General features: G+C 37.5%; 1 pseudogene; it reads left to right on the forward strand.

Annotated features, from left to right (window-relative positions):
- The first annotated feature begins 26279 nt into the window (after window positions 1–26279).
- On the forward strand, window positions 26280–54517 carry LOC112207650 (centriole and centriolar satellite protein OFD1-like; annotated as a pseudogene).
- Window positions 54518–61835: the final 7318 nt, after the last annotated feature.

Raw genomic sequence — 61835 nt, forward strand, 5'->3', positions numbered from 1 at the left:
TAGACAGAAGCATTCTGACAAACTACCTTGAGATGTGTGCCTTCATGTCACAGAGCTGAAATTCACTATCGATTGAGCAGGTTTGAAACACTGTTTTTGTAGAATCTGCAAGTGGACATTTGGAGCGCTTTGCAGCTTATGGTAGAAAGGGAAACATATTCACATAAAAACTAGACAGAAGCAATCTGAGAAACTTCTTTGTGATGTGTGCATTTATCTCACAGATTTACACCTTTCTTTTGATAGAGCAGTTTTGAAACTCTCTTTTTGTAGAATCTGCAAGTGGACATTTGGAGAGCTTTGATGCCTATGGTGGAAAAGGAAATACCTTCACATAAAAACTAGACAGAAGAATTCAGGGAAACTACTTTGTGATGTGTGCGTTCATCTCACAGAGTTGAACCTTTCTTTTGATTGAGCAGTTTGGGAACATTCTTTTTGTAAAATCTGCAAGTGGACTTTTGGAGTGCTTTGTGGCCTATCCTTTGATTGAGGAGTTGTGAAACTCTCTTTTTGTAGAATCTGCAAGTGGACATTTGGAGTGCTTTGAGACCTTTGGTGGAAAAGGAAATATAGTCACATAAAAACCGGACAGAAGAATTCTGAGAAACTTCTTTGTGATGTGTGGATTCATCTCACAGAGTTGAACCTTTCTTTTGATTTAGCAGTTTGAAAACACTCTTTTTGTAGAATATGGGAGTCGGCATTTGGAGCACTTTGCAGCCTATGCTGGAAAAGGAAATATCTTCACATAAAATCTGGACAGAAGCAATCTGAGAAACTTCTCTGTGATGTGTGCATTCATCTCACAGAGTTAAAACTTTCTTTTAATTGAGGAGTTTTGAAATTCTCTTTTTGTAGAATCTACAAGTGGACATTTGGAGCACTTTGAGGTCTATGGTGGAAAAGGAAATATCTTCACATAAAAGCTAGTCAGAACAATTCTGACAAACTTCTTTGTGATGAGTGTGTTCATCTCACAGAATTGAACCTTTATTTTTATTCAGCATGTTGGAAAGACTCTTTTTGTAGAATCTGCAAGTGGGCATTTGGAGTGCTTTGAGGCCTATGGTGGAAAAGGAAATATCTTGCACATAAAAACTAGACAGAAGAATTCTGAGAAACTTGTTTGTGATGCGTGCATTCATCTCACATAGTTGAACTTTTCTTTTGATTGAGCAGTTTGGAAACACTCTTGTTGTAGAATCTGCAAGTGAATATTTGGAACTCTTTGTGGATTATGGTAGAAAAGGAAATATCTTCACATAAAATGTAGCCAGGAGGAAGCTGAGAAACATCTGTGTGATATGTGCATTCATCTCACAGGGTTAAACCATTCTTTTGATTGAGAAGCTTTGAAACTCATTTTGTAGAATCTGGAAGTCGACATTTGGAGCGCATTGATGTCTATGGTGGAAAGGGAAACACCTTCATATAAAAACAAGATAGAAGCATTCTGAGAAACTTCTTTGTGATGTGTGTATTTATCTCCCAGAGATGAACCTTTCTTTTGAAGGACCTGTTTTGAAAGACTCTTTTTGTAGCATCTGCAAGTGACATTTTGAGCGCCTTGAGGCCTATGGTGGAAAAGGAAATATCTTCACATAAAAACTAGACTGAAGAATTTTGATAAACTTCTTTGTGATGTCTGCATTCATCTGACAGAGTTGAACCTTTCTTTTGATTGTGCAGTTTGGAAACACTCTTTTTGTAGAATCTGCAAGTGGACATTTTGATCACTTTGTGGCCAATGGTAGCAAAGGAAATATCTTCACATAAAATCTAGACAGAAGCAATCTGAGAAAAAAACTTTGTGATATGTGCATTCATCCCACAGAGTTAAAACTGTCTTTTGATTGAGGAGTTTTGAAACTTTCTTTTTGTAGAATCTGCAGGTGAACATTTGGAGCTCTTTGAGGTGTATGGTGGAAAAGGAAATATTTTAAAATAAAAATTAGACAGAAGAATTCTGAGAAACTTCTTTGTTATGTGTGTGTTCATCCCACAGAGTTGAACTTTTCTTTTGATTGAGCAGTATGGGAACACTGTTTTTGTAGAATCTGCAAGTGGACATTTGGAGTGCTTTGTGGCTTATGGTAGAAAAGGAAACATATTCACATAAAAACTAGACAGAAGCAATCTGAGAAACTTCTTTGTGATGTGTGCGTTCATCTCACAGAGTTACACCTTTCTTTTGATAGAGCAGTTTTGAAACTCTCTTTTTGTAGAATCTGCAAGTGGACATTTGGAGAGCTTTGATGCCTATGGTGGAAAAGGAAATATCTTCATATAAAAACCAGACAGAAGAATTCTGGGAAACTTCTTTGTGCTGTGTGCATTCATCTCACAGAGTTGAACTTTTCCTTTGATTGAGCAGTTGTGAAACTCTCTTTTTGTAGAATCTGCAGGTGGACATTTGGAGTGCTTTGAGACCTATGGTGGAAAAGGAAATATCTTCACCAAAAAACTAGACAGAAGAATTCTGAGAAACTTCTTCGTGATGTCTGCATTCATCTGACAGAGTTGAACCTTTCTTTTGATTGTGCAGTTTGGAAACTCTTTTTGTAGAATCTGGAAGTGGACATTTTGATCGCTCTGTGGCTAATGTTAGCAAAGGAAATATCTTCACATAAAATCTAGACAGAAGCAGTCTGAGAAAAAACTTTGTGATATGTGCATACATCCCACAGAGTTAAAACTTTCTTTTGATTGAGCAGTTTGAAATTATCTTTTTCTAGAATCGCAAGTGAACATTTGGAGCGCTTTGAGGTCTATGGTGGAAAAGGAAATGTCTTAAAATATAAATTAGAAGAATACTGAGAAACTTATTTGTGATGTGTGTATTCATCTCACAGAGTGGAACCTTTCTTTTGATTGAGCAGTATGGGAACACTGTTTTTGTAGAATCTGCAAGTGGACATTTGGAGCACTTTGCGGGCTATGGTAGAAAGGAAAATGTATTCACATAAAAACTAGACAGAAGCTATCTGAGAAACTTCTCTGTGATGTGTGCATTCATCTCACAGAGTTCCACCTTTCTTTTGATAGAGCAGTTTTGAAACTCTCTTTTTGTAGAATCTGCAAGTGGACATTTGGAGCACTTTGATGCCTATGGTGTAAAAGGAAATATCTTCATATAAAAACTAGACAGAAAAATTCTGGGAAACTTCTTTGTGATGTGTGCATTCATCTCACAGAGCTGAACCTTTCTTTTGATTGAGCAGTTTGGAAACACTGTTTTTGTAGAATCTGCAGGCGGACATTTCGAGGGTTTTGCAGCCTATGGTAGAAAAGGGAATATCTTCACATGAAATCTAGACAGAAAGAATCTGAGAAACATCTTTGTGATGTATGCATTCATCTCACAGAGTTAAACTTTTCTTTTGATTGAGCAGTTTTGAAACTCTCTTTTTGTAGAATTTGCAAGTGGACAGTTGGAGCATTTTGTGGCCTATGGTAGAAAAGGAAATATCTTCACATAAAAATTAGAAATGGCCAATCTGAGAAACTTCTTTGTCATGTGTGCATTCATCTCACAGAGTTAAACCTTTCTTTGACTGAGCAGTACTGAACCTCTGTTATTGTACAATCTGCAAGTGGACATTTGGAGCACTTTGAGGCCTCTGGTGCAAAAGGAAATATCTTCACATAAAAACTATACAGAACAATTCTGAGAAACTTCTTTGTGATGTGTGCATTCATCTCACAGAGTGGAACCTTTCCTTTGGTTGAGCAGTTTGGAAACAGATTTTGTAGCATACGCAATTGGACAATTGGAGCACTTTGTGCTCTGTCGTAGAAAAGGAAATATCTTCACATAAAATCTAGAGAGAAGCACTCTAAGAAACTTCTTTTTGATGTATGTATTGATCTCACAGCATTAAACCTCTCTTTTGATTGAGCAGTTTTGAATATAGATATAGATTCTACAAAGTTTTTGAGGGACTTTCAGCTTGTTTTAGAGTATTTACTTATAAATTTTGAAATTTTTTTGCCGTGTGGTTCTTTACAATTTGCCATTTGTGCTTTATATGTGAGGCGTTAAATTTGTGTTCTTATTTGCCACTTCTGGAACTTTTGCTTTAAAGGATTTTTTTTTTTCTGTTAAATATGTGAGTTTCCTGTGAGCACTTTTGCTAGTACAGATTTTTTTTTTATTAATTAGTTTTTGGTGTGTGTGTTTTTTGTTTGTTTGTTTGCTTGTTTGTTTGTTTTGAGATGGAGTCTTGCCCTGTCACCCAGGCTGGAGTGAAGTGACATGATCTCAGCTCACTGCAATCTCTGCCTCCCAGCTTTAAGTGATTCACCTGTGTCAGCATTCTGAGGAGCTAGGATTACAGGCACATTCCACCATGTCCAACTAATTTTTGTATTTTTAGTCAAGACTGGGTTTCACTGTATTTGCCAGGCTAGTCTCATACTCCTGACCTCAAGTGATCCAGCCACATTGGCCTCCCAAAATGCTGGGCTTCCAGGTGTGAGCCACCATGCCCAGCCTCATTTTTTTTTATGTATTTTAATCCTTCTTCTATTTTCTTAATGTGCATGTATTTTAGAGTTATTGAAATCATCTATTTTATTTCCATACTCAATACTTTAGTAGAATTTTAAAAGTAATATTTTCATCCAATAAATACAGTATTGTGAATAGGTTAAACCTTGTATAGTATTGTCATTCTCTCTTTCATAAATTCTTCAAGAACTATGATATTGTTTTTCCCCCACCTGAAGAGAACATGCAGATAGTTTTTAAAAATTGTGTGAGTGGATAATCATTAAAATATAATTTGAAAGTATAGTAAAGTTCACAAATACAATTTCATATTTATATTTTGCATCATTTTAAAATTTTTATTTGCTGACACAGGAAATTCTGTATTCACCTTCATGTTAAATAGACACTTTTGAATCATTTTCAAGCATGAAAATATTCCAAGGCCAAGCATTAGTTCAGGAGGTAAGTAGAAAGCAGTTGCTATGTAGAAATATACATATTTATTGAAGGTATATTTAGAGACACTTTACAAGGCTTAAGATAATATTTTTGTTTTTATGGCTCTGGTGATTTATCATATTGTGACCAGACTGTAGCATCACTAGTTATAGTCACTAGGCTACCAAAGTCTCAGGACTGCAGTAATTATTATTGAAGAAAGTGGCAGTGTGCTTGGCTGTTTAAGGAGACTAGAGGACTTAGGAGTTTCCACCCAAGGCATAAGAGCCTGGTTTAGTGGGTGGCCTTCTTTTGCTGAAATAGATAAGATCCAGGAGAAGTGTGAACTCACTGTAGTAGCTAGGGCTTTGAGATTGAGTTTTGCTCTGTCACTCAGTCTGGATTGAAGTGGCTTGATCTCAGTTCACTGCAACCTCCGCCTCTCAGGTTCAAGCAATTCGCCTGCCTCAGCCTCCTGAGTAGCTAGGATTATAGGCACACACCGCTACTCCTGCCTAATTTTGTGTTTTTAGTGGAGAAGGGGTTTCCCCATGTTGGTCAGACTGGTCTCAAACTTCTGACTTCAGGTGATTGACCAGCCTCAGCCAATCAAAGTGTTGGGATTACAGGTATGAGCCACTACATCTTGCCCCCAATTTTTTTTTTTTTTTGAGACAAATTATTGCTTGGTCACCCAGGCTAGAGTGCATTGTCACAATTTTCACACACTGCAATTTCAACCTCCTGGGCTCAAGCTATTTTCCTGTCTCAGCTTCCCGCTTAGCTGCGACTACATGTGTGCAACACGACACCAGGCTATTTGTTGTTGTTGTTGTTTAGGGATGACATCTTGCTATATTGCCCAAGCAGGTATCAAATTCCTGAGCCCAAAGGGTTCTCCTACTTGAAGCACCAAAAGTGCTGGAATTGCAGGAGTGAGCCACTGCAGACAGCCTCATCACTCTTTAAACACATTTTAAATGCCATTCTTCAAAATGAACAAGTAAATTTTTACTTATGAAATTCCAAATTCCAAGTCAAGTTCAGCTTCACTTTCATAAAGAGGTAAAAAATACAACACAACAAAACAAAAACCTTTTCTTTTCTTTTGAAGTTAGCAAAGAGTTGGAAATCCAATCATCTCTACTTTGGTTTACAAAGTTGACTGTGAGAAAGATCTTCATATAATTTTTTTTCCAGATCTAAAATCCTATGAAGTTATCATCAGAACCATCATCTTATAAAACAAAAGTAAATCTCCTAGTGGGTCTCTTATGTAGATTAAACATCTTATAATTGGTAATGTATACAATTGAGATTATAGTTACTCCTTGAACCATAATATTAAAAATATGAACCTCATGTTTTTAGAACTGCTACCCTAATAAGAAAAGTAACCGCTGACCTGGTGTAATAATTTGTAGTCCAGAGAGCCAGCATTCTGAATTATTCAGGTTCTTCACAGAGCCTAAGGTTACTAAGAGCCGAATGGAAGTCTGGATGTCTTGGAGGAGTAGCAATGCCGGATCATTTCTTGCTGCCCCCCTCACCAACTGGAATCTCTCATGCAGTAAAATGGTAGACACTTTCACAACTCTCAGTGGTGTCCCAGGTTGTCTCAGGCCCAGAATCACAGCAATACCTTCAGGATTCCTGTGTGCATAGGCAAAGATTTATTATAGTACATTCATTAGAAAACCTGAACCTTATAAACCTACATTAGGTTTTCCAGCATATTTCTTTAGTCGTGATACACAAGGTACCTAGCTTATCTTCAGAGAAATCAGAAATCTATGAATAAAGAGTCCACAGACAATGAGATTGCAGAAGAATTAACTAACAGAGGTACTAGTAAGCCAAATATAGTGAGGCAATTTATTTTTAGCCAAAACGAAAATGTTATCTGTATAAGTGAGATGGTCATGCATTATAGAAGTGAATTTGGACAGAGAAACCTTCAGCAATGTAATTATGGGATAATTATAGGGTATGGGAAGAGGCAGGCACAAACTTACATGGTCCTTACACAGCGGGCAGCTGTGAGAACCCAAAAGCTGCTAACTATGGAACTGCTGCAGACCTGACTGCCACAGCTGATGATCACAGCCTGCCAAGGCCTGGCATATCATAGCGAAATCTAACCTGCCAAAGCTGAGGAGAGAATTAAGCTAATTGTGCTAATTTGAATAGAATTGCCATCTGTACACCATTTTTTAAAGTTTTAAATCCCTCCTATTTCTGCTAACCACGTCAGCATTGTTAAATATGACTAGCAAAGACAAACTTCTACATCTTTTGTGTTTATGCGTTTTTCTTGAAAAAAAGTGTTCCTCTCATTATCTTCCCAATTTCATAGTTTGTTTATGTCCTAGCTTAAGTTTCTTTAATCAAAATATTGGTAGTCATTCCAGCTTTTTCCTCCATTACAACATTTATTTATCTATGATTTTAGCTACTTAGAAGCCATTGAATTAGATAGGCAACAAAAAATACAGAGATTTAAAGATATTAGATAAATAATGAAAAATGTGGAGATAAATGTCTCTAAATTGGAGGAGGCTTATTTTCCTAAACTTATAATCTTAGTGAGTTACCAAACCAATAGTTTAAATAGAAAATTCAAGTTTTAGGTTCAGGAAAGAGCTCATATTTTTAAAATTATTTTGAAGTTCCTCAGAAAACTGAGTTGAAGCAATTCTTATTTATATATATATATATATATATATAGAGAGAGAGAGAGAGAAAGAGAGAAATGGTGAAGATAACCTGTCTATAGGAGGGGTAAGGAAGTATAGATACAATTAGAAGCATAACTAGGATCTTAAGTGTCGTTGTCTTTGAATTAGACTTTGGAGAATGTGAGCAAATAATTATGGCTTCCTTTATGTTTTAAATGTATTATTTACTGTAGCTACAGCAATAGGTGGTAGCTATAAAATAGCTGTGGTTAAGTACACAGTTAAAACATGAGACCAAAAGAGATCCCTCAATTTTCTAGGAAATAAGTGGAAGTACAGTAATGTGAAACAACCATTGCTAATATTATGATAGGCTTTCTGATAGCCAAGGGAAAGGGGAAACTGATAATTGCAATGTAATACAGTCTAGTACACCAGCACCGAAAACACGTTACATACCAACTACTATGCTGTTTCCAAACATCATAATGTCTTTAACTTAAAATATACTTAATTTAAAATAATTCAATTACAAATGTAATGTACTGTGTGGTAGTAAAGAAATGTCTTTGTGTTAGAGGAGTGTGTCTTAATGTTAGCCCTACTCATCATTTGCCATGAGAACCTGATCAATCCATTCTACTTATCTAGTATCAGAATATGCATTTAAGATAACTATAATAATCATGTTATATGATCTACATCATAGAGTAATCTATAGGGATACTGTGGAAATTGAATCATATGTTAAGTATGAAATGCCTTTGTAAGCCATAAGGAAAATAATTTTTATGATTTGGGAGATGAAAACCTCATGCAATTCTCAGGAAGATCTTTCTCTCCCCTCCTTCCTTCTATTCTTTTCTATTTTCATTGTCTTCTTCCTTTACTTCTCCAACCAAGTTTTTGAGCCTTACTCTGGAGCTGTGGCACAAAGATGAAGTATCGCTGAATAGAAGTGGGGTGGAGGTAAAAGCCGAGGCATTTGTAGAGGTAGAGACGAAAGGGAAACAGAAGCAGAGGCAGTCATGGGACTTTGCTAGTGCCAGGTTTCATGGCTAGGCCGTGTCACTCCCTTGAGTCAGAAAAAGAAAGGATGCACTTGGTTGAAGACATAGGGCCTTGTGCAATGCTCCTCAAAGTGATTCAAGATTCCCACTTACAAGTGTCCTTTTGCTGTAGATAGCACACCAAAGGTGTCCTTTTGCTGTAGATGGCACACCAAAGGTGTGCACAGGTCACCCTGCAAGAAACAAGAGACAAGATATCAATCAATATTTTCAAGGATGGCCAGAAGTAACTTTTGGCATTCAAGAAATTCCTCTTTCTCCCTGGCATACACACCCCATGAATTTGTCACCTTACAGCCAGCCTCCCCCACAGCTTTCTTCTCCTCCACACAAAAAATGAATTCATTCAGCTTGGGGCAAAATAGGGCACACATGCTGATTTGTAGGATGCTCAAGTGCCTTTTTTGTAGAATTCCAGGACTTCCTAATGAAAAACAGAGGAAAGTTGCTTGTGTTTGTTTCTTTTCAAATTTAGACTAGATTAGAGGGAGAAGTATGGTGAAGAGAAAGATAATTTTTTTATTATTCAAGAGAGGATAATATTCTCTTTCCAAACATGCTTCTCTTCCACCCCAGTGTCTTCTTCTTTACTCCCCCCTCATAAGGGACCAACTAGGTAGCCAGCAGTCATATAGTTGTATAAATTTATCCTGTTCCAGACTTTCCTCCGGGCATATAGTAAGGACCAGGGGTTGAAAGTGTAGTGGCTACTTCAGGAAGATCAACCCAGGCCCCAGAGCTTCCCTGGGACCTAGGTAGGGTATGGCACTGTAAACGCTGATAATCTGAGTTTGGGTAGAATCCAGATGACTAAGCCCCACTTGGACCAGGGCCAGGGCTCCTTAGCTTTTTCTGGGGGAAAAAAATTAAGGAAAAGTCTTATTTCCACATTTCAATTTGAATAAAGCCCTGGAGGTCACGTGAATCAGATGAAGTCCAGGTAAGTACCAAAGTACAAATATTACTTTAGAAACATTTTAGAGGATCATTTGAGACCTGGTGGGCAACACGATATCTCTTTATTTCTGCCAAAAATTAAAAAAAAATAGGCAGATGTAGTGGTGCATGCCTGTGGTCCCATGTACTCAGGAGGCAAAGGTGGGAGAATCCCTTAATTCTGGGAGTTTCAGGCTACTGTGAATCATGACACTGCACTCCAGCCTGGGCAATAGAGCAAAACCCTGTCTCTATCTCTCTTTCTCTCTCTCACACCCACAGACACAGACACACAAATAAAGAGAAAGATATTCATTAACAATCTCCATGTTGTAATTGCTTTAATAATGATCTTAACCTTGAAATGAATTACTCGGACTTACATAAAATTTGCACATTTGGCTGTGGTAAGGATCCACTGTTCATTTAGTATGGAGCCAGCACAGAAATGGGAGAAAGACTGCTGCACAGAAACAATCCAAGGGAATTCACCAATTTCTGCCTCCCAGAAGTTGTGACAGAGGGTGACATGGCCAGGACATAATCCACACTCTGCAGAAGGACTACACCTGTGGAATAGAATGAGATTAGTGTTACTACTCTCCCATTTCTATAATCTAATTTTAGGTTTTCAGGAACATGCTTGAAAATTCAGTATCTTCAATTCTGAGAAAATACTTGGAAATACACATTGTTCATCCTGCAATTTTAGATATACTACAGAGGTTATCTGCATAGTTTCCCTTCAAATAATAAAGTATATATAACATATCTTATTATTTATATCCAAGACATTATGCTATTATCCAATAGTGTGTGCATATATTCATATACCTCAAGTGGAATAATAAATCATTTCTAAGAAGTAAGACTACCTTTAAAATACTTTTCTCTGTATAGAATTTTGTTTATAAAACATAGCTCATAAATCCTGTTTGGCAAAAATAGACATTATCTCAATATTTAGACATCTCTGCTGATTCATACAATAACCTAAACTTTGGATTTGCAAAGGTCTGAGAACATAATTTCTGATGTTACAAACTCTGGTTTTAGGGTTCAACAAGGGTCTTCATACCAAGTACATTAACTCAAGCACATGAATAGATTAAAGGTGCTTGTTGTTTCATGAGAAATAACAGCTGACTTGAAGAGCCAGAAAGTCTGTAAACTTTCTTTCCAGATCACAGCTAGTTGACATTCCCAGGGAAACAATTGAGTTCTGAATGCCCAAGAGGTTGTTGTCCAGGCTTGGGTCCAGATTGAGATCCAGGCATCAGGAAAGGTTGTTTAGTTAAAAGTGTGGCTGGAGCAGTGTGCAAGGATGAAAAAGAATGAGAAAGAATGGACTCTTCAGCAAACGTTGAATAAGACATTTTCTGAAGAGGATTAGCAGAAGAGGCTATGGATAGGAGAATAGAAGAGGAGACAAGAGGAGAAATAACTAAGCAAGATGGGAAAATGCAGAATGAAGGGAATGTACAAGAAGAAAAGGTGAACAAGAAGATCATAACGTACGTGGAGATGGAAGAGAACAAGAAAGAGGAAGGAAAAAGGAGGAAGAAAGAGAGACAAGAGATGTACATGGAACATCAGGGCTTTCTTTTATCTTGATAATTTTTAATTTCCTGCCATAGTGCTGATAAAGAACTCTTCCAGGAAGTCAAGTGCTTGTAAGTTGGCTTGGTTGGAGAGAATTGATTTTATCTTGGCTTTCTGTTTCAGTTATCTCAGTTAATAAAGTGATAAAATACTGACTTGGGAAAGAAACAGTTTTTACTGACAGAAAGGGTACATGTTTAGACAAGGAACCAAAATGACTCATTAATAGTGTTTCTCCATTAGGCTCAATTTCAGGAGGAGAAAATGATGCAATTCTATCAGACTTATAATGGGTTCTGGGTCTTGGTCTTTCTGCTTCAGGCTGGATCCAGCTTCTTACTTTTCCAGCTTTAAAAACTGCAAAGGATTCAATAATATCAGCTTCAGACTGGATCCAGTGTGTGTCTGCTTGCATTATAGACAGTATCCAAGACATGAGTGTTCTTCCATTAAGCAAGGTCCATGTTTTGACTACTGGAGATAGAATCTTGGACCAGAATCTTAGTAGGAAGGTTTCAGACTGGATAAAATGGTGAATTATATCAACTTCAGGCTGGATCCAAGGACTGACTATTTGAGATTTTGAATAAGCCCATGATCTGCCTCTATTCATTTGAATGTAAAACAAAGATCTGACTATAGAAGTTTCCTGCTTGATCCAGGGTCTCACTGCTTGGGTTTCAGGGTGGGTCCAGGTTCGATATGCAGCAGCACTTTGCTGAGTCCAGGGACAAAATACAGCAACTTCAGTCTGGAGCCAGGGAGAGAGTAGATGACTTTAAGGATGAATTCAGGGTCTAATTGTATCACATTGAGTCTGTAAGCAAGATGTAACTCTATCAATTTTAGTCATGTTTCAGGGCTTTATTCCTCGGCTTACAGTCCAAATTTGAAATACTTCAGTTTCAAGTTGGTTCCTGGATCTTATTGAATTCATTTGACTCTGGAACCAGTATCTTATCAGTGTATTGGCTTCAGAGTGGGTCCAGGGATGAATTTCAGAGTAATTCTGTTGTCTGTGTAGCAGGTATATGCTGAGTCCAACGGTAATTTATGCTAACTTGATTCTGGGCCCAGGAGTGTGTCATTTGAGATTCAAGTTGGGTCTGGTGCCAAACTGCATTGTTTTGAGTTGGGAACCAACGTGTCAACATACCCACCTCAGGCCAGGTCCTAATTGCTTGAGATTCAGGCTCAGTACATTGTTTTATTTTATCAGTTTCAGAATGGGTCCAGAGTCTGACTGTATTGCTTTCAGCATAGATCCAAGGTTGCAGAACATCACCTTCAGACTAGGTCCAGGGTCTGACTGCATTCTTTTCAGATTGGTTCTGTGGGTGGATTATTTGCCATTCTGGCTGCATCAGGTAGTAACTGTTTGAGAATGACGTTGAGTAACATTTATTCTTACATTGTTTTGGGTCTGAAACCAAGCACTCAGAGTATTAATATCAGGCATGGTCAAGCATTTTGCTGCCTGCATTTAGCCTGATACAACAGTGTATCAGACAAGGACAGGGTCCAGGGTCTGACTGCTTGAAATTCAGCATGAGTCAAAGGTCTGATTGTATTAGTTTTAGCTCCAGTCTAGGGGTGGATTTTCTCTGTTTCAGTCCGGATCCATAGTTTTAGCGTATCAGCTTCAGAAATGGCCTGGGATCTCATTGTACCTATTTCAGATTGGGTACATGGGAAGAAGACATCAGTTTCAGATTGAATCCATGTTATAAATGTTGTAGTTCTATATTTGGCCCACAGTTCTATTTTACCATGTCCAAAGGGAGTAAATGTGCTCAGTGTTTGAAATTCTGGCTGAGCCCAAGGTTTTATTTTTTCTGTTCCAGTTTTAAATTAAATTCTGCTAAATAGTGCTTCTGATTGGGACCATGGTTTTGCTGCTTGTGGCACATGCACTATCGAGGATGTAAGTGTTCCAAATTCAGGCAAGGTCCATTCATTCATATTTTCAATTTCATGATGTGTCCATAAAATAGACACTTGATTTTCATCTTGGATCAAAGTTGTGTAGCATCAGGTTGAAGCAGTAATGAAACTCTATAAGTATTTTAGCTTCAGGCAGCGCCCAGAGTTTCTTAGCTTCAGTTTTAAGCATTGTCCAAAATAAGCCCATATCACTCTGTGTATATGAATTTACATCTGGAAAACTGTCATGAGTCCACTGTGTCTGTGGAAGCTGCAGCCTCTGTCCATGTGTTTACCACTGGAGACTCAGACTAGGATCATGTGGTGATTGATTCAGACACAGGTGGTGTCCAGGTTTTTCCTGCTGTAGAGATACCCTGGGTCCATGGTAACACTGAGGAAACTAAAGCTCATGCCCCTGGATTTTCTGCTGATGTTTCCTCATAGGTCCATGATATAAGTATATCAGATACAGTCTGCATCCAGGTAATTCCTACTGGAGACTCGGCCTGCAGCCACCGTATAATTTTGTCAGATACTGGCTGTGTGGAGGTAATGACTGCAGAGAATTCAGCCTGTGTCCACAGTGCAACTATATCAGATACAGAAGGTGTCCAGGGATTTGTTGGTAGAAGTAAAGCTTTGATCCACGGGGTGACTTGGAAGCTATTGCCTGTATCCACAGATTGACTGCTAGAGAGATACAGGCTGGGTCCACAATGATAATGTATTAGATATAGGCAGTATCCAGGGATTTACTGCTGATGATTCAAATTGGATAAATTTTATGTATGTGTCAGATACAGGCAGTATCCATGTAATTAACTCTGCAGATTCAGATTGGGACCATAATCTGGTTGTATTAGATGGAGGCTGTTCCCAGGCCTTTACTTTTGTAGCTACAGCCTGTGCCCAAATTGTAGCTGTATAAAAAACAGGCTGTGTCCAAGGATTTAGTGCTGGAAATTCAGGCTGGGTCCAGGGTATAACTTTGGAAGCTACAGCCTCTGTCCAGGTATATACTGGTAGACATTCAGTTTGAGTCCATTCTTTCAGTGTACTATGTAAACTTTGTGAAAAGAAAATTAATGATGGAGTTACAAGCTGTGTGCACAGTGTGAGTGTATTAGCAACACACTTTGTCCAGGGATTTACTACCAAAGTTTCAGTCTGGGTCCATGGTATGACTATATCAGTCTTAGCCTGTAACAGAAGACTTGGGGCTAGAGATTCAGACTCTGTCCAGATATTTACAGTTGGAGACTTAGACTGCATCATGGGATTTACAGCTGGAAATTCAGCCTGGTTCCAAGTCCTTACTGATGCATATTTCATTTGGGTTCATAGTGTGATTGCATCAGGTATAGGTTGTAAACAGAAATTGAGTGCTGGAGATTTTGTCTATGTCCATGTTATGACTCATGGACATGTATCAGCTACAGCCTCTCTCCTTTACTAGAGATACAGCCATGTACTGCAGTGTGGCTATACCAGTTACAGCCACTGTTAAGGGATTTATTGCTGGGAACGGATTCTGGATCCATGATGTGACTATTTCAGTTTAAGATTTTCTCCATGGATTTACTACTACATAGACATTCTTAGCCAATAGTTTCAGTCTATCAAGTAGAATATATGTGCAGAGACTGTTGATTTTAGAATGAGCCTCAGTCCACAGTAAGACAATTTCTGTTTCAAGCTTTGTGGAGGGATTTACTCCTACAGATTCAGCTTGGTTCAGTGGTGTAACTGCAGCAGGTATAGGATGTGTCCACTCATTTACTTTTGGAGATTCAGCCTCAGCCCACCATGTGAACATATTGGTTTCATATTATTTCCAGAGATTTATGGCAGATGACTTGACTTGGTTCCATAGTTTGATTGTATAAGCTATTGCCTGTGTCAAATGCTTTACTGCTGAAGACTCAGCCTGGGTCCATGGTATGAGTGTATCAGATACAGATTGGAGCCAAGGCTTTACTGTTAAAAATTCAAACTGAGTCCACGGTGTGTGTGTATCATCTGCAGGTTCTGTCTGGTAAACTACTGCTGGAGATTCAGCCTGAGGCCATGGTGTGTCTGTGTCATACATAGGCTGTGTCCAAAGATTTCCTGCTGGAGATTCAGACTGTGCCCATTGTGTGACAGAAGCAGCCCAAGGCAGTATCCATGGATATCCTGTGGTTAATTCAGCCACTTTCCATAGTGTGATGGTATTGGCTATGGACATTGTCCAGGTATTTACTGATGGACATTCAACCTGGGTTCAAGGTATGACCATGGAAGATATAGGCTGTGTCCATGGAATTACTGCCGGAGATACAGCCTGGGCCCATCGTGTGACTGTGGAAGTTAAAGGCTGTGTGCACGGATTTACTGTTGGAGACTCAGCTTGTGTCCACAGGGTAATGTTATCAGATTCAGATAGTGTACAGAGATTTACTGCTGAAGACTCATTTTGGGCCCATGGTTTGTTTGTATAAGATAGATCCTGTGTAAATGGATTTATTGCTGGAGACTCATTCTGAATCCATGGTATAGTACTGTCACCTACAGACTTTGTCCAGGGATTAATTGCTGGAAATTCAAGCTTGGTCCACAGCTCGTCTGCATCAGCTATTGTCTGTGTCCATGAATTTAGTGCTGGAGAATCATTCAGCATTCCCTGTGTGACTGTATAAGTTTCAGACTGTGTCCAGGCATTTCCTTCTATAAATTCAGCCTGATTCCATGGTAGGACTATAACAGCTTTAGCCTTTCTCCAGGGATTCATTGCTGGAATTTTACCTGGAATGCATGGTTGAGTCTGAGATACTGGTGGATGTTCAGCGTGGGCCAATGGTAGGAAAATATCATGCACCCAGGGACTTACTCCTAGAGTTTCAGCCAGAATCCATGTTGTGAGTATATCAGTTTCAGATTGTGTCCAAGGATTTAATTATAGAGATTCAGCCTGGATACACACTGTGACCGTATCAGTTATAGGAGAGTGTATCCATGAGTTCATCACTAGTGATTCAGCATGGGTCTCTGGTGTGATTATATCAGTTTCCAACTATTTCCAGGAAGGTATTGCTGGAGACTAAACCTGGGTTCACAGTGTTATTGTTTCAGTATCAAACTGTATCGAGTAACTTACTGCTGGTAAATAAGCCATGGTACAAAATGAGACTGGATTAAATTCAGATAGGAGCCAGGTATTTCCTCCTAGATATTCAGGCTGCAACTTTGTCCAAGGATTTATTGGTGGCATTTCATCAAGGATCAATGGTATGACAGTTTCAGCTATAGCTTTTGCCCAGGGATTAATTGTTGGAAATCTGTCCTGGATCCATTGTTTGACTGTCTTAGCTATAGGCTCTGTCAAGGGAAATAATACTGGAAACACTTCTTGGTTCCAAATTGTGACTTTATCAGATACAGAATGTGTTCAGAGATTCACTGCTTGAGATTTGGCAATAGTCCACAGTATGATTGGATCAGTTTCAGACCGTCTCCAGGATCTTCATCCTTGAAATTCAGTCTTTGTCCATATTGTGACCATATCTGCTAACATCTTGGTCCAATAGTTTACTGTTGGAGTTTCAGTCTGGGTCTACAGTGGGACTGTGTGAGCTTCAGATTATGTCCAGGGATTTAATTCTTGAGACTCTCCCTGCATCCATGGTGTTAATATAGTAGCTTTATTTTGTACCCAGCAGTTGATTACACCAATGTCTTCCTGAATCCAGTGTCTCAAATGTCATCTTCACCTTGGGTCCAGGATCTAACTTTATCACTTTCAACCTCACCCCAGTATCTAAATGCATAGTTTCATAACATATCCAGTCTCTTAACTTCTCAGCCACAGTTTTTTTCCAAAACTAAGCTATTTCAGTTTCAGATGTATCCAAAGGTAATCTGTCAGAGTTATTACTGGTTCTCTATGCTCTGTGAATGTCTCTGCTTGAGACTGAAATAAAAGTTTGATGGTATCAGCTTCAGAGTGATTCCAGGGTCTGGATCTTTCACCTTCAGGTTGGGGCCCAGGTACCGTTTCCATTCCTGTTTGGGCCCTGTACCTAATTGGTTCCTTTTCTGGTTGGGTCCAATGTTTTTCTTTCCATTCTTCAGTCTGGGTTCTGGGCCATAATATTTTAAATTTATGCCAAATCCAGGGTCTCATTCTTTGAGTTTCAGTTCATAACAATGGTTTAATTGTATCAGCTTTCAGGCAAATCAAGAGTCTTCCTGACTGAGTTTCTGGCTAGATCCAGGTTTGGACTATGGCTGATTCAGGCTGACTCCAGGGTCTGATGGTGTCAACTTTAGAGTAAATTAAGGGCTCAATTATGTTCATAACAGGAGATATTAAGATCCATGTCTGCATCAGGGGTTTGAGTATAATAGACTCATGTTTATTCAACGTACTAAATCTATCCATTTGATTTGAGGGCCTGATCGTACTGGTTTTATGTTGTGTCTAAGACCTAATATTGTCACCTTTTGACTTAGCACATGAATATGGAGTATGCAGTAGAGAAAAAATCCAGAACTCCAGAACTGAACTGACTCATGTTCCATGAGAGTCCAGTATCCATCTGTCCTTTCTATAGTTTCTTGGGATCCAAATACATTCAAGAGTGGCTGACACCATGGTTCAAAGGTATGGGTTACTGTGGGATACTGAGATCCATCTTCACTGAGAGATGAATGAGTCCATATTTCAATTTTATTAACTGTGAAAGGTACTGGTGGAATCTGGTCGTAAGTTACTGGTTTAGCACCAGGGTTAACTCTATGAGCTACATGATACTTTTCATTTCTAATACACTCTTCGATGGATTGAATCTGCATCACAGTTCCTGTTTTAGAAGACACAAATTTGTTTCCAAGTTTCAACTTCAGAAGTAATTTCTAGCCAAGGTCTAGCTACAAGTTGTCCATGAGATGGGACATTAGTAGATTGAACTTGAAACTGACCAGTATCCATCTTAGAAGGAACTTGAGATCCACCTAGGCCACTTGAAAAGGGAAACCAGGATCCACCAGCATTAATTAATGGTAGAGTATGAAGCAAAATTATACTGGCTAATGTATTAATCCTCGATCTTGCTGAATCAGTCACAGTTTGATGTTTATATTTCATTGTATGTTTCTGCAGAAGGTTCCAGGGCATAGGTATAATGGCAGTTTGGGAACTCTGGGGTCCAGAAAAAAAGAAATATTGAGTAGTGTTCATTTCTAGGGTACTGCAGCATTCAGGTCTATTGGGATTCAGCCACGGTTTGGCAACAGGAGAAATCCTGGATCATACCATTGGGAATTTGCTAGCAGAGGATACATGACCACTTGGAAAGTGTAATAGTGTATTGGCATGAAAAAAAGTCTGTATTATTTGAATCAAAAAACATTGAGTGGGGATTCTGGTGCTTTCTGTTCACTGGGGAAGTGCTTAATCTTCTCCTCCATGTTTGTACTGAGAATCCATGGAAGACCAAACTAGCAGATCCTGTGTTAGAACTAAATATGTTTTGTGGAGTATCTTCTACTCCAGGAGGAAAACTGCAGGGTAGAGAAAATAGAGGACCTAGTGATTTCTGGGATGCTTGATAAGCCATCTCATCCAAGATATGTATGAAGCTGTCCTTATGACAAGAACAGGGTCATAAAAGGCTTCAAGGGTATCGCCGACCAGGCCTATGAGTTACCAGTGACCGCCAAAGAGGCAAAGAACAGGACTACCTTGCTGTACCTGAGTGGGTGGAAACAAAGGTAATTATATATATTAGAAATACATATAGACATATAGTATAAATGTATTAAAATATATAATGCATAAATTACATATATACAATACATATATTAATTATAAAATACACAGATACATATATGTTTATAAATACTTATATTTATAAATTAGTTACATAACATATGGTTTATATGAATATTAAATTATAAGTATAAATTATACTTTCCTATTACATGTAAATTTCATATTACTTGATGGACAGTAATAGATATTCCATGGTACATACTTCAAGAGTTCCATACAACACTCAGGCATAAATAATTCTAACTCTGGTTAAAAGAGTAAAATCAAATATTAGAGGGAAATTAGAGGAAAATTCTAAGCAATAAAAAATCACCTACATACTCAACATGATTATCTGAATATTACTTATGACCTTAATCAAGTAATTTTAGGCAAAGCACAACTTACACAGTCATATGAAATGACTGTTTGTATCACCTCCTCTGCCACTAGGTTTTTTGAAGCCATCATAATTTGTTTAGTCTCTGCTTGATTCTGATACCCAATTGCAGCTTACAGTTTATTCTCCTTGTAGCCAGAATTACACTCAGAGTAAAAGCACTTACTCTAAAATTGACTACAGAATTAGAAGTAAAACACTCTCAACAGATTCAAAAGAACAGAAATCATAACAAAACAGTGCAATCAAATTAGAACTAAGGATTAAAAAACTCACTCAAAACTGCACAACTACATGGAAACTGAACTACCTGCTCCTGAATGACTACTGGGTAAATAACAAAATGAAGGCAGAAAAAAAGATGTTCTTTGAAATCAATGAGAACAAAGTTATAACATACCAGAATCTCTGGGAAACATTTAAAGCAGTGTGTACAGGGAAATTTACAGCACTTAATGTCCACAAGAGAAAGTAGGAAAGATCTAAATTCAGCACACTAATATCAAAATTAAAAGAGCTAGAGAACAAGAAAAGCAAGAGCAAACAAATTGAAAAGCCAGCAGAAGACAAAATAACTAAGATTAGACTAGAACTGAAGGAGATAGAGACACAAAAAATGCTTCAAAAAATCAATGAATCCAGGAGCTGGTTTTTTGAACAGATGAACAAATAGATAGACCACTAGCCAGACTAATGCAGAAAAAAAGAGAGAAGAATCAAATAGACACAATAAAAAATGGTAGGTGGATATCACCACTGATGCCACAGAAATACAAACTACCATCGGATGATACTATAAACACCTCTACGTAAATAAATTAGAAAATCTAGAAGAAATGTATAACTTCCTGGATGCACACACCCTCCCAAGACTAAACCAGGAAGAAGTCGAATCCCTGAATAGACCAATAACAAGTCCTAAAATTGAGGCAGTAAAAATAGCCTACCAACCAAAAAAAAAAAAAAAAAAAAAAAAAAAGTCCAGGACTAGACGGATTCACAGGTGAAGACTATCAGAGGTGCAAAGAGGAGCTGGTACCATTCCTTCTGAAACTATTTCAAACAATAGAAAAAGAGGGAACCCTCCCTAACTTATTTTATGAGGCAAGAATCATAGTGATACCCAAACCTGTCAGAGAAACGCAAAAAAAGAAAATTTTGGGCAGGCCAATATCCCTGATGAACATTGATGCAAAAATCCTTAATGAAATACTGGCAAACCAAATCCAGCAGCACATCAAAAAGTGTTTCCACCACGATCAAGTCAGGTTCATACCTCGGCTGCAAGGCTGATTCAACATTCTCAAATCAATAAACATAATCCATCACATAAACAGAACCAGTGACAAAAACCACATGATTATCTCAATAGATCCAGAAAAGCTCTTCGACAAAATCAACACCCCTTCATGATAAAAACTCTCAATAAACTAGGTATTGATGGAACGTATTTCAAAATAATAAGAAATACTTATGAGAAACCCACAGGCAATATCACACTGAGTGTCAGAACCTGGAAGATTTCCCTTTGGAAAGCTGCACAAGACAAGGATGCCCCTTCTCTCACCACTCCTATTCACCATAGTATTGGAAGTTCTGACCATGGCAATCAGGCAAGAGAAAGAAATAAAGGATATTCAAATAGGAAAAGAGGAAGTCAAGTTGTCTCTGTCTGCAGATTACAAGATTGTATATTTTGAAAATCCCACTGTCTCACCTCAAAATCTCCTTAAGCTGATAAGCAACTTCAGCAAAGTCTCAAGATACAAAATCAAAGTGCAAAAATCACAAGCATTCCTATACACCAACAGCAGACAAACAGCCAAATCATGAGTGAACTCACATACACACTTGCTAAAAAGAGAATAAAATACCTTGGAATACAACTTGCAAGGGCGAAGAAGGACCTCTTCAAGGAGAACTACAAACCACTTCTCAAGGAAATAAGAGAAGACACAAATAAATGAAAAAACATTCCATGCTTATTGGAGGAAGAAGCAATATCGTGAAAATGGCCATAATGCCCAAAATAATTTATAGAATCAACACCATGCCCATGAAGCTACCATTGAATTTCTTCACATATTTGTTAAAAACTATTTTAAACTTCATATGTAACCAAAAAAGAGGCCACGTAGCCAAGACAATCCTAAGCAAAAAGAACAAAGCTGGAGGCATCATGCTACCTCACTTCAAACTATAATAAAAGTCTACAGTAACAAGAAACGCATGGTACCAAAAGAGATATATAGACCAATGATACAGAAGAGAGGCCTCAGAAATACCACCACACCTCTACAACCATCTGATCTTTGAGAAACCTGACAATAACAAGCAATGGGGAAAGAATTCCCTATTTAATAAATGGTGTAAGGAAAACTGGTGAGCCATATGCAGAAAACTGAAACTTGACCCCTTCCTTACACCTTATACCAAAATTAACTCAAGCTGGATTAAAGACTTAGACGTTAGACCTAAAACCATAAAAACCCTAGAAGAAAACATAATACCATTCAGGACATAGGCATGAGCAAACACTTTATGTCTAAAACACAAAAAGCAATGGCAACAAAAGCCAAAATTGACAAATGGAATCTAAGTAAACTAAAGAGCTTCTGACAGCAAAAGAAACTATTATTAGAGTGAATAGGCAATCTACAGAATGGGAGAAAATTTTTGTGATCTATCCATCTGACAAAGGACAAATAACCACAATCTACAAAGAGGTTAAATAAATTTACAGGAAAAAAAAATAAACTAACCCATCAAAAAGTGGGCAAAGGATATGAACAGACATTTCTCAAAAGAAGACATTTTTGCAGCCAACAAACATATGAAAAAAAGCTCATCATCACTGGTAATTAGAGAAATGCAAATCAAAACCACAACGAGATACCATCTCATGACAGTTCCTCTGCAAGAGGAAGTAGCAGAAGAACAAGAGGGTGGCTTCCCTCACATGAAGGACATGGGTAATGTTTGAAAATATAAAGATGGAACCATAGGACTGAGAGAAAATAAGTTTGAAGGTATCGGAATTTCTCGATTTTTTTATTTCCTTTATGAACAGAAAATTAATTTATTGATAAGCAAAATTATTTCTAAGTACTAAAGGTGTATTATAAGAATGATTGAACTAGTATCTAAAATTTGTTTTAAAATTGTAATAACTTTGTATTGAAACACCACAAATTTCAAACTGAATTGAGTTTATGTATGCCGATTGCCTATACTCAACAGGTTTTCTGAAGAACTGATTTATATTTATTATACCTTAGAGTTTTCTACTTTAGGGCCCAGAACTTCATATCAGTTGTGTTATCAAAATACAATGGAATATTAAAAATATATATATATACATATTGGATAGGCTGGTAAAGGTGGCTCACACCTGCCATCTCAGCACTTGGGGAATATGGGGCGGGTGGACCACAAGGTCAGGAGTTCCAGACCAGACTGGCCAACATGGTGAAACTCTGTCTTTCCTAAAGATACAAAAATTAGTCTGGCATGGTGGTGTAGGATTGTGAGGATGAAGTGAAAAGATACAAGTCCATAGTCTTGTGTATCTTACTGTCCAGGTGTGATGGCTCAGGTTTTTGATTTCAGCACTTTGGGAGGAGGAGGCTTGCAGATCACTTTACTTCAGGAGTTCAAGACCAGGCTGGCCAACACCATGAAACCCCATCTCTACCAAAAATACAAAAATTAGGCTGGGCGCAGTGGCTCACGCCTGTAGTCCCAGCACTTTGGTAGGCCGAGACGGGTGGATCATGAGGTCAGGAGATCGAGACCAACCTGGCTAACACGGTGAAACCCTGTCTCTACTAAAAATATTTAAAAATTTAGCGAGGTGTGGTGGTGGGCACCTGTAGTCCCAGCTACTAGGGAGGCTGAGACAGGAGAATGGCGTGAACCAGGGAGGCAGAGCTTGCACTGAGCCGGCAGAGATTGCGCCACTGCACTCCAGCCTGGGTGACAGAGCAAGACTCTGTCTCAAAAAAAAAAAAAAAAAAAAAAAAGCCGGGCTTGGTGGTGCACGCCTGTAGTACGTAACAGTTCATTGAGATGCTGAGGCTGCAGTGAGCAGATATTGCACCATGCACTTTAGCCTGGGTGACAGTGCGAGACTCCAACTCAAAAATAATTATATAAATCAACAAACATGTAAATAATAAATAGGGCATCCTTCAGTTCAAGCACTAATCGTTTCTTTTTTCTTTTTTAGAGGCAGGGTCTCACTCTGTTGTCCTGTTTGGACTTCAGTGACATCACTGTAGCACACTAGCCTTGAACTCCTGGGTTCAAATGTGCGAGCCTTCCATTTCAGCCTACCCAGTAGCTGAAATTACAGACACACACCACCATGCCCAGATTTTGTGTTTGTGTGTGTGTGGTAGGGACAATGCTTTGGATATATTGTTCAGGCTGGTCTCAAACTTCCAGGTTTAAATGATCCTCCTTCCTTAGCCTCCCAATGTGTTGTGATGTGATTGTATTAGTGAGCCACTGAGTCTGGAATATCAATTATTGGTATGAGTGACATTCCACCTTTGCTCTTTTAATTCTTTTGAGATATACAATAAATAATTATTAAGTGTAGTCATCCTGTGCTACTGAACACTAGATCTTATTCCTTCTAAGCAACCAGAACTTAACCCATCCCTATCCCCTCTTTCATCCCTTCCTTACCAGTACACATTGCTTGTGTCAGAATATCACATGTATGCCAAAAGTATCTACAACTGTTAGTTCAAGATTTTAAAAATAAGTTTAAAATTAATAAAAAGTGTATATCCAACAAGGTGATAAAATAGGAGGCTCTAATTTGTTCCTCCATCCACAAATGCAACAAATAAAAAGCCACACCTACGTTAATTCCCTATGAGATAAACTCAGAAACTAGTTTTGATACTCTTGCACATAGGATTATGAAAATAGTCACATAAAAGACATAAGAAAAACTGAATCATGGTCTTATTCTAGAGTTTATGTCTGACACAGTGCCCTAGAATCAATAGGGAACTGTTAATTCACAGCTTCTCTCAGAGGACTGAAGCATTAATCCACACATGTAATGTGGATTCACTATTTCCTGCATTCCATGGAGGACAAAGAGCTGGTTGTCATATGTAATGTGGATTAATACTTCAGCTGCTTCTCAATGAAATGATTCCTAACTTGCCTATCTCTGGATTCTAACACAGACTGGCATTCGTAACTCTCCTAAGGTCTCCAAGATAAAAGAGGGATTTAAATAGACATTCAAGCACTTGCAAAACTGTTTCCTTCTGGCTTACTGGATCTCAAGCAGTCAGTGAAACTCAGCTCTCACTTTGTACCTTGAAGAACTTAGATTGTACATCTAGTGCCATGCCTTTTTTTTTTTCTTTTTTCTTTTGGGACAGACTCTTGCTCTGTCATCCATGTTGGACTGCAATGGCACGAAGTCGGCTCACTGCAACCTCTGCTTCCCAGGCTCAAGTGATTTTCATGCCTCAGCCTCCTGAGTAGCTAGGATTACAGGCATCTGCCACCATGCCAGGCTAACTTTTGTATTTTGTAGTAGAGACATGGTTTCACCATGTTGGTCAGGCTGGTCCTGAACTCCTTACCTCAGGTAATCCACCTGCCTTGGCCTCCCAAAGTGCTGGGATTCCAGGCATCAGCCACTGCACCTGGCCATATCTTGACTTTTATAGCTTTTGCCCAGGTATCTTACTTCTAATTTTGACTTTTGGATCTGTCAAGGTCCTCTGAGAGCAGACACATAGGCATTTCTCATCAGTCTTCATCATCTCTCACTCTAGGAATATACTGAGCTTCTAAATTTTCCTTCCAAGAAGTCAAACTAACCAACTATGGCCCTGACTTCTCAGGTTGCTGCCTAAGTGCTCCAATACTAACTTGCCAATCTCTGGAAGCTAATGAAGCCCAGCTTTTTGTAGTTGCAGGAGTCCAAAGAGGAAAAAGGAGTTTTACAATAACTGCATGATTTTTAAACTCGCCTGTTGATAGTTTGGACATTTGTTCCTCCAAGCCTCAGGTTGAAATGTGGTCCTCCACTCTGTAAATGGCACATAGTGGGAGGTGTTTGTTTGTGTCATGGGGCTGGATCCCCCATAAATGGGCTGAGTTATTTTGCAAAACTTGCAAAGGTCTTGTAAGAAGGCCACACTCCCGTGCAAAAGAAAAAAAACTTAAAGTATAATAATAAAAGAAAAAAAAAAGAAAGAAAGTAAGAAACTTCTTCACAATTTCAGAGTTGAAGTAGTCTAAGTGCTTTAAGATCACTCAGCCAGGTGTGGTGGGTCACACCTGTAATCTCAGCACTTTTGGAGCCATGGCAGGTGGATAACAAGGTCAGAGTTCAAGAGCAGCCTGACCAACATGGTGAAAGTTCCTCTCTACTAAAAATGAAAAAATTAGCCAGGCCTCAGGGCATGCAGCTGTAATCCCAGCTACTCAGGGAACTGACGCTGGAGAATTGCTTGAACCCAAGAGGCAGAAGTAGCAGTAAGCTGAGATCACACCACTGCACTTCAGCATGGGTATCAGAGCAAGATTCCATCTAAAAAAAAATAAAAAATAAACAAACAAAAAAACAAAAAACAATTAAAAAACAGGCAAAAGAAAACCAGAGGAGTGCATGTTAAAGACAATCTGTTACTCATATAGAAAAAGAAGTGAGAATAGAAGTGTTTTTTCAGTCTCCTTCCTTTCAGTATGTGATCCAGGATGGAGACAAATACAGTAGGGGTGTTACGTACCTATTTTCTTTTCTTTGCTTCTGAATCCCAGCACCCATTTAAATGTGCCAACCATGAACACAGGCATGACACTCCAATCCATGGCAACAGGTAAACCAAATTTGGGGCCTTAGTTTTGCTTCCTGCAAGCAGCCTTAATCCTCTGTCTTTTATTTGCTTTTGACCCGCTAGACATGGGTGGTCTGTGTGCCTTTTTCAAGAAATGGATTTCAGGAAAAAGTATGTAATCGGGCAAGGCCACTTTAAATGAGGAGTGTGTTAGATGGAACTCTGCATCCTGCCATTATGGCCCATGCTAAAATATTTATCCATAGATAAATGGTTCCCATTAACTTCTGGACGTAAAGTCCCCTTACTAATTAAGTACTGTGTAAATAGGAGACAAAATAGATGCCTGAAAGGGACATGGGAACCAAATGGCCATTTTCCTGTCAGTGGGGCACTATCAAAACTAAAATTTGGCTACAGAAAACATCTTACTTTAAATTGCTAAAGGCAGAAACTTCTAAAAGCAGAAACTTAGTGCCTGATTTCTTTTTTTTTTTTGAAGTGGCTACAACTTTATTAACAATCAACAAAACACGTATGCACAAGAAACACAGCTCCACAGATTCACAGTTCAGAATTAAGCAGACACATTTAGAATAACCACTACTAATATAATAAAAGTAGACAAACTGGATGAAATGGAGATTGTAGCAAAGATTTAAATCTCCATAAAAAATCACATAGACATTCTAAAACAGAAATACAATAATTGAACTTACGTCACTGAATAGGTTTGCTTTAGTATAAATGTGGTAAAACAAGTTAACCTGAAAAGAGATTCATAGAAACAATATAAATTGATCTGTAGAAATAATCTCAACTGATGAGACTGAATAAAGCAGAACAAAACAAAAAAGACATTAGGCACAGTCAAAATTTCTACTATAACTGAATTGGACATAAAGACAACTGAGAGAGAATAGAGAATAAGCAATATTGGAAGAGCCGTTGGTCAAAAATTTTGTAAAATTGTTAAAGAATATTAACCTACTTGCAAGAAACTTAACAAAACCTAAGGAACATAATACAGATATAACCTTACCTGACCGGGTGATAAGCTGCTGAACTAAAACAAAAGTCTCAAAAGTAAGTAAAAGAGCACAAATAAGTATTCCAAGAAAAACTCTGGAAGCTGGAGACAATGCAATTAAGTTTTAACATGCTGAGGGGCAAGTTTGCCATATTACGTGGTTGCTCCTTGAACTGGAGGGATGCAGCCTGCAGGTAATAAGGAAATTCACTTTTTCTGGAATCATCTTGGGGGGCCAGGAAGTGCTCCCCAATGTCATTCCCTAGCCTCATGAATGCCAGGGCTCCACTGGCCAAAGCATGGAGGGATTCAATGGACCATAATCTTTCTGTCTGTTGAGTTTCACCTCTCTTAACTGAGAGGTTCTTCCTCATGCCTTGTCTTAACTTCACAGTTACAAAGTTAGAAGATTATAGACCATTTGCTTTGCAAAGCACTAAAGAAGTTGGGTCATCGCTTTGTTTTATAGTTGAGGAAATTGAGGTCATCAGAGGGATAGCAACTGGAAACATTCACTCTACATCAGAGTGAATCTATGATCTATAGCTTTTGGTACTTTACATCCATGATCTTTTGGTACTATACATCCATGATCTATAGCTTTTGGTACTTTACAGCTGGTCTACATTACCATCCTATCCTTCAGTTTTGTGCTAAGTGGAGATGAGGAAAAGCCATTTAAAATGATGTGCTTAATGGATTTCTTGGCCTTCCTTACTCTTAAATAGTAAGAGTAACTTGTAAGAAGATAAGTTTGTAATTTGTAAAATGTATTCTATGACTATGCCTTTAATTAAGGGTAGGTTTTATTCCATTAGAAACACATTACTTGCTAATTATCAAGCAGTGCTGTCCAATATGTGAGCAACCTTGAAAACAATAAAAAGAAGCAGGAGAAATTTGCTTTAATAATATATTTAAAGCAATACATCCAAAATATTATTTCAACATGTGTTCAATATAAAATATACTAATGAGATATTTCACGTTTAGTTTTTGCACTAAATTTTGAAATGTCATGTGTTTTCTTACATTTAAATCACATCTCAGTTCAGACAGGTCACCTTTCCAGTGTCAATGACCCCATGCGGCTGGAGAGTCCTGTATTGGACAGCATTTGGGAAATACAGAAAAGTTGATGAAAAAGCATATCTAAAGTCATGCCTACCAAGGACAAGCACTATCAATGTTATAATCTACTTCTGCCAGTCTTGTTCCCTCTGGGCATATTTTTTGGCAGGTGTTATACATGGTCGAGATGTTACTCTGGATTCAGATTTGCACTTTGCTTTGTGGTTGATTCTGATCCATACCTTGTTTGAGGGCCACTGGGATAATGGAAGAGTCAGTAGGCCTCACTTTAGTCCTGGTTATGCTGCCATGCAGCCACTTATTCCCCTATATGAGGATTTGTTCTTTATCTGTAAACTGGAGGCATTGAAGTACATGATCTTTGATACTTTTAAAGTTATTGTATTGAATCTGAAGTCAGCTTTAACCAAAGTCCAATAAACAGCTCTCTGCCGTAGCACTTAGAGAATAGGAAGAGAACAGTATTTTCAGACTTAAACTATGCTGTTGGGTTTCTTTTTCCACCAAGATTTTATGATGAACATTTTCAAACATATAGAGAAGTTGAAACAATTCTAGTCAACACTTACATACCTCCCACGTAGATTCCACTATTACATTTGCATTATATATGCTTCATCATTTTTATCTGTATCCATTCATCCATCTTACTTTTTGTGTATTTCGAAGTAAATTGCAGACACTCATGCATTCCCCTAGGTATACTCTTTTTTTACTTTTAAGAAGAGGTCTGGCCTCTTACACACCTGACCATGCTTCTGTGTCCTAATTTGACATGTTATTTTTAATAGCTGAGAAGCTTCAGCTTACTGATGATAGTTTGCAGATACTTATGCCCAGTGTATCAAGTGTAGTATTTAAAAATAAAGCTAAATGAATATAAGAGAAAAATAGAAGAGCGATTTGAGGCAGAAATGTGTCAAAACATAAGTTTTAACTTGTTACTGTTAACAAGGGTGATGATTTTGTCTTCTGAAGTGTTAATCTTAGGTATATCAAAAAATATATAAAACTTTTAATAAAGAATGGGATACTCTACTATTGTGCATATTATTTTTATTTCTGATGACATTTGTTTATGACTTTTGAGTGAGTCCTACAAATACAGTGAAAGAGATTAAACTAAATAAGGCAAAAGTAAAGATGAAATAAATATAACATATCTGGACAGAGCATTAATGTGGAGCCTAGCTGTGGAGAGAGAATTTGTTACTGTTTTTATAGTATAATACTTCGAATTTTTAATTTTTGTGATCAATTTGTAGTTGAAGTTTTTTAAAGACACCAAGTAGCAAAAGTTAAAATGAAAGCAAAAAGGAAGTGTGAGAAGGAATTAGCTGTGTTCTGGAGTGATTTTGAGAAAGTCTTGTCAAGCAAAACCTGAAGCCCTCACTCTTGGGGAAAATAATATCCTTGAGAGAACTCAAAAGCACCAAGAGGTGGTATTTGCAAATATTTTACTGTGTGGGTATTTTCTGCAGCCATTAGTAGATTGGCTCAAGATCCAGGACTGAGATGCTATAATTAATGAAACAAGGTCCCAGAAGAGCAGTAGGGACTGGGCCAAGAGTGCAAACAGAAAGAAGGATGGGCCTTGGAAAGCATACACAGATTTGCTTCCTCTGAGACTCAAGGAAAGGCAAGAATTGCAGAGGTGAACAGTCAAATTGGGATTCTGGGAAATACAACCTAACTAAGCTCCATCTTCTCTGGCAGATTAGAGGGTTAGATTATGGGTTTTAGGAGCATCTTGGAGATGTAGACTGGCTCATGTAAGGGAAGAACAGCTCTTTAAGGCAATGAGGACTGATCACCTCTATTGAGAGTGGCAGGTGGAAAAATAAGGATAGTCCAATAGTACAGAATTGCAGGATGAGGTTTCAGGTGGAAACTGGAAATGAAATACAGGTGATGCCATTGACAGAGCCATGGAAATGAGCAAGGGTCAAGGTCCCTGGAGTAAAGGAGTCACCAGGTTTGCAAGGGTCACCCATGTGGCCGTTTGTTCTGGCCACCAGGAAGTTAACTGGGCAAGAGATGGTGAGGATGAGGAGTGCAGGGGGTTCATGTGGGCAAGTGGGATTGGATCTATTCCTTTAAGAAATAACACTTTTCTTCCAGGGGTTTGTCTTAGACTACACTGGATTTACAGCAGTATTTTCAACCCACGTCTAGAACTGATGCTGCCAGATGTTAAAAGCAGGAAGGCTTCCCCCTAGCATCAACTCTTGCTTGGGGCTTCTCAATGAGACATAGTTGTTTAATGCTAAGGACACCCCCTCTAAAATTTTGTATAGCATTTCTGGGCATTGGGCTTTCTTCAGCTATAATGTCAGCAGCACAGATATTTGAGATGATTGGATGGTGTTTAGTCTAATAACTTCCATTTCAAGCTATGTGACAGACTAGATTCCAGTTTACTTAACTGTGAGTATCTGAAGGCTTTGAGGAAGCTTATCATCCTCATAAAAAGCACCATGTCTGTATTTCCTCACTGGAATGTCAAATCCCTTCTTTCTCTGATAAAACCATACTGTCTTTCAAGACCCAGCTTGGATGTCCCCTCACTGATGCATTCCCCAACTCCCACTGAGCGACCCATTTAGGCCTCATTCCTACATGCAGTCTATTTACCTCAGTTACAAAATTGTCATATCTTACTGTGATTGTTGCTCCCTGACTAAATGGTGAGGTGTTTAGAGATAAGGAGTATTTTTATATCCAGTTCCCAGTATGCTGCTTTACATGCAATGGGTAGTTAATAAATTGTTGCTCTGGGAAAACATAAATGGAAGGATGGTCCATTTATGTGAGAGTTCATAGGAGCTTGCTAATTCTAAGTCACAATGACGCATAAACTGAAACATTCACACAGCACCACCAGTAAAATGTGTGGTGATTTTATTCTTTTGGAGTTTTATTTCTGAATATACATTTTGTTCAATTTTCTTCCTGAAGAACTTACCAAATTTTAGTTAAGGGGGACAGGTGTGATGGCTCATGCCTGTAGTCCCAACACTTTGAGAGGCAGAGGTTGGTATATCATTTGAACCCAGAGGTTCAAAACCAGTCTGGGCAGCATGGCAAAAGCCCATCTCCACACACACACACACACAAAAATTAGCCGGACTTGGTGGTGTGTGCCTGTAGTCCCAGCTACTTAGGAGGCTGAGGTAGGAGGATTCCTTGAGCCCAAAAGGCAGAGGTTGCAGTGAGCAGAGATCTCACCTGTGCACTCCAGCCTGGGGAATTGAGCAGGACCCTGTCTAAAAATTTTTTTGTTTTGTTTTGTTTTGTTTTGTTTTAGATAAAGAACTGAGAGATGTTACAGCACTAAGTAGCATGTATTACATAAGGGATGTTAGGAATGTATGGTAATGAAGTTTAATAGTAATTAGGGGAGTCAATTTTTATGCAGCTAGAATATCTAGTTGAATAAGATTGAAAGTTTGCTTTTGAAAAAAGTTAAAAAGATTCCAACTCAAGGCTGGAATTTTATTATTTATTTATTTATTTATTTATTTATTTTGAGATGGATTCTCACTCTGTAACCCAGGCTAGAGTGCAGTAGCAAGATACCAGCTCACAAGAACCTCAACCTTCCAGATTCAAGTGATTCTCCTGCCTCAGTCTTCAAAGTACCAGGGGTTACAGGTGCCCACCACCATACCTTGCTAATTTTTGTATTTTATTAGAGATGTGGTTTTACCATGTTGGCCAGGATGGTCTCAAACTCCTGACCTCAGGTGATCTTCCTGTGTTGGCCTCTGAAAATGTTGGGATTACAGGTGTGAGCCACCACAGCTGGCCAAGTTCAATTCTCTTGAAGGTGAAATTGTCATCCTCAATGTCTGTACTTTGCTTTTCAGATTTAGAAAGAAGTTAAATTCATTTAAATCTATTTTGATTTCATTAGCTTGCTTGCTAAAAATGTTGAAACAAAATAAACTTATACTCAAAGGCAACATTTATTAAAAGATATGGATTTGCTAAGGGGAAGAGAAGAAGAGCTGACGCAGAGAGTTGAAGCTTTTAAATTGTAAGTAATGCAGGCTCATTTTGGATATTCAGAATGATGAGATTAAAAAGAATTACAAAATATATGTCAAAATATTCTAATGTTTATTGCCAAATAGAATTCTTGCTTGTAAAGGTTATATCACCTAGTATTAGATGGTACAATTGAAGAGTAACAAACACTAGGGTTTTGCTTTTGAAATATTAAACATTAAGATGAAAAGCAGAATGAGATAGTATAACCAGGCTACAGTAAGGCCAGACAGAAAATTTGGACAGGCTATTAATACTTGAAGAGATCATATGTTTTGCAGTCAACTTCAGTCCTTCAGGTCTGATAGTTTTGTGTGTTTATGTACAGTAACTGAATTCTGTATTTCCAGGCCTGCAGCTCTTACCAGTTCTATGCTCATAAAAAGAAGCATGGTGGTCTGAACTTACTTGCACTGGGTGAAGTTATTTCTTATGGGTTATTCACTTTTTCTAAGTGCTCACAAATGTTCCATCTTTCAGATCTTACCTAGGATTGACAGCAAGCTCGCCTGTCTGTAGTTTGTGCAAGAGGCCTTTGTTTCCACTGGGAATGTGCTGTTAATTGACACTCACAGATACTGTAGGAATCTTAGTTCATTAAAGAATTTGTCTCCATCTTTTTTAATGTTGTTTTCTCACTTCTATAGGTTTGATTTGTTTGATTTCAACTCTCTGCCAGCCTTACTCTCTTTTTTGCAATAATGAAAAGGTAAATTGATCAAGAGAATAGGAAAAAAAGAAACATTTGGGCAGAGAGAGTTCATCACTTCTTTAACTCTATTTTTTCTACTCCTGTTCCCTCTCCACCAGCATATAACCTAAATAAGGGTAATTTTTACCTCCCCATGGCTTTCCAGATTACCAGCAGAGGGAGCTAATACCGAGATCCTTTAACTGTTCTTAGACTAGTCAGTGTTTTGCAGCACTTCTCAGAATGGCTGGATCTCAGCATCTGTGAACTCACCTCCCTGGCTTGGGAATTGGTGCTCTGGTTGATCTGAAGTCTCACTATAACAACCGTTCTATTCTTAAGTATTTGAAAGCCCATATTTGGGCTTCCATATTTGGAAGATCCATCTATCTTTTGCCATCTCTTTTGGTAATTTTTCAATATTCAATCAATAGTTTTTGTTTCTTAGGGTTTTTGTATGTTTGTTTGTTTTTTGTTTTGTTTTGTTTTAAGAGACAGGGACTTCTTTTGTTTTCCAGAGTGGCCTCAAACTCTTGCGTTAAAGTGATCCTCCTGCCTCAGCCTTTTGAAAAGCTAGGATTAAGGTGTGGGCAACCCCACTTTGCTACATCTGATATAGTATTAAATGTCAAAAACAACTATTATACCTTAAATATCTATGGGGTAATTAATTAAATCCCACAGTAAGAAACAGCATTATAAAAAATCAAGTACCTAAATACACTTTTGTTGCTTTGTAATTAATGGGATCACTCTTTCATTCCAGAATTGATTTTAGCCATTTATCACCTGCAACCATTGTTTAAGTGTTGATCATCTTCTATGGGAAACCACTTCCTTCTTGAGACTCTCACACACCCCTTAGCAAGACACCACAACCCGTGGTGCTGCTACTTTCAATATACTGTAACTAGATCAGTTCATAAAATACACTGAGGACTTCTGGCCCTTTCCTTCTACTTCCCAGTAGTAATAGTCATGTAGCAGTTTTAGTCTGTTAAATTAAAAACACTTGTTTTTTCCTAAATTTGTTACGTCAGCTATTGTAGTTTATTTACTTTTTATACTTTTGCTAATTTCAGGACCCAGATGCTCCAGGAAGAAAAATATAAAAGTGTGAATGAGGCACTTAGGAGAAGGGGAGCAGAATATAAAGTTTCTTGGGAAGACCTATGACCAAAAGCTCAAGAGTGAACTTCAAAGTAATTGTTTAGCACTTCTGAAGAGGTGATATGTTTAAATTAAGTTAGTGGAAACATAACAAAAACTGAGGAAGTAGTCTATGATTAACATCCTATGCAAATTTTAGTGTTTGAACAAAAAATACATATTTTCATCAGTAGCCAATACTTTACTGCATATGAGTTAGGGTAGTTTTTAAAAGATAAGGTGTAGAGAAGCACATGCTCTGCTTTTCTTTCTCATGGCTTCTCTAACGTTTGTTCAGGGCTGTGATTTGTTTAATTTTCAGGGTACCTTGTGATTTGTTCAGCTTGCATAGTTGATAAGCTGTAAAATTTGAATTATAGTCACTTTTAGTGATCTTTTCCTCTATCCCACACATACTGCCACAAAGATGGGGATATCTAACAATATATAAATTATACTTAGTGGTCATAGTATTTGTCAGTGACCATGTGCCTTGCATTCCTTCATTATTCTGCAAAGCCGGAATCAAAAGAAAGGAGCTAAAATTAACTATGTGGGGCAAAAAATGATATAGGGAAAGGAAAATAAGGACAACTGTGTTTACTTTGACTTTTCTGTACTCTTAAGTTTTGTGTATCAGTGGATAATAGCTCAGTGCTAAGACATTATGCCCATATGGTAAATTTTCAGTGGGCGAGAAAGCGTCTGACACATAAAGAGTGCCCAGTTAATATTTGTTGTAAATGTGCAATAGGAGGAAATGACACAATTCAGGTCCTCTGGACATTTATTTGGCCTATTTTTATTGCCTTCCTCATAATTTGTCATTGATATTTCATTACATAGTACTTGTAAGGGTTTCTTAAATTCTATTTTTAAAAAATATGGCAGCATTTTTTATCAGTTTTGAAATGATGTATATTACCCACACCTTTTATGTCAATTCCTATACTAGAACAGCTAACATGGAAGTTGCTGTAGTTACTAAATTTTTAGGAATAAATAAATTAAAATGTGTGTGTTAGTTTTATATTGTGCATTAATTAATATATAATTAGGGAGCTAGTGAACTTTTTGTTACCATTGTGACAGCTTCCATGGCCTGCATGGTGTCTGTTTGGCTTTGGGAATCTTCATAAGACTTTGGCAAGTGTTAAGAGTTTGGAGGCTGTTCACCACAGGAGTGTTTCCTTTTTCTTTTGGAACCAAAAGGACAGCTTTTAACAGCTGGGAAAGAGAAGTGAAACTGTGAAAATGTGCCTTTGGGTATTGCTAATCCAGATGTAATTCCCTTGACACTTGTCTGTCAAGACCATTCTTACTCCCTGGGCACAAAGTTCTTAAGTTGGCTGGTAGTGGGCAGATAGTACAGGTGAATTGGAAGTGACTGTCTAATTATCCTTTGGGATAGCGTCTATTGTGTTCTTCGTAAGTTTAATTTTCTTCTTTGCTCTTGTGTCAGTTGAGACCAACTGAAAAGTGATGATTTCAGTAACCTTTTGACAACACAATTCTTCATTTTTGTGTAATTGAGCCTTATAGGGTAGAGGCAGGGTTTTAGTGGACATTTTATGTTTGGAAGTCACATCCCTGGCTTTAGTACTGAGGGACTTTGAAGTTTACATAAGGTCCTGTTCAGTGCCCTCAGGTATTCCTGTGCCATAGATAAGCTCCTGCAATAATATCTCTCTTTCCAGAAAGATAACTGAGGAATGCATATTTAGTTGTTCTGATTCTCAGGTGTCAACTTGAACTAAAGGATGACTCCCTCATTAGAACTAATTGACTGACTGAAGATGAAAGGAAGAATAAAGGTGATGTTTGGGTGGGGAACGAAGCTGTATTTTTCAGTTCCAACATAGGTTATTAGCTTTCCAAGTTGGGTCTCTTCTATATCCTAAAAAATAGAGCTTATACCTCATTTTTCTCACAAAATTATATTTTTTGTAATTTTAATTATATAAAATTTAAAAAATTGTCTTCACTCTCTTTGGAGAAAGCTTCATGTTTAATATTTTGTGTATTTCCAAAGGCCAGTGATTTATCATGGATATTTTATTCTACTTTATTTCAATATATTTTGCTAAATCTGTAATTGTCAAGAAGTTGGAAGGAACTTATTGCCCTCTGGTACATATTACTTGTAACCATAAGATACTTTATTTTTCAGTGTGAAAAATCTTAACTTCTGTGTCCTCTGTGACCTAGTTTCTAATTTATTTTGCTTCTTCTTCTTTTTTCTCTTTTTGAGATGAAGTCCTGCTGTTGTCATCCAGGCTAGAGTGTAACGGCATGATCTTGGCTCACAGCAACCTCCACCTCATGGGTTCAAGCATTTTTCCTACTTCAGCCTCCTGAGTAGCTGGGATTACAGGTGCCTGCCACTGCGCCCAGCTAATGTTTGTATTTTTAGTAGAGATGGGTTTGCAGCATGTTGGCCAGGTTGGTCTTGAACTCCTGACCTCAGGCAACCCTCCCCCCTCAGCCTCCCAAAGTGTTGGGATTACAGGCATGAGCCACGGCACCTAACCTCTTTTGCTTCCAGTATATGTATTCTTTATAATATTTTTACTTCATATATAACCTCCTGAACTCTTGTATACATTGGCCTGAGACTTGAGCCTGGAAGTTGAGTCATTCGTTGATCTTCAGATATTTTACATTTCAACATATTTCTAGGAAATTGCCTATAATGGAAGTGAATTTTTGGAGGAAATTTCAAATGGATTCTTGGGATTAAACCAAGGCTAGTTACTTGAAGTTGACCAGACACCCAATGTATGGCTTTCCCGTTTACTACTATCTTATGAAGACTAATACTTCTTTTATGGATTAATACCATCCTGTATGTAACAAATTATGTTTTGATGATATATCCACATAGACTCGTCTTAGATGAAGTGAAAATGACAAAATAATAACTACAATACAGTAACAATATTTTCCATTACTCTGTAGTATCAGACAGATCTCTGTTTTCAAGGAATTTAAGAGCTATGGGTATTAAGGCTGTATGCTCTGGGTAGATGGTGTAACTCTGGTTACCACGTGTAGCAGGAGGAATTTCAATGCTTACCTGACAGAGCTTCACATAAACTGTTGAGTAACAAGGTTTCTTACTTGCCTGCAAAAGTTTTGACCCCTACATACGCTATTTTGCATTATAAAATAATGGTCTTTAGGTCTGAAATACTGACCATAAATATTAAATAGATTTGTATTCACTAGGAAAACATTATGGTGTTTAACTGGGCTCTTTCTTTCAGGTAAAGCTGTTCATTTGCAAGAGCACATAGTTATTAATTGAAATAAGGAGGAAATCAATCTGTAAATCACATAAAAGAACTTGAGGTAATTGTTAAGCATACTGATTTTTGAAATATATTTTAAGCAATATATAAAATTTTAGTCATATATGATTTATTCTATTTATCCTCTTGAGATGTTTGGATTGCAGTTTATATGGCTAAGAGGTTGACGGCTGGAGTTAATTCAGAAGTTTTTAATTTCAATCAATGTCACATAGGAAAGCAGAGACAATGCATTGAGTCCTGGAGTCCTGGTTGAATCCTGTGTGTCTAATTGCTCGTGTGCCTTTTGGTAGGTTCTTCACCCCCAGGTTTCTGAGCTGTAAACTCTAGGATGTTTTCAACATTATATGTTTGTTAAGGGAATTCAGTGAGCTACCTGATATGTCTAGTTCATAGTAGGTGACCAGTACTATTAGTTTCTACATCAGCCTGTTCACTCCTTCCATCAACAGCAGGTAAAAATTCCTGTCATTACATTGTTATCTTACAGATAAAAACAAAATGAGGTGCACTTTTTACATGCCATTCCTTCTTTACTTTTCTCTTCATTCATGTGCTTGCTGTTGGAAGCTGGAAGTTTAGGTACTTACAACATATTTTGTATATAAAATTTATTTTTGCAACTTTGACTTATGTGAGAACTTTGTAGGCTTCCATACTCAAATATGAGATATATCATACCATAAGAAAATGGAAGCACTTCAAAACATGTACAGATGTTTGTTTGTTTGTTTTCTTTTTTCTGAGGCAGAGTCTTTTTCTGTCTCCTAGGCTTGAGTACTAGGGTGTGATCTTGGCTCACTTCAATCTCCACCTCCTGGGTTCAAGCAGTTCTCATGTCTGTCTCCCAAGTAGCTGGGATTACAACCTTTTGTCACCATGCCTGGAACTTTTTGGATTTCTTCCCTCTGCCCCCCAAAGACGGAGTCTCGTTGTATCACCCACTCTGGAGTGTAATGGCATGGTCTTGACACACTGCAAACTCTGCTTCCTGGTTTCAAGCAATTCTCCTGCTTCTGCCTCCCAAGTAGCTGGGACCACAGTTGCCTGCACCACGCCCAGCTAATTTTTGCATTTTTAGTATAGATGGGATTTCACCATGTTGACCAGGCTGCTCTTGAATTCATGACCTCAATGATTCGCCTGCCTTGGCCTCCCAAAATGCAGGGATTTCAGGCACGAGCTACAGCACCTGGCTATATTTTCAGTAGAGATGGGGTTTTGCTATGTTGCCCAGGCTGGTCTTAAACTCCTGAGCTCAAGCAGTCTTCCTGCCTCAACTCCCAAATTGCTGTGGTTACAGGCATTAGCCACCATGCCTGATCATTCTTATCTTAACTTTTTTCATATTTAAAAATATATATATTGCTATGGGCTGGGTGCGGTGGGTCATGCCTATTATCCCAGCACTTTGGGAGGCTGAGGAGGGTGGATCATGAGGTCAGGAGATTGAGACAATCCTGGCTAACACAGTAAAACCCGGTCTGTACTAAAAAAAAAAATTAGCCAGGCGTTATGGCACATGCCTGTAATGCTAGCTACTCACGAGGCTGAGGCAAGAGAATTGCTTGAACCCAGGAGGTGGAGGTTGCAGTGAGCTGAGACTGGGGCATTGCACTCCAGGCTGTGTGACAAAGCGAGACTTCGTCTCAAAAGAAAAAAAAGAATATATATATATGTATTAAAATATATAGTTAAATATGTATATTATATATAGATATATCTGTTAAATATAGATATATAATATACAATATATTACATATACTATATAATATACATAATAGTATATGTAATAATATTACATATATTATACATGTAATAATACTACATATATTATAATACATAATATATAATATATATTATACATTACATATATTATATATTACATATATTATACTATATTATATATATATATAGAGAGAGAGCTATGATGTGTGATTGTTGTAGGGCACTTTGTTGTCTCTGGAAAATGGAGTGATAATCTTAGAAGGACTTGCTTCATGAGATATGGTCTATAAAACTTCCTGTGCCTGAAGTTTAGGGCAGACAATAATTTTCATTAGTGTAGTTAGGGTCTTACTGCAGAGATTTAGACATCTTTTTAGTGACCTTAATTAAATTGTGACACTATGCTTAAAGGAGCCTCCCAGCTTTTACTTTTGCCGCACTGTAAAGTCATTATTCAAATATAAATTTTCCTTTTGTAATATCAAGGCTTACTTAGAGTCTGTCAAAGCCCAGTCTTTAACAATAACAAAACAAAACCTTATGCTGAATGGAAAGGTTAAAGTGATGAGTGATTATTCACTACTAAAGAAGAGAAACTGGAACTTCTGGCACAAAATAAATCACTTAAATGACACCTAGAAGGGAGTAGAAATGAAAACTTGCATCTTTTATACTGTATTTTTTTTCTAATTTGCAATTTTTAGTAATTCATATTAGGTCCGTATTATAAAACTATGCTTTGTACTGGGAGGGTTAAATTGGGAAGAATTATAAAATTAAGATTCTTGGATTAAATTCTGCAAACCTGCCTCCAGGTGGTATCAAGGCGTCCCTTGCCCTCCACCTGCTGATTGGGTTTGGCCAGTGGGAACACCAGCCTCCACATACAGTGGCCCAAGACGGGCCGCTGCACTTCACAGCTAAGTGAAGTCATAGTGCCCGTGATGACCTCTTCTCAGTGCTCTGCACCACCTGTCTCTCTCCAGTGCTGAGAATGTCTTCCTCCTATGATCCTTCCGGCCCAAAGAGTGCTAATAGACTGGCCCTGTTACTATCATAGGGAACTCTCCCATCCTTTATGGGCACACTGAATAAGTCACCCTTTATTAATGGGTTTTAGATGACCTTGACTGTGGGAGCCATCTGCTTTCTGCCTGGATCCCAACTGATGCTGACAGATGCACAGAACCTATTGGATCTTGTGGCTGTCATCAACAGGTAGAAGACATAGGGAGCTCCTCTGTGCATGGCACAGGAGAAAAACAGGCTTTCAGGTGAATTTGAGGATTTAAGAGTTCTTTTACTTGGCGTAGGACTCCAAGGGTAATAAAGTTTGCATTAAAATGCACTAAATTCTTTTGTTCTGAAATTTGAGAGTCAGGATTGCTCTGAGCTCATTAAATAGAATTAATATCATATTTATTGGGTGAGTACAAAGAAAAGGAACAACACATTAAAACACCTTCTGGTTTTTGTTAAATTAAATAGAAAAAGTCGATAATGAGTAGGAATTTTTTTTCTTTTGTCTTTTTTTTTTTTTTACCTTCTAAGGTCTAGCTCAGCTGGCTCCTGAGGTTAAGGTATTTCAGAAAGAACTGCAGAAGGCAGAAAATGGTATCATAGCTCAGCATGAAAAGTTTGAAAACCTCAGGCAAGCTCTGCAAAAGCAACTGCAAGATGAAGTGAGTATTGCTCTTTGCCAGTTCCAGTATGACACACTTCGTCAATATGTACACTTGGCACAAGTCACACTAGTGTAAATTAGATTTACTTTAACATCAAACATTACGCTCCCAAATATGCTAAAGCTATTCTTTCCCATCTGAGAAAATTCTCCAAGATAATATGACTTTATATTTATAATAGTAATAAAATGGAAAAGAAAGCAAATACACCTAAACATAAAATTTTCAGAGTGCCTAACTGTACCCACTGTTATCTCTTGATTCTCACCCTGAGGAATGTTGAAAACATTCACTATGTCTTCTGTCTGCCTGTTCTAGAATTCTTTGATGTGATTGAAAAAGAGGATGAAAAATTTGCTTGTGTGATCTGTTTGTGTTTTTTTTAAATAAGTACCCTGTAGTTTACTGGCATAAAGCTTCTCCACAAAAAGAGTACAACCATGATTAGATAACTTTTTTCTTTTTAAGCAAGCCGTGATTTGTTTTACATTGATTTCTTTTCCTATTCTGAATCTTTTTAGATTGAGCATTCTGCATGGCTGAAGGCCCAGATATTAGATTACAAAGCTTCTGTAAAGAGGTTAACTATTCAGGTTGCTGATTTAAAATTGCAACTGAAGTAAACTCACACAAGTTAGAGACATTTTTAACCCATAAATATTTTGTGTGTATAAAGCTTCTGATGCTTGCAAAAATGTAATAAGCATAATTTGTAGAATATTAAGTAAATATGGTGTTAGGGGAAAAGCCACAGAAATATGTGCCATCTTAGAAGTAAAACCTTCTATCCATTTTGATAATACCATTTGGATCATCAGCAAAAGTGACTTGCTTCATAGGTGCTTCATGGCTTGGGAGAGCCTCAGGTTCCAAATGGGAAAGGAATGGTGGTCACATAGAAGTTTCCACATTCATCTTAGGATTTTGTTTTCTGTTTGTTATGCCAATGTTAACACCAATTCAGTAGTTTTATAGATTCCTTGCTAGACAGATATATGCACACACAGGAGGACCAGAATGGTTTAGCAAAGAGAACATTGCACTAAGAATCAGAGAACTGTTATTTTGGACCCTAGTTTTGAAGTTAGTTGTTTGATCTTGGGCATGTTACTTTAACTTCCTTGGGCCTCAGATTCCTCATTTGTAATGAATGAAGATAATAATACCTAAAGAGTCATGATGTAAAAGATGAAATGAGATGGGTTTCAGTCCAGTGCCTGAGACCTAAAAAATACCCAACAAATGGTTATTGGTATCATTTTATTATTGTGTCTTCACTGTGGATACATCTCTGCCCCTTCCTACTTCATAATAAGGATAATGAAGCTTAGACGTTTTCTTCTTCAGTTGCTTTAAAGCTCAAAGAAAGTGTGTATATATTACCAGTTCAACTGATTTCTCATACTTGTTCTAAGCCTTTCTGGTTCCCATTTGCACTTTTTCCTCATCAGCCTTCTGCTCTCTTCTACCACTACTTTACTTATTTTTTATCTCTTTACTTGTTTTTACTTTTCTCTGTTCCTCATTTCCTTTGAGCTCTGTTTGTGAAACTTCTCACAGCTGAAATCACAGTCTCATGTTAATAAAAATAGTTTAATGAGTGTAGAACCCTTTCATGTGCATGCATTGCTGAGGGGAAGCTTCTTTTTAGTAGCGTCATAGGAAGACATTGCAGGAGAGTGGGGCACACACACTGGCTTTGCATTAACAAAGCCCATTAGCTCTTGGGCCTGCTAACTATGTGACCCAGCTTAGTAAGCTTTAGTTTCCTATCTATAAAATGGAAGCAGTGAGCATTCCTTGGACACGGTGGTGTTGTGAATGAAGGCCCTTACTTCCTTGTCTTAAATTCAAGCCATATGCTGTGGATTTCATAGCATATGAAATCCACAGCATGAGAGTTCTAAACAGCCAGCTGTAGTGAAATCCATTAATTATTTTCCAGTCAACTGTATGAATATTCAAGCTGGCATAAATAAAGATAATAAAAGGGTTTACCTCAGTTCAGGTCAAACTTTCCGACTAAATGAGTTCAAGTCTGATTAGGTTTGCCACCAAATAAGTTATGAACAAATTTTTGATTCTCACAGCTTTTTGGATATGAAAATTGTGCATAACAGATTCTGAAATTATACCATGTTACAAAAGACATATGAAGCTGTAGCTGGTACAATAAGCTCTCAATAATTGTTAGTTGTTATTACTACCATGGCTTCAGAAACTGCTTAATGGGCAAGTTTATCCTTATTATTTCTCTCCTCCATTTTTCAAAAAAAAATAATATACACAAGTACATTAATTTTCTTCTCTGGCTTGTTCATTCACTTTTCAAATTAGCTTTTTGCACTTTGCAACCCTAGAGAATGAAGTATGCTACAGTCCAAAGAAGTCTCTGATTGATCATTCTGTCAGTGGATTAGTAAGTGGCAAGATGGTGACTTGCAATGGTCATATACGTCAGGATTTCTGGAAAAATTCTTTTAAAGAGGAAATAGTTCTAGCAGTTATGGTTGCATCAAGGATCCCAAATCATCCAAATGGATGGGTGCAGGGTAGTTCTTCTGATTCTGACCTTAGGGTTGTAGCCAGTACTAAAGGAAGGGTCAAAGAGCTTGAGCAAGAGGCTGATAGCTTGAAAAGGCTTTCAGAAGTTGCCATCAGAGAGTCATTAAAAACTCTGCCAAGATCCCACTACCAGCAAAGAGCCCACTGTCTCTCTGCACTTGCTGGAAGCTTTTAAAAACATTACTTCCCATTCCCTGGAAAGACATATTTTTGCAGAGCACAGAAATTTCTCTGAGCAGCCTCAACTGAAAACACTTAAAGAGAAAGAAATGGCATCTTGGAAGCACTGGCAGGCAGTATAGCCTTGAGGTTATCTAGAGGCACTTCCTCCAGAAACCTCTCCTCCATGTACCTTCCAAAAGCAAAAAGAAGACTTGAAAGGGAAACGTATCTGGAAGGTAAGCCCCTGCCCATGATACAGGGTTGCTGTGAGGGTCAGTGGGACAGACTGGAAAGGTCTAGTGTGTTATTGGCACACAGAAGTGTTTAGGCACTGATAGTTGCCTTATTTTGCTGCCTGTTGGTTGCATGCATTTTATTATTGTCACTGCAATTTAATTTAGCTGCTTAATTTTGTGGATCTTTTGCATCATAATTGGCTATTTGCAAGAATAACAATTTATTTTCACACTAATAGAGTTATTTAGAAACCTTGTTGGTATCTTCATGCAATTAGTAATATTCTTGCCTTGTTTCCTTCTGCACGTTAGGTCTGGGCAGATCACAGGTTGCTTCCCTCAGTCTTTGTCCTGACAGAATGCCCTAGCCATCAGCCACTGAGTTGAGTCAAATCCTCTCCATTCCTCTTTTCTCCAGCCCTCCAGAACAGAAGGTGGCGTAAGTACTACTTTCTGATTGATTGGCTTCAGCTGAATCATGTTACTTACTCTGTCAGCCTTCACTTGCTTGACTCAGATTTTTATTTATTTATTTATTATTTTTTGTGGGTGGATAATTGTTGCAGACCATGTGGCTGTATAGAGTTTGGAATCAGACTTCAAAATGATGTTTCATCTTTGAGAATCATCTAAATTTCCTGGAGGGAAAAAGGTGGCTTTTAGCAAATAAATAGATAATACTTACTTGCTAAACTGGATATATAGACCATGCAATATGATACTAATAAGCATCTTCATAGTTCTGTGAATAGACTCAATTAATTATGATAAAACACAAATGTACAAAATCTGTGAAAGCAAATGAGTGTAGGTTATTTCTAAAGTTGGAACCATTTTACACATCACTAAAAAGTCACTTAAAATATTTTGGCATTGAAATATAAACAGATAAACTACTTTTTTGTGTGTGAGTGGGGCGGAGTTTCACTCTGTCGCCCAGGCTAGAGTGCAGTGGCATGATCTTGGCTCAATGCAACCTCTGCCTCCCAAGTTCAAGCATTTCTCTTGCCTTAGCCTCCCAAGTAGCTGAGACTTCAAGCGTGTGACACCCTACCCAGCTAATTTTTGTATATTTATTAGAAATGGGGTTTCACTATGTTGACCAGGCTGGTCTCAAACTCTTCACCTGAGTTAATCCACCTACCTCTGCCTCCCAATGTGCTGAGATTACAGGCATGAGCCACTTTGCCCTGCCTGAATAAAGTTCTCACTTGAATATCATTGAAATAAATTCAAACGTGCCACCAGGCTCTGGAGTATGATTGTTCAAACTGTAAGCAGTGGATGTTTTTAGAAACTAGGCCAGTAGGTCCAACAGGCTATGATTTGAGTCATGAACAGACTCCTCCCCATACCTGGGCCCCACAGCAGAGAGAGTGACTCCATAGTTCTGGGCTTGAGCCTCAACATCTACATGTTAATATAGTTCTCTGCAACAAGTGCCAGTCATGGTCCTAAAGTGTTTTTTTTTTTTTTTCCTTTTTTTTTTTTTTGAGACTGAATCTCGCTCTTTCAGCCAGGATGGAGTGGAGTGGTGCAATCTCAGCTCCCTGTAGCCTCTGCCTGCTGGGTTCATGTGATTCTCCTGCATCAGACTTCTGGTAGCTGAGACTACAGCCACGCACCACTGTGCCTGGCTAACTTTCATATTTTTAGTAGAGATGGGGCTTCATCATGTTAGCCGTGATGATTTTGATCTCCTGACCTCATGATCCACCGCCTTAGTCTCCCAAAGTGCTGGGATTATAGGCGTGAGCCACCGTGCCCTGCCAGCATTTTTTTTTTTATTTGTTATATGCCATAAGGAAGGATAAGACAGACATATATGTTGAGTTAGGTTATTTTGCTCACTTAAGGTTGTGCTATTGCAACCTCAGGTGGTTCATGCTGGTAGTGTCCAGGATTTTTCTTCACAAATGTTTCATGTTTATTGAGAAACCAAACTCCTAGGAATAGCATTCAGAGTCCAACATTATTCTCTTTTAACAACTGTAATACCTACTTCACAGCATGAAATAGTACAAGGAGTAACTGGGTAAGCAGTTACTAATTGCTGAGAAGAATGCCTCATGGTGTTGGTGAGGTCCAGCTATTCTTTTTTTTTTTTTTTTAATTATACTTTAAGTTTTAGGGTACATGTGCACATTGTGCAGGTTAGTTACATATGTATACATGTGCCATGCTGGTGCGCTGCACCCACTAACTCGTCATCTAGCATTAGGTATATCTCCCAATGCTATCCCTCCCCCCTCCCCCCTCCCCACCACAGTCCCCAGAGTATGATATTCCCCTTCCTGTGTCCATGTGATCTCATTGTTCAATTCCCACCTATGAGTGAGAATATGCGGTGTTTTCTTTATAAGACAAGAGAAAAGAAAATTTGTGGAGCATGTTCTTGAGTAACAAAAGGCTTTTTGCCACTCACACTCTTGGGTTTCCCATTACTAAAACTTCACATTCATGAGTTTTATCCTTCTAATCTAATCTTTACCAGGGAAAACCTAAAATTCAAGACAAAAGTGAATTTTCAGATATGGACAAGCTGGCTTTTAAAGATAATGAGAAATTTCAATCATCTTTTGAAAATAAGTTCCAATGTAAGTACATGTTTTTATACGTTGAAAATCTAGAAAGCTTAGTTTTGTCGAAACATATCCATTGGTATAAAAAGAAATGCAGTTACAAATTGGGACATTTTTATTCTGTGATACAAGTACAGCTATATCACCCCGTTTTTCTATCATGAAGATTTTCATGGGTGTGTCTGTTTACTTCTTTTTAACTGTTTGAACTAATAAATACATTTAGTAAAATATCAGGATAAATAATCTACATACAAATACTTATGAGGCTTTTTGAGACAGGGCCTTATTCGTTTGCCCAGGCTCATCTCAAACTGCTGGGCTCAAGTGTTCTACCTGCCTCAGATTCTGAAAGCAGTGGGATTAGTTAAATAAGGCACCACACCTGGCCCAACATACAAATATTTGTTGCCTTTCCATACCACAACAACAAACTTTTCACAAAAAAGAAATAATTTTTATTTACAATACTATAAAATAAATTTAATAAAATAAATTTAACTGATGATACAAAAAGATATAAAAATTTGTACCTTAAATATAATAAGATATTGATGACAGAAATTAAAGTAGACCCAAATCAACAGAAATATATTCCATTAGAATAATTAATATTATCAAAGTACCATATTATCCAAAGTGGTCTACAGATTCAAAATGTTAGTGGCTTCACAGTAATGGAAAACACAATTGTAAAATTTAAGCGTAACCTTAAACAACTTGAAATACCCTGAGCAATCTTGAAAAAGAACAAAGCTGGGAGCATCATAATTTCTAATTTCAAACTTTATTTAAATGTTATTGTGTTGAAAAACATGTGGTATGTGCATAAAAACAGATACAAAAACCAATGGAACACAATAGAGAGCCCAGAAGCAGTCCAGGCATACAAGGTCAACTAATCTTTGACAAGGGCACCAAGAATATACAATGCAGAAAGTAGTTTTGTCGATACATGGTGCCAGAAAAACTGGATATCCACAAGCAAAATAATATAATTAGATTATTTACTTTTACCATACCCCAAACTTAACTAAAAATAAAAGACTTAAATGTAAGACATAAAGCCTTAAAACTCCTGAAGAAAACATATTGGAAAACCTTGCTGATATTGATCTTGGCAACAGCTTTTTGGATATGACACCAAAATCACAGCATCAAAAGAAAATATAAACAAGTGGGACTGCATCAAAGTAAACAGCTTCTGCACAGCAAAGGAAAAAACAAATTTTCCTTAAACCCTACAGGATAGAAAAATATTTGCAAGCCATGTATAATCAGCCAATATCCTAACTGTATAAGAAACTTCTGCAATTCAAAGCAAAGCAATAATGATGATAACCCATTCAAAAATAGACAAAAGATTATCCTATTCCACAAAAAAGACACACATACAAGGGAAATCCTGTATGCTGTCAGTGAGATATAAATTGATAAAGTCATCATAAAAACTGATAAAAGATAGAAGTATCATATAATCCAATAATACTACTTCTGGGCATACTACTACCAAAAGAAATAAAATTTGTACCTTGAAGAAATATCTTCAGCCCCTATGTTCATTGTAGTATTGTTTACAACAGACAAAATACACACACAGAGAGAATACTGTTCAACCATAAAAAAGAAGGAAATGTACAACATCCATTGACAACGTAGATAGACCTGTTTCATTTATGCTAAATGAAATAAGCTAAATGCAGAAAGACAAAGAAACCACATGTTCTCAGATGGGGAATCTAAAAATATAAACTCATAGAAGCAGAGAGTGGAAGGGTGGTTGTTAGTTCCTAAGGGTGGGAATATGAGGAGATTTTTTTCAAAAAGTACAAATATAGTCATAAATTGAGCAAGTCTAAGAAAGCTAATGTACGTTATTATTAGATCACTAAATAGCATTGTTTATAGTTAGTAATACTGTAAAGTGTGCTTACAATTTGCCACACAGTAGAACTTAAGTGTTCTATTACAAAAGAGGATTATCTATGTGAGGTAATAGATGTGTTCATCAACTTGACTATATTTTATTTCACAATGTACACACGTATAAAATTATTGTATTGTACACATTAAATATATAGTTATACAATTTTTATTTATCTGAAAATCCGTGTGACACAAACACAGTCACATAGTTAGTCTTCTTTTGATGTTCAAAATAGGTTCTTGAAAACTGCATTTTTTAAATGAAAGAGTGTCGCTATATGCCATTCAGATATCTTTTGTTTTTATCAATTAAATTGTGGTAAAATTTTGTTTTCTTGAGCAATATGTTGCTTCACTTACAGTTACAGCTTCCAAGAACCTATCAACTGGCTATACAGAAATACAATTTATGTAGGTGTGTGTATATGTATCACCGTACATACTTTTATATATAGCTATATCTCATGGACACAGTCCCAGCAGGCTTTCTACTAAATAAAACAAAATTATAACATAACAGTTATTAAAAAATAAAATAATAATGGCTTTGTATATGCTTAGCAGTGTTCTAAGCTCATTAATAACATAAGGCATTTAAAAAATCTAGAAGGTGAGTAGATACTTTCAGCCAACGTTGTGCTACCAACCAACCCTTTAAACAAGATGACTTTTTTGCTTGTGGTGAAAAATATCATGAAAACTGCACGAACCTGTTTTTTGTTTTTTTTTTTGTTGTTGTTGGTTTGTTTGTTTTAAGCTCAAAAGCTGTCATGAGTGTTAGTGTATTTTATGTGTGGCCCAATGTGGCCTGGGGAAGTCAAAATGTTGGACATCCATTCTTGAAAATATAATTTGAAAATATGCACATATAAGTTTAAATTACAAATCTCAGTTTATACTAAAACAATAACATTATGAAGGAAAACAACATTACTTTTTTCATAATTAGAAAAATGTTTATTGTTCTGATGAAATTGCTGAGTAAGAATTTTTGTGGAATCACATTTACAACCTCTATGGGATTAAAAATTATTATGCAGAAAGATGCAACATCTGTCCCTGGAGCTCCTGAGATTTCTCAGCCCAAATCCCAGTATGTCCACTACTCACCTTACATGTTTTAGACATGATGCAAAAAGAATATCTGAAAAAGCTACTTTAACATAGAGCTTCTCAAAACCACAAATATTCTTGTGTCTCCAAAAGCAATGGAAGAGCAGTCAGATTATGCAGGCCTTTATAAGTGATAAAGTGGCAATTGTCTCTCACTGTAGACTTGAAGGGAGATCTACTAAAGAAAAAAAAAATGATTCTTAAAAGATTTAAGAGCAAGAGACAGAAGATGTTCCTTTCTCTGAATCTGGAAAAAAAAAATTCAACCTTTTCATTGGAGCAGAGCTTCCCAAACGACATTTTAAGTCCTGGCTTCCTTATTTACCTTTGGTCCTCTTGCCTGTGTGATCTCCTTCTTTCACTCTCACCTACTTGAGGGTTTGGCTACTGTCTCATGTATCTTCACATTGTAGGGCTCTTTTCTTTGCTCCAGACAGTGATCAGGTCTGGTTAGAGATAGCAACACCCAGGTAGACAAGGCTTCTCTAGTTCTCCAACATCACATTTCTCTATAAATTCTGCTGGGAAGGGTCCAGGCATTTCCACTCTTCTGGAGAGAATACTATGGCCACATCCCTGAATGTTAAGAGCACCTCTCACTAAAGTATCTGGAAGCCCTCATGCTTAACCCTGGCCTGCTGTAGAATCATGGCAGAAATTTAATTTAAAAAACAGGGACATTTCCACCCAGAACAATAGACAAGATCATTTCTCAGCTTTAGGGGTGTCCTGGAGTCTTAGATATAAATCATTCAATGCTAGCAGGTCACAGACCGACAGAGGCTGTGACAGAATCACCTAGGCCTCCTGGACTGGTGGGCACAGGGCAGTGAAGCCTTAACCCCATGCTCTGGCTAGAGTTTTCTGTTTATTTTTTTAAATTTCAATATGACTAATAATTTCAAAGTTGAGCTAAGCTCATAAATGAATTTTAAGTTACAAAATTAAAAATAAGTAATTTTTAAAAATTTGTTTATTCCTTTATATGGAATACAAGGATGTTATTTTTCTGTAAATTTACTCATCCTGTTGATTGCCTCAGATTTAGAAACCTCATTTTTAGTAAAAGAGTAGAGATAAAAGAATATTAAGAGTCCAGAAATTAGTGTCTTGGCTATGGCCCTGGCTTAGACTGTCTCACACTGTAGCCACTTTGTAAGTGTAAAATAAGCATGTAGAGCCTATCATCACTAAGGTTCTTTCCAGCTTGAGAAATCTTTATGTTTGTATATAACCTATTGATTATTTTTGTAAATATCATCTTCAAGTCTGGAAGTGTAATATTTTGAACAGTTCATTGAGAGGGCTTAGTAAATTTTGTGAATATTTGTTAAAGTCTTGGTGTTAAATCTTTGACATTTCAATAGAATTTGGATGATTATTAACAAGCCAGTTGAATTCTTCGCTGTCACTGGGTTTTTGATTTTCCTGTTGGGAAATCCAGTTTTGTACACAAAGTTAATTCTTTCTAGTACAAGAACACTCTGACAAGCAAACACATTCGCAAGTGGTTGAGTTGGGAAGTTCACAGAAACCTGTTAGGAAAGGGCATACCCAGTTACTTTGGCTGCAGTTCCAGTCAGTTGCCCCCACACAGCACTGCCCTCCTGTCTTACTGTTATTGTTAAGGAAGGACTCATAGGAAAATCATCTGTGCCTCATGCAGATTCAGGGAACATGCCAAGGCAGCTTGAAAGGGACGGGCTGTGTCCTGCCGAAGACATGCCTCATGTGGACGCTGCTTCATCTGTTCTGCCCATCTCATGTCATCGCTCAAGTAAATTCTTTATTTTAGCTAACAGCAGGGTCATATACTGCATATCAGTCTGTGTACTCTGTGAATTATTTCATGTATTGCTGAAGGTCTTTTTGTAGGTGTAAATTAGTCAAAGTCTTGGCTTGGGTGGTTGTAGTGTTATTATGTTGTTAATGACATTTCTGAAGTAATTCACACATGAACATGTAAAGACAGTGCTGAGAAAAGGACACATTGCAAGGAAAGACTTATGATTTAGGCTTCCCAGTCCAGTTGCTTAAAAAGTATTTTCTTTCTTTTTTTTTTTTTTTTTTTTTAGACAGAGTCTCACTCTGTCACCCAGGCTGGAGTGCAGTGGTGCAATCTCAGCTCATGGCAAGATCCACCTCACTGCTTCATGCCATTCTCCTGCCTCAGCCTCCTGAGTAGCTGGAATTACAGGCACCTGCCACCATGCCTGGATTTTTTTTGTATTTTTAGTTAGGACAGTGTTTCACTGTGTTAGCCGGGATGGTCTCCACATCCTGACCTCATGATCCACCTGCCTCGGCCTCCCAAAGTGGTGGAATTACAAGCATAAGCTATCATGCCCAGCCCAAAAAGTGTTTTCATTTACTATTCAGTGTCTGGCATAGTAGTTGGACTTTACCCATTTAATGCTCAAATATGAAAGGAATTTTCTCAAGTGAAGCCACGTCTTAGTCCCTCTCAAACACTGGAAAAACATCATCCCCAAAAAATCTCCAAAATCTCTTGTTAGTAGTTTCCTGGTTATAGTCATGGCACTCAGGGACATGTAGAATTATTGAAAGAGGCAAGGGATTTGGAAAGGATTGATTTTGTGGATTCCAGAGTAAATCTGCTTTGGAAAGCACTCAGTGAGACTTCATCTAGAGCCTGTGTCTGATGGGCACTTTCCTCTGGGCTGAGAATACAGCAGTGAACCAAACCAAGCCCTTGTCTTCCTGGATTTCTAGTTCCTGAGGCCATTACCCAGGACTGCAGCAGGTAGGGGCTGCAGCTGATGAGTAGGGGTCATGGTCACAGGAGGGAGTTTCTGACGGGCAGCCATTGGTCACAGACCTGAGCAAGGGAATACAAATAACTGGAAAAGATAAGGGAAATCAACTGACTATGTAGGTATTCTGCCTCTGAGATGAAATGTAGATTATAATCCTGGCTTTAAAATTATTAAGCAGCATAGTGAGTAACGTTATTATTGAGAAATTTTTATATTTGTCAATTCACTTCTTCATCTGTGCACAACAGGAATTGAAAAAGGCTGAAATTTGGTATCTCTAACCTGAGATGTGCAGCGGACATACTTCCTCCAGCAGTTTCTCAACTTCCTGTGTGGTTTTCTTGATCTGTCCCCATGTTAAGGGGATGATGGCAGCATGACCCCAGTCAGTCCTCGTTCCATCTTTGCATTCAGATTCAACTGGCCCATAACTTGTACTGGGGGAACCCAGTGCATGGCTGGGATCCATGGGTCCCTCCAGTCTCCCATTCCATGGTCATACACATCTTGAGGGCACCCACATGGTTTGTTCACCTCCTGCATAAACACAAACATACCCTTACCCCATATTAGTAAATCTACTGAAACAGAAGCAGACTTTTTTGTGTGTGTGTGTGTTGCTGAAGCATTCATAACTCAGCTTCTGCCTCTTTGGTTAATTACTGTGGGGTAAAACTTACCATTGATAATGAGAAGCAGGCTTTTTCTGATTAACAGAAGGCATAGGAGAAGCAAATCGAGGCTTATCCTTCTTGTGCAACAATATAGCAAAAAAGCAATCCTTAAACGTTCAATTTGCATGGTACAGGTGGGTCCACTAGGTGCTGTGGCTCATGCTAGATTTTCAGACGTTTGATGGGCACCCACACAGGCACCTGATTGTCACCTGGACAAGCAAATATTCTTCCCCATATAATTTTCTTTCCTTTTTTTCCGCTCTTTGTTTGTGCATCCCTCCACCATATATCTTGTCCAGCCTTTTTATTTCCTTTTTGCCCTGTCAGGTATTGTTCCAGTATTTTGGAATCATTATCGGGGAGGGCAGCCCTGGTTGCAGTGTGCCCATGGGTTGAACTACAGCATCAACAGCCCTCAAATCTGTTAGCATTCTCCATTTACCAGATTTTTTCTTAATGACAAATACAGGAGAATTCCAAGGGAAGAAAGTAGGCTCTATATGTTCTTTTTGCAATTGTTCCTACACCAGTTCTTTTAAAGCCTCCAGTTTTTCATGTTTCAGTGGCCATTGCTCCACCCAAACCAGTTTGGCAGTTAGTTAAGCAAGAGGAATGGGAGCCAGAGGCTCAATAATGGCCACTCCTAAAAATGATACCCTAATCCAGTGCAATCTGTTTGTCCTTCTAAAGATTCTGATTGGCCATTTTAATTTTTTCCTAGTCCTTCTCCCAGGCAATATCCTATAGTTTTCATCATTTCATCTACTATTATTACTATATTGACCCATAGGAATCGATATTTCAGCACCCCATTTTTGCAATAAGTCTCTACTCCATAAATTGACAGGAATAGGTGTAATAGTAGGTTGGATTGTCCCTTCCTAGTCATCTGGCCCTTGACATGGTAAAATCAAGGAACTTTTGAAAAACTTCTGAGGCAGTCCTATGCCAATGATACCCATGGAAGACTTTTGTTTGGGCCAGTGTTGAGGCCATTGATTTAAAGCAATAATAGAGACATCAGCTTCAGTATCTACTAGTCCTTCAAAATCCTTTGCCTGAATAGTTACTATACTAATAGGTGTTTTGTTAGACACTTGATTTACCCAATATACAGTTTTCCTGCTGGATTAGTACTACTAAAGCCTCCTGTGCTTTTCACTGTACTGCTTCCTAGTTTTATGTAGGGTAGCATCAACAACTGAGCAATTCTTTCTCCTGGGAAGGCAGACCATGGAGTCAAGAAACTAAAAACTAGTTGAATCTCTCTGGTATAATCAGAGTCAGTTACTCCCATATGCACAGTGACTCCTTTTAAATTTAGACTAGACCTTCCAAATAATAGACAGACTGTTCCTGAGGGTAAGTGTCCCATAACTCCCATGGGGACCTTCTTTTTTGGCTCCCCAGGAAGTAAGGAGACAGGAATTGTGGAGCACAGGTCTACGGCAGCACTGTCTGCCGTGGCAGGGGACAATGGTTGTATGTTTGTAAGGGCACTGGCTGTGCCAGATATGCCTCAGTTTGTGGAGGGGCCTGAGGCAGGCCCCTCTTCCTATTTCCTGAAAAAGGTTGCCCATCTTTGCTAAATTTAGAATGGCACTGATTTGCCCAGTGATTGCCTTTCTTACACCAGAGACATACACCTGGACTTTCCTGTTGATTGATGGTAGTAGTTTCTGCCTTTTGTTTTCCTTTTCTACATTCCATTTTTGTGTGTCCAATTGCCCCCAATTAAAGCAAGAGCCTGAGAAATGGGGCATATTCTTTCATACTTTCAATTCAGTCATAGCCTGAGCTAAAAGGGTAGTCTTATGTAAGTCACTTCCAATGCCATCCCAAGTCTTAATTTATTCAGCTAAATGAGCCTTCCCTCTCAAGAAGTCTAATAGCAGTTTGACACTCTGCATTAGCATTATCATATGCAAGAAGCTATATTACAACATCCTGAACTGTTTTATCAGTTATGACTTTATACACAGCCTCTTGGAACTGAGGAATAAAATCAATATATGGTTCTTTAGGTGGTTGTCAGACAGAACTGAAAGAAGGATATTTTTCCCCTGTGACATTTCCCATGCCCGTAAGCATACAGAGCACAGTTGAACAATGGCAACATCCTCTATTACTGCTTGATTCTCTAATTGACCCTAATTAGGGCAACTCCCATTAACTGTTCAAAGGAAACAGGCACAGATGGCTGCACTTGTGTGTTTTCCCTTGTGTGAGTTTGAGCTTCATTAGCCTGACAAGTTTTAAACCATAAATACTGAGATGGAGTGAGAACAGATTTTGTTAAAGTATCCCAATGTCAATCATGTGGTATTAACCTATTATTGAGAGCCTCATTTCTCAAAGTTTGCACAAAAAGAGAGTTCGGTCTGTATTGACTAATGGCTTGCTAAAATTCATTTAATAATTAAAAAAAAAAAGTGGCCCAATTGGCTAAATTCTGTCCTCCTTGCTGGGTTATAGTAACTGGAAATTGCCATCCTTCAATGTCTCCCTCAGCTCTCAGTTTTTGAATAGAATTTTGTATAGCACCACCAATTGCTCTGGGTTTTAATGTTGCAACAACAGGAGCAATTAAGTTTTTCAGCTAATTCATTATCTCACCCATTAAGGGGAGAGAGAGGAGGTGGCCATTCACTTAATTCAGCAAGTAGAGCCAACAGGCTGGTAAAATATACCTTTTTTAGTTTTCCTTTCTTTTCTTTAATCTCCTCCGGTAGCTGTTACTCACACTCAGAATCTGAAGTTCATTTTTTACAGTTGTCCTCCTCTGCCTCATCTGAATCTGCCTCATCATCCGTTTGAAATAGCTCAGGAGCTGCCTTTATTAATGTCCCCATTGACCAAATGGAAACTGGAATTTTAGCTCCATCTTTATATGCCTTTTCAAAATCTATTCCAATTCTCTCCCATTCATCCTACTCCATAGTCCCTTGTTCTGGAAACCATGGGCAAAACTGCTTTACTGTACTAAAGAATGATAACAAATTCTGAGTACTAACTTTCACTCCCCCTCTTCACAATAAATGTCTTAAGAAATTCAAATAAGCAGAGTGTGTGCTTTCACTTTGTCCCATTGTTACCCTGGGTCTTCCGAGCACCCAGCTTTCCCACTGAGCTTCTATCAGTCATCAGAGACAATGCATCCTCTGCTTTCACATGCTGTAGCATTCCTTCACTGGGGTCTTTGTCACCCCACTTTGGGTGCCAGGAATGTTGGGGTGATCAGACCCATCACCAGCCCGTGGGGCCTATGAAGTCTCGCAGTGTCAAAGGAATGAGAAAAGACAAGTTAAAAGAAAAAGTGGGACTAGGGGGCCAATGCTAGTATGGAGGCTGCGAAGGCCCGGAGCTCTAGGAGCCCACGTTATTTATTGGTGATCAAAGAAAGAAACATTAGTGAGGATGTAGGGGTTGAAAGGAAGTTGTTTATCAAGTGAATGAGCTACAGCTGTGATGGTTTAGCATTTTCTTTGAAACATATGGCTACTTGAGCTAATGGGAGTGCTAGAAGCAAGGAGCCAGCAAGTCCAGACACATTCCAGAGGCCATGAGGGGTTTTAGACCCTGGACCCTGGACATGTTCCAAGCCCTGCCTCAGCTTCTCTTCCAACACTCTGCTTTTCTCCCAACGTAGGTAGATGGAATTTATTTATTTGTTGCAAAACTTGTCAGAAAACTTTTTACTTATACAGAGAACTATAGAGGTGAAGTGGCACTTTTATACCCAATACAGCCCAGTGGATTACAATATTTTCTTAAATTACTGAAGAGATTTTTGCCAGAAATGAAACAAGTAGCACTCACAGCCTTGATTTCTATACCAATGTGAAATCTTGACGATGCACATTATTCAATAGTGACACCATACTGACGACAAAGACAGGATTTATGTATGGTAAAAAGGCAAGTGAATGAAGCTGTGATTTTATTTCATTACTCTTAGTACATTCACAACTATTTTTACCTAAATAGATCTTTAAAATAATCATGTACAAGTATTGACTATTTCTTTTACAAATATTTATTTCAACACTTGAATAGAACTGCAGGGATCCCTTGGCACTGATTAAAAATGTTGATTCACTGTTAGGTTACAAGAATTTATACATAGCAAAATTTAATGCTCTTTACATTAAAATATTAGACTATTTAAACAAAACTTTCAAAAACTTCTAGTAATAGCTACCAGAATTAGAAAACTAAAATTAGTCTTGAGACACTGCCTCTTCTAGAACACTGGACTCTGATGGCACCACAACTGCTGGAAAGAATAGTTATATCTGTCATGCACCTCGAACATAAAACACTAAGTTTTTTTGAATAGCTGTTTTACACAGACGAAATCTTCTCTGAATTAAAAAAAAATTCCAAACAGGCATTTTTAGGGAGTAACCAAAAAAAAAAAAAAATCCACTGATACATGATACTTGATGTTCAAATTTAATAGCATCCTGATAAAGATGTGCTTCCTTCCTCAATTTTGAATACATTTCTGCACATACATGTTATAACAGCCAAATCACAAGTTAACTCTTAACATGAATATACATAGTTAATCCTATATTAAGCAACCCATTTGAAAAGGACTGATGTACCCAACAGTTACATAGATTATTTCATAATGAACAACACAGAGTTTACCATCACTAATACCGAGTACCTGTAGTCACTTAATGTCTGGAACACAATAATGAAGAAGTAAAGTTTCTTTTGAAAATGGCTTAAACTCAAGCAGTTTTCTTGCTGAACATCAAACTTTATTATCCCAGGAAACTAAGACTTAGATAAGAAAAAAAGAAATACCAACCCTAATTTAAATTATGTCTTCAAATCTATAAAAATAAAAGATTGGAAGTCTGTGGTCAGTTTGAAATTAGGTTTTAGAAAGTTGGTATGAAACTGTTTACCCAGACCACTGAAAAATGGTTTAAAGAGGTGCTCATTTTAATAAGGTAATACTTCTTAATTAAGAAAAACATTTATGGAACAAAATTCTGTGAAAGACATTTGGGTCTCTGCTTATAATATAAATTCTTAGAAATTTAAAACAAATACTCCTTAAGACAGAGCTGGTGTGCATTTCCCAAGGATAATGAAAACTGGATCAGTATTTTGTTGAAATAAGACATATTATAAAATTGCACTTGGAAGATTTTTGATGAGTCAGAATCCAGATTCTTTAGTAATAAATTATAAAATTGCTTCTGGAAAGCTTGTCAGTGACTCATAATCAAGTTCTTTGGTAGTTGAGTCAGCAGAATTGTAGCTAACATTAGTATTATTGAAAAACATTTTCTTATTATGTCAGGAATTTAATTGGCCCTGGACTTGGGAGGAAAAGATAATCTGTAAAGTCAGTTATGAGAATCACATTATCTTTGAGCCAAAGTTTAATTAACAAATATCAGCTGTCAGAATTGGAACTTCACACCAATTTCATTTTATTTTCTATGTAGATAACACTTATTTTAGGACAGATGGCATATATGTGAATTTATGGTCTCATCTTTTGATTCTGGCATGTCACAGATACCTATTGGGGAGTATAACATATTCCATAGAGTGTCTTGGTAGAAATCCTCTAGCAATAAATATGAACCTTCCACAAATTTCCAAAGTATGAACAATCATTTTGTCAAAGTGTTGCCTTTTAAAACGACTAACATGAAACTGCCAGTATTTGCTCTAAAGAAAAAGCCCAGCAGCTTGAGACATAAAGTGAAGTGTTTGAACGTCTATGTTAGTTTGGTGGGATAGGCATCTGTACTGCAGAGCAGTTGTCTGATGATGTGTCAGAGCCTTAAATGCATTGGCTGAAATACTGGCAAATATTTATGTGTAAAAATTAAGTTATTATTTTTACTGAGACTGGATATCTTGCAGTTCCTGTTCTTTCTTTTCTTGGATATCCTGGTAAGCCTGCATTTTGCTAGCATCCGAGTAAGCCCAGTTAGAAAACAGTATTATGAGAAAGTGGATCTTGAAGGGAAGGGTAAGCATGATGGCTAGTGAGCATGTGAGAAGGCAAAGCGAGGTGCTAGTTATATTAGATGGACTTAACTTTAAAGAGTATGAGGGCTACTCTGTATTAATACTTGCTCTACTAGCACAGCTGTCAAATCATGAAAGCATGCTATGCTAGTTGGATTCACATTAAAAGGCTGATGAAAAGTTAGTACACAAACATTGCAAACTATTTCTATTAACCATTAAATAATGTCTGAATAGTCATCAGTCTAGATGACTGATATATTACATCAGTCTAGATGACCTCTCACTACAATTTGGATTTGTCTACATAAATGGATATCCATCAAATTTACCTCAGGCATATATTGAGACAATGATACTGAGGCATTTAAATTTCTGACTGTTATATTTTCTTTAATTGTTTTTCATATTTTGATGTTTCATATTTTGTCTGTCACCTTTTAAGTTATCTATAATTGTCCCTCTTTATTCCTTGCATTTTTCCTAAAATTCTCTTTTGCCTAATATATTATCAGTGGCCTAACTTTTTTGATAAATACTTGTTAGTTTTCTCTAAACCTTTATTTTAGGTATCTCAGTGTGATTATTCCTAGGCAGAAGAAAAATTTTACCAATCTAATCTAATGTTTAAACATAAGATTAAACAGTTTACTTCTAATATGGTTACTCTTTTATCTACATAACTTATACCTGCTTAGACAGTTTTTTATTTACCCTAGATTTTTTTTTCTCTGCCTTTGCCATCTGTCCATCTGCTTTTGTTTTTCTCTCTGTCTCCCCATCTGCCACCTGTTTTTCTAATTTTATTGATTTACTTTTCTTACTCATATTTATTTCTTTTCCTGCTTTTGACATTAATCACCATATTTCTCTACTTTCTGTAGTTAATCAGAAGGACCCAGTTAGATGAATTTTTAAACAAACTAAAACATATTTCTAGCCCTCTTAAAAAAATTATTGCATACCTCTTTCATTTTGAGATTTATTCTTCTCTTTGTTAAAAAAAAAAAAAAACTTTTATACTTGTTTTCCATGGCCTTTTCGTAAGTCTTTAATATTGGCATAATCTTCATGAGTTCAAAAATGTTATTAAATGTTATTAAATGATAACTTACATGGAATAATGTCCCGGGTAGAGATTATTTTCATAGTTTGCATGTTGCCCTTTTTATACATTTTTGTCTTCTAGTGTTTCTTATAAATATATAAAAGTGTTGAGTTCATCTTTCCTAACTTCTCTTTTATGTATGGTCACCAGATAGAATACAGGATTACCAGTAACATTATCATTTTAAATAAGCAACAAATAGCCTTTAATATAATTTTCAATATTCTAGTAATTTAGTACTATTCTAAGTGTTGCACGGGACAGGTTCATACTCAAAATAAATTCTTTGTTGTTTGTCAACAAATTATCAAATTTCAAATTGAAGTGTGACATTTAAATTCCTGAATTTTCCCCCTACACCTGGCAAACTTACTTTCAGATCTACTTAGGAAATTACTCATCCTTCCTATATTTGTGCTGAATCTACTATATAAGAAACAAACAAAAAAATTTGAGTTCCTTTAGTATATGGTTCATTTTTCAATGACGTATAATTATCTATTTAAAAAATTTATTTTTGTCCTCCTACCCACCTGTTTTGCCTTTAGATTCCATTTATTCATCTCAGAGAACACCTAAACTACTTATTATGATGACTTTTTTGACTCTACTTTTTATCCTTGAGTGTGACCCTTAAGTGTGTCTTCCTTGGCTATCTCTTAGGGCATGGAATGTCCATCCATGAATTAGTAATATTGCCTTTGAGGTGGTAAAGCAATCTTAACTTCTTAAATGTAAAGTTATTCTTAAGAGGGCGGTTTTATGTTAATCTTTCCATGTTTTTAAGAACTTAATTGTTCAACCTAGTATGTTATATCAGTTTCTGCTTTTCAGGTAGTTATATAATGTAGGTAATATGAAAAATCTAACCTCAGTCTTGAATATCACACAGGTCAGAGGTTGTGATATGAATCTTTCTCCTCATGGCTTTGAATGAAAACTTCACTCTGTGTTAGATCCTAGTATCCATGGGCAATGACTTTCCATATTGACACAAATATTTCAGCTAAATATCTAAACAACACTTTCTTTCACCAATTATTTAGGCAGCGAGCCCAGCCCAATTGGACACAGAAATGGTCTCTTTCTTGGGAATATATCCAAATTTACTTCTCAATTAACTATTTCAATTAACTGCCAAGTTTAATCTCAAATTAATAGTATTGGAGTCCAAACCTCAGAGCTGTTTTCTTTCTTCATACCCAGTTTGATTTTTTTAAAAAGAATTTTCTTTTATAATCTTTGGCTTTCATAAGAGTTGCTTTTGAAGTTGTTCACTTTGCAACAGAGACCTACAAATGAGTGCTTGGTTTCTATTAAATTATGTGTAACTTAACAAATAAAACCTATGGGAAAGGTGTTATCACTATATCTCTACCGCAGTTGAAAAAGAACACATTTTTGGTTATATTTTCTGAAAGCATTCCTGACATTCTTTTCCTCCCAAGTGTATGGCAGGTATTTCATTGGGTCTTCACTGACCTATATTATTTATGTGCTAAAAATCATTGGCTTTTTCACATATATTATAAAGACTTCTTTGAGATTATTTAATTTTAGTGAAGACTTTATTTTATAAAATCACTTCACTGTAGATATATCATATCATTTCATTCTCTGTAATCATATCTTCCCACATTTTGCTTTATGGGATTTGGTTTGCATGGTACTTTAAAAGCCTTCCTAGGACTTCCAGTTACAATGCAATATCCAAGTGTTTCCTCATTACAGCTAAAACACCACAGACATAACAACAAGAAACAAAGACAGACTCTGAAAGATACAAAGAAGAC

Source organism: Pan troglodytes, chromosome Y, assembly GCF_028858775.2.
Source record: "Pan troglodytes isolate AG18354 chromosome Y, NHGRI_mPanTro3-v2.0_pri, whole genome shotgun sequence".
Taxonomy (NCBI): domain Eukaryota; kingdom Metazoa; phylum Chordata; class Mammalia; order Primates; family Hominidae; genus Pan; species Pan troglodytes.